Here is a 72,089-nt window from a genome sequence, read left to right as displayed (position 1 = left end):
CGAAACTCTTTCTTCTTTCTTTCTTTTTTTTAAAAAATCTGGCTGGTGTTGTGGGAAGTTAAACACAGGAATGCTTTCAAGCTGTCACATTGAGAAGCTCATGCTTCTGCTGCAACTCCGAGCGGTAAACAATTTTGTGTGTGTGTGTGTGTGTGTGTGTGTGTGCGTGCGTGCACGCATTGGGGGGGACGCTAAAAAATGCAAGACATTTGAAGAGATAATCTGATTACATTATAGTCCCTGCAATTCAAATAAATATAATTTGTGCATTGTTAGAGTGAGAGATGGAAATGTATTCAGGATTTAACTGCTGCGGCGATTGTAAAGTGTTGGGATGGTCAGAAGTGTGGCGTTTGAGCTCCGTTTTGATTTGAAATTGCAAGATTTTAGCGCAAATGATGGAGACATGGTGCCATGGTTTAAGAAACTAGCTTAATTTCACTCCAGATGCTAAATCATGAGGCCGAGAGATCAGGCCTCAAAACTTAAAAACTGGGGAGATAAAAGGTGTCAGACAATCGCTGTTATGTCAGAGTTTAGGAGTCAGTTTGCTTTCTTATCAGGGGTTTGACTGACAGCTGGTATCCGTTGGGTCTGTGTGTGGAGTTGTAGGGGAACTGGAGCCACGGGGACAATACATATCCTTCCCTGCAACTGAAGCTGATGTATTCACAGATTGTCTCCTCTGCTGGACTGCAATTTGCATTTTTGGATTCTTCCACCTTCTACTAAAGTCTGGTGATTTCATGCAACTGAGCCATCCTACAATACCCGTGTTGCTGGGAAGACTGTTTATTGGTGCATGACTGGTGCACGTCACTGAGGGCAAAGATCTGACATTGTCGAGACGTGAAAACTAATTGGTTGTTAGATTGCAGCTTTGGTGCAGCATTCGCAGCCATTTTGGATTGAAAAACTTACTTCTCTCAGGCTGAGGTAACCTGCCAAGGAACTTAATAACCATTTCTGACTCTGTACTTTCTCATTTGCTGTTGTTTTGTTATTCTGCACCAGTGCCACTGACGTTTTCGGACCAAAATGACTGCAGCACCAGAGTTTACTCTCTCAGGCTTCTACACACTTTGCTGGTTTCTTTCCAAACTCTGTAATTCAACCACTTCCAGCAACAAAACCTTGGAAAATGTCCTCAGTCTGTACCGGCGAAGACTGACCTGTGAGTCTGCTGGACTGCAAACCTTAGCCACAGCTCAGCCCGTATTAAGTATTCAGGTTAGTTCAGAGTGGGTGGATGTGTGAACCAACACTTGAAACTTTGGCCTGGACCTCTGCAGTCACCTGGGCTAAAGTTAATGTAAGAGTAACTGTTGGTGGTGAAACTATTCCTCCAAAAACATACCATGCCTAGTTTACTGTTGATAAAATCATAATGTCAGGGGCCGGTCACAGGAAATACCAGCATACAACAACTGCTAAGCATCGTTGTGTGGTGGTATGGCGTGTTTAAATCACACAACAACTGCACAGAACCGGTGTCAGTGGAAATCAATTCCTACACCACGGCTGACAGAGAAATTGTGCCTCCAAAATAACATTTTGATCGAAATGTGTCGGTGTAAGGTATATTTGTGTTCGCAAATTCCCACATTTAGACACAGTTTGTCTACAGCTGAATATTGAATGAGGGTAATAAAACTGAACCTCAAACTCTAAAACCCTCCGTTAGTGGAGCAGTGGACGGAATTTTAAGTGGCGTCGGATGTTTCTCACCATCAGTGCTGATTGGGATTTGTATTTAATTTGTTTACTGCACTCGTGGATTCTGAGTAACACTGCTAGATTTTTGCTTTAATCCCTCACTGGCCGATGTATTTCCTCCCATTTTGCTGGACGAAATGTTGTTATTTTATACAGTAACTTCCTCACAGGGTGATTTATCTGCATCTGAGGAGGATATGAATTGAATTTACCATTGCAACATTGGGAACACTGAGGAAAATAAACAAATCGATTTAGAAACGGTTCTAGAAAACTGTTTCAAAGTTTTATGAGGCAGGCATCGCCTCAGTAATTTAGGGGGAACAACACTGGACAGAGACTATATGTGTCACAGCTGGAATTGTAGAGTTTTATTCTTCATATGAGGTGCTATCAAGCTGTTTACAGGTGCCAGGAATTTGCAGCGTGGAACTGTTGCATCCTGAGATTCTTTCAGTTTTTGAAAAAGAGTAAAAAAATGCATGCATTCATTGGCTGCATGAAAGCCATTTTCTTATCTCTGAGTCCACCCACCTGCTTGAAAATGACAGCGTTTTATTTGCAACAACCTTGGGATTAGTCATTAGTCGACATGTTGATTAAAAATGGCTTTAGAGAGAGAGAGAGAGAGAGAGAGAGAGAGAGAGAGAGAGAAAGAGAGAGAGACAGACAGACAGACAGAAAACGAGATCCAGCAATTACCCAGCATATTAATCCCCTTCAACGACTTCATTAGAATGCTCCACACACACTGGCTTCAAGTTTTACATTTAAATTTGACTCTGAGATTTTTTAAACTGCAATTTGCACTTTTAATTTGCATCTCCCATAATTGGACCTCGCTGCTTTGTGGTTGAGTTGGTTTGTAAGTGGAACCGATGTTCTGCCCTCCCATCAGAGTGAGTGACGACGGACCACCGGAGCTTTGCAAAAGAGAGAGACAAACAACATCCCCGAGCTTGTTTCCATATGCTCAGCTCTTTCCCCACCATATCAACTGTACCACGTTAATAGTCACCCACCATGGAGGGAATAAAGAGGTGGAACACTGCAAATAAGTGTCGGGGGGGGGGGGGATCTGAGTGCTTTATTTAGGAGTGCACAAATGCAAAAGCTTATTTGTTCCAAACAGTGAAATTATTACTCTAACAATAAAAAGGCATTGTCGCAGTCACTGTACCAAGTTATCATCAAACAGATCAAATATTCAATTTATTCAAAGTGTGTGTAGTTTTTTCTATCTACGATAACCTTGTCGTCTTGAATGGAAGGCAGCTTCTGATTAAATTCTGAAAAAGTGTCAGATCAATTATTGTTTGATTGTTAATTTTCGCTGGCCTCATTAATTTACTGTTCTCTTAAAGGAATTCTCTCTTAAATTTAGTAAAACTGAAAGTGTACTAAAGTACAATGTAGTGCCCTTGACTGCCAAAATGTGCCTTTACACTTTTATTAGGATGGAAAAACTGTGAAATGATGAAAATGTTCAGTTTAGAGTTATTCTTGTCTTTTTCCATGGTTAATTGCGATCAATCACAAATTAATCACAAATTTGTGATTTGTTAAAAAAAAATATACTCAAAATGATATTTTCCCTTTTCTTCTGATGAAATCACAAAGGCGGTGCAATAATATTGCCATAATTACGAGGATTAAAAGCAGATAAAATGTGTATTCATGACAGAGCCACCACAAGCACACTCAAATCCATGTGCTTAGGAAAAACACCCAAATGCACAGCTTAAGTTGCTCCTCAACATTTCTAGTACACTGAAGTACTCTCGGCAGAAACAATACACTTTAACCATTAGATGAACAGGCTCTGTGCTAATGCCTTCTAATGCACAACATTCCTTATTTTATTTCATGCTTGGCTTTGCTAAATCAAAGTATTTCATCGTTAAATATTTCCTGTATTTGTTAGCTATGTTGCAAAGCACTACATTCTTCTTGAACGAAATTCCGACCCTTCTAAAGAGGTTGTCCTTTGAAGGGCTGAGCAGTTTAGCCCTCTGCTATTTACAAGATGTACCACTGCAAGTTTTGCTGGACAAAAGCTTTAACTAAATGATGTAAAGTAATGGAACCAAATGGAAAAGCATCTCAGTGCTTAGGTGCCTTTCTGATGTCGACTAGCTGTTTGTTCTCCTTGTTCCGCCCTGCGCATGAGCACACTAACTGCTGACTCTTCTGTCTTTGGCAACTGGGTGTCTGGCACCCTTTCCTCTCCACTTGGCCCTTTATCTCATGTCCTCCTGTGGCTGCGTTCTAGGTTTTAGCTCATATATCTTCCTATTAGATTCTGGAGCTGGGTTGTACCTGCACCTGCACCTCTTATGCTGCATGACAAAGTCTTTAGTCCACTTGCATTGGTCAAAATACCCATATAGTCCTCATGTTGTTCATTATATTACAGATTAAATTAATAATAAATCAATTCATACAGATTTGAAAAGGAACTACATTTGCAAATAAAATAAGAAAAAAATGATGGTATGGGGAAAAAAAGAAAACTGAGAACCTCGACTGGGATAAAGAGTTTGAGAAAATCGATCAATCGGTTATTAATTATTATTTTTACTGTTATTATTATTATTATTAGTAGTAGTAGTATTATCATTGATGCAAATATTTAGAAAATAAAGACTAAGCTGGGACACTTTTGACCAGTGTGGAACATGAAAGTGTTCAAGTTGAACTGGGAACGTCGTCACACCTCTTGTATTCAGCCTTCCTACCTGTCTGCCTGCACCTTTGGGATCACAGAGTGACCGATGGAAGAAAGGAAGGTGGTCGCGAATGATCTGGGAGGGAAGAGATGAAGAATGGAAGAGGGAATAGGATGAATTCTCAGAAACAAACAAAAAAATGAGCTTCAAACAAAAGCCACACAAGCGCACACACACAAGCGCACACACACACAAGCGCACACACACACAAGCGCACACACACACAAGCGCACACACACACGCGCACACACACACACACACACACACACACACACACACACACACAAAAACACCAGCACCAGGCCATTAATTTAATGGCTATTCCACCTGAGATGAATGAGAAAAGCGAGAGTGGGTGCGTTTGTTCTGTCCCTGCATATTTGACCTCAGTGCAACATAACTTAAGCTCACCCACACATATAGTTATCTACACGCACACACACACACACACACACAAACGCACACGGTTTCTGAGTGCACACATCAGCATGGAGGTAAGCACGCACACACACCAGGCTGAACCTTAAGGCTAACAATGTCTGCATAATGGAGTTAGTGATAAATTCATTGGGTGCTCTGCTCATTTAAAAGTCAGCGGAGGGAGGAAAGGAAGCAGGCTAGAGGCTAGAGAGAAAACTGCATCACAAGAGGACAGGACATATGGAAGGAGCAGGAAAGGCTGGGAGGATTGTGAACAATTGGTGCAAATGACAAGATGAATGCTAAGTCAGGTTTGCATTGGGGTGGGTGGGGGTAAACAGGGTGATGGAGATGCTCTGACCATTGTGTCATAAGGCATATATACAGTGTGGTAGATCTCAACAGGAAGTGAAAATCCCATTCATATATGTTGCACCCTCGAGATTTCAGATTATATCCAGTATTATTATCTTATTACTTCTTGTAACAAACTCATTAACTGCAACCCCCCCCCCCCCCCCGCCATTACTTTTGTTGCTGTTGATATTAATTAAACTGCCTTCCCTTTAAGGAACTGCAGGGCAATACCCATTTCTGCCAGTAGGTCGCAGTAAAGGCGTTGTAACGTGAGTAACGGACGCTGTAATCCTGGCGTACAAGGACGTAAACTCAGTCGTACAGCGTGAACAGTCAAGATAGAAGCACCGAGAGGGGACTTTCTTGCACCTCACACACACAATCCAAACCATTTCTGATCTGCGTAGTGGACAGCTGAGGCCCTGGGTGTTGTCATAGCCACCACACTAAAATAGGCTCTATATATACATATACACATATATTATATATATATAACATATATATATACACACACACATATTATATATATATATATATATATATATATACTGTGTATATATATATATATACTGTATATATACATATATATACATACATATATATGTATGTATATATATATACACACACACACACACACACACACATATACATATATATATATATATATATATATATATATATATATATATATATATATATGCAAATAAAGTCAATGGAACCCGAACATCTGCCGTCATCATTGTAAATGTGCAACAGTGCAACATATAGGCCGTAGAGCAGGAAAATCTCCTAACCATCTGAAGAGAGCAGGTTGCTGGCACCTGCTTCTGTAAAAGCCTTGAGGTCACAAGAAACAGACTTTGTTTAAAGAAAGCAGAAGAAAACGTTTAGGGTTTTTTTTCATAATCATAGCATAAAATATTCCTGGGGGTCTTGAAAATTAAATGAAAATGTTCAAAAAAGTGGGCGGTGTCTGACAACTTCAGAACAAAATAATTCAGTGGAGAAAATGAAAGGGGTGTTCACTTCTGGAACCATTCTTCAGTGTGTTGTGCATTTCAATTGGTTTCACTGTGACATAAGTCAGAGATTAATAGACACAGAGAGAAAAAGAGGCACCTAACAATGGCCAACCCTCCTGTTAGTGCCTGAGCTCCAAGTCTGGACGGTATAGAGGATTAAAACCTAGATGCATAAATTATAGTCTTGAAATGTCTCCTTTATGTGACCGGTGCAACAGTAAGAAGAGACCTCTCCAAAGCCTCTTTTAGTGTGCTGGCTATGACAACACCCAGGGCCTCAGCTGTCCACTCACCTATGCAGATCAGAAATGGTTCAGATGACTTTTTATGTCTGTTTGTTCATTCAGTTCAAACTTGTCTCAGGAACCACACGAGCCTCACAAATGCAGACCCTTCATCTGAGCCTCCTTCCCTTTCAATAGGCTGCATGGTAGTTACAGCAAGAGGGTCCCAGATAGACCGAAGTCATTCCAGGTCCTTTCTGTGTGCGCTTATTGTCCTGGTGATTTGTGTGGGTTGTCACTGTGTGCTCCGGTTTCCACCCAGTGCCAAAACTTTTACATAAAGGGCATAAATATTATCCCTCTCATCCAGAAACCATGGGTAATACTGAGGTAATGCCTACGAGTCCCCAGGTTCCTATAAACATCATTCAACCCTCCCTCTGTTTGGCACACTCACCCCACCCTCTTCAAAATGCTTGGTGATCTAATTTTAGGAATTAAAGGATGAGCCAACATAACCAAATTAAGATTTGATTACATCAAATTCAACTGTTTGTATTTTCTAACCTAATATTTATTGGAAATTTGTGCCTTCAATTTGTAAAATTAATGTCATGTTGTCAAATCACCTGTAGCTGCAACTTCGAAATTGTTTGATATTTACACTTTTTTTAAAAAAAATAGGAAATTAACCATAGAACTAAATTATTAAGCTTTATTTTGATGAGTGTTCTGCTCTCAGTCAGTCAATTGTTGATTCAAAATCAACTGACCATTTATCAATAACATGCTGCTAACTAAAAGATAACCGCAAACACAGGCTTGTCTGTACTCGTTTCACAGTTGTGGTGATGCTTGCGGGTGGGGGTGGACTCTGAGGGGTGGCTTGGTTAGTGCAGCCCATTGGTGTGCATAAAACTAATTTTCCACTAAAAGTATATATCTGTTTTGGGTTTGTTTTGTTTTTTCCATCTGCGTTTTTGCAACTCAAATTTCGAGGGGCTCATCCTTAGTGTGCATGTAGCAGATTGTGTTTTGGAAGCAAACTACACGGGTTTGTGAGACCTCCAAGGTCATAATGCCGGCAGATGTTCCTGCAGCTGATTTAATCGCGCTACGTGTCGACTCTGGAATCCTTTTGCAGAAGTGCTTGATGTGCAAATGTGTGTTTGTGATAACTAGCTCACTTTGCATTAAACTCAACCCAAATTACACTCCTTTTTTTTTTTTTTTTGCAGCCAGATCTTCCCGTGCAACTCTAAACATTAAATTGAATATTAAATAAATTGCAATGATATTCAACCTTTATATTCAGTCTTGATGAAAACAGCATGGTATTGTGTTACTCTAGCCACCATCTATATGTGAATTCATATAGAAACAAATACACATGTTGAGAACACAACTCTCCTTGGACAGGCTGTTATGTGACAGGCGAGATTAAAGGGCGTCCGTATTGATTTATGTAAAGAACCGCTCTACTGCATGTCTCTTTGGCTCCGCCTCAGGATCTAATGAATGTGACTATATGCTTTGGTTGGACATGTGGGCAGCGAGGAACAGCCCACCCCCCCGGAACCCTAATGCGTCCCTGTTACAATCAGTGACTCATCTCTTCACGGGAGATAAAGACTTGATGGCAAATGCATCGACGACCTAACCATCGACCGGTTATGCATTATCACACACACAAGCTTAATGTGCTCAGTGTTGCCATAAATAAATCCTGCACCAGTTGGTTTACTTGTTAACCCAGTTCAATATGAGGGGGATTATGGACCAAAGTTATAGACTACCACTTTCTGCCAACATCATCATACATATACCGGATGAGATTACCGGGAAGTTAAGCATTCACTTTGAGTGATAATCGTTTAATTTGTCACTAATCTTTATAATGCTGTATTATAGGGGCTCCATAGGCCCCTTCTAGTTTTACATGAAAATAAGGTCAGCCATTTTTTTTTTTTCCTTGAAAAGCTAACAAAACCTGAGGAAGCTAAAATCTTGAACAACTGACGTCGGGGCTTCACATGCACAAGTCACACCTTATAAAAAATAAAAGGGTCGCATTTGATTTGAGTTGTAAAATCAATCATTTTACTGACATTTCACCTGTTAAGCTCAAAACCCCGTTTGTCAATATTGTGTCGACTCATGTAGTCTGTGGGTGTGTGGGGTGTTTAAAGCTGTTGCAAACTTTGGATGAGTGTGTTGTATAAAAGGCATACTTGTGATGATACAAGCACTTCTGCAGTTTGAATCATTAGGGATGCTGCTGTGTACCGTATTAAAAAGTCATCCTGAACTCAACCGGAGAACAGTACATGCCTCAGCAAATATATCAGCGCGTACACTGCTAAAACTCTTAATCTTACCAAGTACATCAATCTAATTTCTAGCCAAAGTATCTCATTTCATTCATAATCACCTAATGGGTATCATTTCAGTGAGATATAGAGACTTTTTTTTGTAGAAGAATGGGTCATATTTCCAGAGATTTGACAAGCAAGCAAGCAACAATTTACTTGTGCCACAGGCAGATTTTTTAAATCTTATTAAAAGCTAAAGAAATACCACGCACAAGGTGTTTTTAATGATACTTGGACTAGAAAACAGACAAATACAAAAAAAACAAAAACCAGACAAGTACAAGTATATGTGGTAGGATGGGATATATGAGGTCTACAGTAACTCATTATGCCAGTCTTACTTCTTGAAGTCTCCCACTAACTAACCCAGTTGAATCCTCTCCCCTTCTCTCATTAACCTCCTATTTGAATTAGGTGAAACTAACAGGTAGCAACACCCTATTCTCCATTATGAATCATTCATAAAACTAAAGTAATGAACCTGTATCGCATGATTTGCAAGTCTAAGAGACATCATCACATGGAATTATCACTGAATGTGAATTAACCCCTTTAATTAACTGCTGTGTGTCGACACTGACAATAAAAAGGTTATTTTATGTTAAACTAATGTGCTGGAACTATGATGTGCCAGATCGTGTGTTATATTTGTCTCGGATTAATTTTTTTTTTTTTTAAGTTATACGACATTCATGCAGAGAAGTGGCAAGAGGCTAAAGACTTCGCAGTCTGTACGTAATCATTAATTGCTGTGAAGGCCAGAGTGAGCTCTTCAAACTACGTCAGTAATTACCAAGCTTGCACTACAATTATCAGTGGCTAAATTAAACTACAGGTGTTGTCACAAACATTGATCGTCATCATGGCAAAAAGAGAACTTCTGTTGTGCATCTGCAGTGCAGTCTGTTAGCTTTGTACTTTAGTTGACTGATTTTACACCATGACGTTGGCGAGTTCATTTGCAATACAACGTATAAGTTTCATAAACGTCTGTTAGCCACAAAGCTAATCCCTAGCAATACTCAAAATCAACATAAATATCCCATTAGCTTTTGGTTGAAGCAACCAGTGGCGATGCTAAGCTCTGGGTGGGCCTACAACAATACGTCAACCCTGTGGCACTCAATATCACCCCCATTACCATCCATTCATCCATTTTCTACTGCTTATCCTGTTAAGGGTCACAGGGGGGGCTGGAGCCTATCCCAGCAGCCTTCAGGCGAGAGGCAGGGTTCACCCTGGAAGGGTCACCAGTCCATCACAGGGCCAACACATATAGACAGACAACCATTCACACCTTCAGTCAGTCAATTTAGAGTCTGGATTAACCTCGTCCCCTCTTGATGTCTTTGGACTGTGGGAGGAAGCTGGAGTACCAGAGAGAACCCACGCAGGAACAGGGAGAACATGGAGACTCCACACAGAAAGACCCCGTGATGGAGCCGGGGCTGGAACCCGGAACCTTCCTGCTGTGAGGCAACAGTGCTGACCACTGCACCACCGTATTGCCCACCCCCATTTCCACTGGATACAAACGAGATTCATCCGTGTGACTGGCTCATGTGTGGCTGCATGATGATGTCAATGAGTGATCCTCGAGGCCCCACATGTCACAAGTGGTCACGTGTTCATCAGTCTTGTGTATCACCACACTGTGAAACATTGAGGGGGAGACTACAGAGGTAGGGTCAAGCGAAATTTTGTCAGTTTGCAAGAAAATTCAATCCATGAACTCAATTTGGGGTTAGGACTGTGCTCATATCTGGCAAAATGTTCGAAATAAGAAATTCAAGCAGGCATGGAGCTCATTCCTTTTCTGTGGCAAAGACTAAATGAATAACCAGATGAAAAATGAAAACTGACACCCACAAATTCTGCAAAAGTTGAGAAAATTGATGTGTAAATTGGTTGATATGATCCATGCACAGTAGACACTGTTGCCATCAGTCCAGCTCAGCCGACAGCTTGTTTTGACAGCAGCCATTTTGACATGAAGTAGTAAGCAGGTGCTACATTAACACAGTTGCTATGTGTGTGAATACAGAGCCTTCGTTAATGGAATTAATAAGGAATTACCTACCATATCATCTATAATCAGCTTCAATGAAAAGGCCTATTAGGGTGTATTTTGATGAATGCAGACAAATAAATCCAGTATAATTTTTGTAACACTCCTCATACAATGAAGCTCTACTATTTGAAACTCTCCATAAACAGAACAATCCAGCTTCCAACAGAAGTAAAGTTCCACTGCTCTCTTTACCGAATATGATGCATGATAGAGTTTAATCTCAGAACGGTAGGATGAACTTGACGTCAAGCATGACATCGGATACATTTTAGTCTCTCATTCTCTGTGTTTCGACCGTGTGGCTGTGCTGAATAAATCTCCTTTGCTCTCAAATGCTGATTCAACTTAGTACAAGTGCTTTTGTTCCACTGCCTCCTTCTGAGGGTGGTGCACCTGCTTGTCAGGCGACTCATCATATTGTAGCTAGAGTGAATGGTAGAACCATTATTTCAATATTTCAGTGCTGGGTGGCCTCACAGCGAGAGCTGGTCAGGAGCCAGTGCTGTTTGGTTTGTCTGTGTGTGTGTGTGTGCGTGTGTGTGTGTGTGTGTGTGCGTGCGTGCATGCGTCTGTGTGTGTGTGTGTGTTTGTGTGTATGTCACTTTTAGGAAACATTTCACCAGGGACAGTCTAGAGGTTTGTTTAGGTTTTCCGTCTGTCTCTTACTAAGGGAAAGCTTGAGGGAAACTCGTTTAAATTTCGCACAACTCTCCACTGGGACTCAAGGATGAACTGGAAGCATTTTCTGAGCAAAGATCACGGTCACCTCCATATTATCTCTGGAACGCCACGAGGGAATTTCTTCAAATATGGCAGAATTGTCCACTAGGACTCCGTGAAGACGTGACTTGATCTTGTGGGTCAAAGGTCAAGGTCACTGCAGCTACACAAGTAACATTTCTGGCCATAATACGCTCTTCTGGCTACTACATACTTGAGTTTACATGCCAATAATTATGACAGTACTTCACACAAATATCTGATAGCATGAAAAGATAATATTTTGCCAAAAAGTCAGAGGTCGACTTCAATGTGACATCATAATGTTAAGTATAAAACACTTTCCTGGCCGTATTCAGTGTCACCTCAGTAACAAACCCAGCTTTGTAAATTCTGCACCTGTTCTAGGTGGTGGCGGCGGCTTACATTCCAACTGCAAGGCAATAATTCTAAATTTGTGGAAAAAGTGAATTAGAATACTAAAATGTCCAACTGCTTTTTAAAAGTGAAACTGTCAGTTTAAGCTGTCCTATGTGAATTAGTCTTTCCCCTCATAATTTTTATTCGTTTTCTTAAAAGGATTCCTTGCAGCACACAGCTAAAAAAAAAACAAACAAAAAAAACGGTATATTTGCCTCAACGCATGAAAATGTGTCCACATGGTCTGCATTCCAATTGCAGGGCAGCTATTATATATTTAAATGCATGTTATGTGGAATTTAGTCTGCATTAACTGCTTTGGAATTCAGGTCACATTTATATTCGGACTGAGGGCTGTATATTAACGGCCCGTTGGGGATTTAAAATACATTCGGCATTGTTGACTAATCCAACTGTTGTAATGTTAAAGTGAGACAATTAACTGCCATATGTTCCTGGGAGATATATTGCAGGATAATGATAATAAATGCATTCCTCCCCCTTTTTCTCGTCCTGTATCTCCACCGAGTACAAGGGGGCAAAAGAGCAGGACATCACACTTACGCAGGATTAAGGAACCTCTGTATATCCTCATATTGCTCTCTTTCACACACTGAGGCTTTAAAACATATTTCCTCTCTAGCCCTGCTTTTCTTCAAGTGATTCAAATCCTATCATCCCCTCTTTCTCTCTCTCTGCCCCCCCCCCCCCCCCCCGCCCTTCCAACAAGTCTACTGGCCACATGTACAAGTGCTTGTCCATGCGGTTGCAGACGGCAGCAGTCTGGTGTTTGGTGCTATGTTGCAGTTTTGAATCTATTTTTTTCTTTCAGAACAGTGAAAATAGAAAGGGCCGTGTCTTTTTTTGCTGCTGCTGTGGGGTAATGTGATCATTAGTGTCTTCCATGTTGCTGGTTAGCAGGACATTGTTAAACTAATAGATTATTTCGATTTGGTAAAGAGGAAAAATAGTTAAATTTCCAATAACACTTGAACAATAACACTTGAACCTTGGATCAGGAAGATTGTTCCGGCCAATGGCAGGGTAGTTTGTTGTGTTTTGGCTTCCAGAAATCATCTTTATCATTTAAAATTTATGATCCAGATGATATTTCTGATATTGCTAGCTCTGAAAAGATCGGAGTAAATGTTGATGGAAAACGTTGAAGGCCAGGTATTTTCAAGAGGAAAAAAAAACATATTAAGCTTCTTGAAAGAAATTGTAAAAATCCTGTGAAAGAGGAAATGTGAATTAAAGCCATTTCTATCAAGCGGGCTGCATAGAATGAACCAGGCTACGAAGTTCATATTTCCATCAGTGAATGGCGATAGAGTCGACCGGGAAGAAGAAAATCCACAAAAACAACAGGTCAGCCCATTGTTCAGTTCCATGCCTGATGACTAGCAAAAAATAGAAAGAGGCCTTGAGGAATTGATATGTTGCATTTGTCTACTGGTGCCAGCTTGATTAGACATTTCCATGCTTCTCCAGAGACAACGGCAAAGTGGGGGTATATCCAGGAAGACTGCGGCGGCAGCAGCTGAATAGTCACATGATTAAAGAATTGTTTAGGTGGTTTATTCAAAGGCGATGTTTCCAACAACTGCTTTGTACATTTACTCTTTTTATGAAAAACCTAAACCACCGGAAAGGAATGCTTTTCATGTTTTTATTTCACATGAAGTGGTTTCAATATAACCAAAATGTGTATAAAAATCACTATACGGAAGCACTGCTGGTATGGATCATGCAGTTCTGTGACCTGGAATGCATTTTTTCAGTCTTTGAGAAGAAAATGTCTGAACAGATTTGAATGCTCAACAGAGAACCTCCTTTGCACTCTGTGGATGCTCTTGTTTTAAATGCGGGATCCTGTGGTCAGAGTGTTACCTGTGAGCTTGTTGGCTCAGCGTTCCTTTTCCTAAGACAAACTAAACCCTCAGACTCTAGTATTCAAGAGGCGCAAGAGTGAGCTGGACTTCAGTGTTCAGTCCCTTCCTAAGAAAACTGGCGAACTTCAGGAGTTTACAAGTGCCTAATTTGTCAAATATGCCACACATAAAGCCCCTATAGGTATGTGCCTGACAGGCTAGAAGCCCTGCCTTATAGCCATGGAATGAAATATTTATTAGACAGGAAGCTGTAGACAGGACGGAACATCCCCTGGACCACTACAGGTTGCTCACTGCAGCAGCAGGAGGGTGCAGCACACAACCCTCTACTCTACTGGACAGCAGCAGAAATCATGCCGGACAGTTTTCTATGTACTATTAATGCCAAACAGCCTTTACCTGATGGTGCAGACACCCACTGTTTCTCTCCTTCTTTCTTGTCTTTTTTATAGATCCAGGAAATCCTCATTAAGGGAACATACAGAGTGAAAACGAACGGACGCTGGAGCATCTATCTGCTGCCCTCAACATCAACTGGATCTCCCTGCGGCTGTTTACTCTCCTCTAATTTACTTCATGTACTGTTGCTTTTGCACATGAGCCCATTGTACAATAGAGGAGTCTTATCTTTCTTGTGAACAAACAGAGGAGCAGATGTGCAGAAAACAAAGTCAGTTCTGTTTAGAGCTTCCCTTTTCTTTCTATCTGTGCAAATGAACAATTTAAGTCTCTGTAGGAACTTTTGGTAGCGGATTGACGGAAGAACTTGAGCACGACTCATCACTCAGTTGAGTTTCCGTTTCCTGTGTAGAGCAGCAGGGTTGAGGTGTCTTTCCTTGACCAAAAACCAGTGCATGTTTTACATTTGGATTATTGCTGAAAATAATCTCTGTGGCTAACAAAAGCTTTTTTTGTTCAAGATAATGTAAACAAATGGACACTACTGTCGTGATATTTGAAAGGTTGAGGCAACTGCAAGAAGTAAAGGGTATTTACTGATGGATCTTGTGTTTTATGTTTTTACTGAACAAAAGCTTTAAATATCTTAAACTTAAGTAAACCGGTACAGTTTTTCCGGCACTTAGCCAGACCTGTGTTCTTTATTTCGCTCTTTTTATTGATAGGAGATATTTGTGTCTTTTTTGTTCTTTTATCGTGTGTTATGCCGCTGTACAATGATTTGCCCTTTGGGGACATCTAATAAAGTGCAGTAACAATCTTTTTTCCCGCTTTGGTGTTGAATTTCTCTGTCATCCTTGATGGTTTTGTCCTTTTTCTTTCCTTTTTTCCTCCCTTCCTCTTCAGTTCTCTCTTCTCATCCCCTGCTGAAGCCCCATACTGCGCCTCTGCTCTCAGGTAGGCAGATAAAGGTGACTATCCTTTAGAGCTCAGCTCTGCTTTTTTCCCATTACTATCGAGTCCTGACTATAGACTTTTCTGTTTGAGCTCTAGTGGTGGCATTTCTGACTAGGCAGGATGGGGGGGGGGATCTTTGCAGTGAATGACCTTTGTAGATTTCTAAAGCTCATTATTCCTCATTGGGCTCATTGTAACACTGTGGGGAGTGGCTCAAGTGACAGCTGCTGCTGGGCCATTGCGGGTCTGGTGAACCTTTTTATATCTGCTTTGTGTGGTTTTTCTCTCTCATTCATTTTTGTTTTCCCTCTGATCGTCCCTCTCCTGTCATGTCACGGACTCTCTCGCTATTTCCATCCCACTCAAGTCTTTGCTCTTTTCTCTCCTACCTCAAAGTTCAAAATGGGACAAATGTCAACAGTTATTCCACATTACACACCAATTGAAACGCAGAGAATTGTTATTCTCCTCATCCTCAATCATGATTCACGCTTTTACAGCCTAAACATGCTAAAAAAACTCATGAGATTTTGCGCACTTCAACAGCCCAGCCACACATTCAGAGCGTGGAACCGTTTCATCATAAAGAACATCCAACAGGAAGTCCCCTATATTGTTTTTCCTGCATCAATTTCAAAATTTTAAACGTGTTTGAGGTCCTAAGGACACTCAATAACTCTTGAAACACAACATGGAACTGGTATGTCTTGGATTGACTGCTGCAATGAGACTTGGATGTGGCACATTGCCTCCATAGCGCCCCGAATGCATTTTTGCAGTTTTGAGCGACTCAGTACCCTCAACAACTCATCACATCCTCCAGACACATCAGACCTAGTGAAACAATACATATTTAGTGCATCTCGTCTCATCATCCGCTATGTAAAGGCACAACAGTCGGTACACTTGCGTTACATCGCATGACCTACTCCCAATAGGACATTCAATATTTTATTTTGAGATATCTGGGTCCTTTCATCACAAACCCCTCTAAGGGGCTTTGTGTGATTGTCCTCAGTTTTGCTCAATGTATACAAAAGCCCTTGAAATGTGAAACTGTAAAGTTTTGGAGTTTTCACCACATGATGCGGTCATGGTGTGTCGACGGGTTTTGATGTCTCGCCGTGAAAAAAGAAGACCAAGATCAGGTCAGATCAAATGTCATAACATTTGATTAAAGTCCTGGCATGACATCATCTACAGGTCAATACTGACTCTGAGTTATAGCACCACCTAGTGGCAAAAGGAATAAAGCTTGATTTAACAAACACCATCTGATTACTATCAAAAATTACGTGATCTTGTAATAAACAGCATCAAAATGCAAATTTAATAACTGTTTTCTAGCACCACCCAGGAAAGGCTGGATAGTAGATGCATTAATCTGCTCTTTTATGCAAAATCCAAATATTATTAGGTTTCAGCTTCCTCTCGCTCTGTTTAACAGCCACACTCCCCCACGTAGGCGAGGGCCCATTTATTGCCTCTTGAAGCTTTCTAGTGTCTATTAAAATCCTTCATTTCTGCATCTTGACCGTGTTTACAAACGGTCATTATATAAGTTGCAAATAGAGACATGACAAAGTGTCATTTTATCATTTCCGAAGGAGGAAGCACTTAAGAGAACAATGGCATGCCCCGATTCCGAAATGTCCCATCAAAATTAATTCAAAGTTGCCTGAAATCAAAGGCAAAGTTTGGTTTGACAGCCCAACTCCAGTTCGAGTCTGATACAAACCCATGCAATAGTATGATTAATAAGATCAAAGCAGGTCCGAAAGCATCCGTCATACAAGCTTGATCATTTCAGCCCACTGTTAGATTGGTTAGATCCTTTTGTCTTTTCTCTCAAGGGCATTGAGGTACATGCAGTACGTGCATGGTTGTGGATTTTATGTTTGCTTTGTGATTCTGCTGCAAACCAATTTCCCCACAGGGACAAGTAAAGTATCCCTGTACATAGAGAGACACCAATTATGGGTATGACATGCAATAAAGGTGCACAGTCAAACTATAGATGTCTTTGTTATGTGCTGTACGCCCTCACCTGCAGGATTCCACAGCTTTCCCATTATTTTGATCCCAATTACCGGCCTGCATGGTGTTATGATAGATTTTAAAAGATATTTGAGAAAGTGTAGAAGGAAATTCCATTAAGGCAATGGAGCTTATTATGCGAGCTAATTTAGAACTATAAAAGCATGGTTTCCCCGAGTCCATGACGCATTCTTGTGTGGCCCCTCGCTGAAGCTTGCAAGTTAGTTTTATGGATGATATGTAGATTTAATGTAACTCCAGTCCAGTGTGGCAGCCACAGGAAATTAGTCAAGGTGACCAGAAACAAATAGAGGTTACATATTAAGAATGTGTCAAGTTCTTATAGGACTAAAGAAAACGATTCTATCAAAGGTGGTACGGTGGTGCGGCCTGTCCAGGTTGAATCCCGCCTCTCGCCCAAAAGCCGCTGGGATAGGCTCCAGCCCCCCTGCGACCCTGAATAGGATAAGCGGAAGAAAATGGATGGATGGACGGATTCTATCAAAGAAAAGAGAGTGACAGAAGATGCAGCAGTAGTTACAGAGGCAAAAATATACAATAAAAAGACAAGTTGCAGCGGGATTAATCCCAGCATCTCCACACAGCACAGCCCTCGGTGAAGCATCTCTCTGCTGTAACAACAGCTTGCCTCTTCTCCACATGCTCTGAAGATTCTAGTATGTAACTACCGCAGCTGTAATTGCAAGTCATTGAGATTCATTAGCCAGTTTCCTTCCATTGTGACACAAAATCCATACAGAATTGCCCTTTTGGTGATTGTGCCTTTTCTCTCTGAATGACTTTGATGAATGAATATGTTTCACACATGCTTCCCACTTTTTCCTCCAAAGCCAACTGGAATTTTGATCACATTGAACATTTGTTGGGATATAGAGAATTATGAGAGGTAAAATAAGAAAAAAAAACAAGTTAATTTCGTTATGAAACAGGTGATGATGTGCATGATTAGCCTTTAGCGTGTTAATTTGTCTGGACTACAAACGAGCAGCTTGGTGTGGTCACTTAATGTGAGCTAGTGCTTGGGAGATATGGAGTTTGAATCTGTTCAAAGCATCAAACATGCCCCTGATGAAAAAGTGCACGGCCATTTTGCATGTATATAAATCGAGGCTAAAGAGTGAAGCCTATCCTATGTTGCTACACACCCGAAAGCTAACAGCATTATTATTGATAGCATGTTGAAGGTGACGTGTTTGGAGTCACTAACTTGTTAGGCTATTTCCTCATACATGGTCATAAATACTAGACAAATTACCCTGTCCATGTGATACTGGGAAATCCAATTTGTCTTTTAATTTCGACCTTTAGGAGTGACAGTTCATACTGTAATACACAAGCAGCCATCCTGAATTATGTGTCAGAGCATTATCTACGTTGCTGAGATAACAAGAACACATGCATGTATGTATTTATTGAGTGTCTTGAAAACCGCAAGCTGCAGGCTACAAGAAGAATAAAGAACAGCCACTGAATTGAATTTGTAAAGCATTCATGGCATAGAAACATCAAATTATGCTGTGGAAATGTTCAATCGCACCAGACAACATTCAGACGCAACCACATTTCACAAGAACAACTTCACTCATGATTTTGACATCCTGGTTGAAAATTAAGCAATCAAAGACAAATCTTTTTTGATTATATTTTTTGCTACCTTCTAATTCCAGTCAAGATGGAACAAAGTTCATATTACTTTGGCTGCCTCGGAGGGTAATCTGCAACTTGAAGAAATTGATTTCTTTGTCAGTTCAAGGCCACTGCACTCAAGTATCCATGTTTTAAATGCCACCTAAGGGAAAGAGATTGTGCATCTTGCATGAATGAACTGTATCTACAGTGAACTGAGCAGCAGGTGTATGAACCTGCTGGTGTGTCTGCTGGACACCGAGGTTCTAACCGTGAGTTTCCAGTAAACACTGGGATGAAAAACAGGTCCTGGTTGAAGACATACAGTGTGATGTCCACGGGCGAGGAAGCTGCCAAACACAGGGTTCAAAGCGTGGCCGCCAGGAGATACACAAGAAAGAGGTCAAAGCAGTAAATAGATTATTTCTCAAAGAATTCATCCAGAGTCAAAAGTCAGAATCCCGAGACCAAAACTAAACTGGGGACTGTGGTGAACATAGGGGAGCGTGTCATTGAATAGCAAAGCACGACCAGACCTCACTAAGCTGCTAGCATGGCAATGGTTCTGCACATCATTGTGGCACTTTAGCACCAATCCAAAGAGTATTCTTGACATATATTACATAATCGTACTTGTAAAACAAGTAACAGAGGGATTTTTTGGGAGCTGAAACAGAGCAAACCACTCACTTTGCTCTTACTGTCAAACTTGCTAGGTGCTTTTGTAGTTGTGGGGGACGTGGACACATTGTACATACAAACAGCAAAGCACAGAGGAACTTCAGTAGGTCCTCGGGCTTGCTGTGTTTTGTTTAGGCAGACGGGTGTTTTCTGTTCTCTGGACTGGCAGCACACACAGCGGCTGCAAGGGAAATAAAGATTACAGGAACAGAGAGTCTCATAAGGGAAAACAGAGAAGGGTCCTGGTGTTTAGACACGGGGAGGCAAAGCAAAGCAAACATAAACACATCCATGTAGAAGGGAAGAGTGAAAGATGAGAAAAAGCCAGGCAGAATGGTAAATACGTGAGATAAAGGCAGAGCTTGGATTTATGTACACGTGTCAGTTTGCACTTTTTTTTTCTAATGGAAGACTTGTTTTGAGATGTGCTATAATAAACAGAAATGATACGGCACTTCCGCTGATTAGTGGGAGCAACACTGATCAATTAGCAGGAGCTCCGCCACTTATCAGTGGCTCAGTGGCCTGTTCAGGCTCCTCTCTCTGCTCTTTATTCCTGAATGTCTTTAACTCTGATAAATTGCGCTGTTGGGCCTTTCTCCACATCATATTTCATTCTCAGGGTGGTGGCAGGGTTTGAAGGGGGGTTGGAAGGTAAGGACTAGGTCAGAAATAATTATAAGAAGGAAAAAGAGTAGAGGAAAGGTGAGGAATGAAGTTCATGTGTGCTACGTTGAACAGATGTAAGCTTTGAATAACAATTTCAGGGCTAAAGCGGGTGACATGGAAGTCCTACCTTTTGCTGTGTGCTGCTTCATTTTATAGCCCTGCCACTTTTCATATTGAGCCCCCCCCCCCAAAAAAAATGTAGGTGTGAAAGCTCAGCTCAAGCATGAACAAGATTTGTGGGATTCGCACTTCTAAATGGACCGTGGTGTGGTTCACTTCAGGTGGGAAAGGAAGCACACCAAATATAGGTAGTGAACCAAAAATGGTTAATTGAATATGTATTCACATGGGTGATGATACTTCCAGATGGCGAGGAGATGAAGGAGAAGGTGAGGGGCTTTTTTTTTTTGAGTTCTTCAAACATGCATATAAATATATAATTTGTAAAAAGGTTACTGATGCCATGTCGTAGTTTGATAGTTTTGAGTAAAACTGCAGGTCCCTTTTTACAGGACATAAAAGCGTGTGGAGTAGAGGGTGACCAGGTGAAACCATAACTGACATTTAAATGCTGCAAAAAAGCCCCCTGTGATTAGAAGCTGGAACAAAAGAAGCAGACGTGTTTGTGGATGTTTATCACTTTGTCAAGTGAACTACACATTGTATACAGTGTTCAAGCAAATCAGGCAAAATAAAAAAAAAAAAGAAAAAAAAGCTGTCGTGTTGCGACTTCTCTTAACCGTCCAGCAAACTAGAAATGGGAGCACAACCTGAGGATAAATATAATCACTAATGTACATATTTCACGTAAATATTTGCTTCTCGTGGAATTGATGAATATCCACGGTTGCGTGAGTCGATGTAAACAGACTTAACTGTTTGCCGTGGAGCTCACTGGCTCTCGGTTGCGAGACGGCTTCATCTGGTGTGGCTTGATAGAGGCATGTCTGCTATCAACTTCTATTTATGATCAGCAATATAACCATGTAATTCATATTCCTCTGACTCGAGCTACCAATTTGTATTTTCATTAGCAAACAAAATGAGATGGTCACCTCATACAGACTGGTGAAAACTATCATGTCGTGTGGATGATAAAATCTAAAAAAATTAATTCATATGTGTAGCCTCTTCACTCATGTCCTAGTCTTTAACACAACCCTTGTGAGTACACACACTATGTTTTAAACACCTTTTAGCATGGGAGAGGAGTAGCTGATGGCTACAAATAAAAAACTGGGAATTGTATCCAAAAATATGATTCAAACCAAGGTGCAAAGAGGCCCAGTTAGCTTATCATTTAGCGATACTGTATGTGTGAGCTTTAACTCCCATGCTTCGTCCTCACTCACTATGGACCTTCGGTGTTCCACATAAATCAGATCTTGCAATGAAATGGCTTACATCTCTATTTAACATGAATCACTCACATAAACACACATAGATTGCAAAAATATCACAGTATGTATTTAAAAAAAAACAAAAGAAATACAATTTTTAAAAAAAAATAACAATAATAATATTTTACTTTAATAAAAATACACAATTTCCTCTTTTAATGCATAAAATAAATCACATAAGTAATAAATGAAGTGAAAAATACAAAAAGGATGAATTCAAATTAGTTGGGTGCTGCATATGATTTCCTTATTGCTTCCACCTCTATCACGGTGGTTTGATAGTTGCACATCAGTGTTCTTAACTTTAAAGGGGCGGGATGGCCGCAGGCTAAACTATTTAAGACTTGTGTCTTTTGAATGCTTGAATGTATAAAAGATAAAATTGACTGTACTGGCAGCAAATAAAGAGAACATTCGTTCCTATCTTAAGCCCCTAATGCTTGATAAAAGTTAAATTTGACAGGGCATTTGTTGGAGATAGCTGTATGAGAGCAGAGTGAGACGCAGTCGGAGAGGAAGACAAAAATAATTACGTAATTCTGATGGTTCTGTGAGGAACCAAGAGATAAGGTGAGATTGAGGGACGGAGCAAAGAGATAGAAAGAAATTGTGGGAAAGTTGCAAATGTTCTGTGTCGATAAGCAGGGAAGCAATCTCAGCGACATATGGAGCGGCGTGGAGAAGGAGCTCCTTCAGCGCAGGCCTTATCTGTGCGACGACTCCTCTTCAGCCTGAGTGAATGACTAATCTCTAATGTGACAGTGTAACAAGGGTGAGAGGACAGAAAGACACGGAGCCCGAGGAGATGGAAGGAGCCGGCTAACCTGGGGAACACTGTGGGGTATTTCTCCTCAGTATTCAGGGAAGGAAAGCTAGAATGACGTAGAATACGATGATTGACAGTATGTGGAGGGAGCAAACATTAGGATGCCGGAAATTCAAACCATGAGCGGCACGGTGGTGCAGTGGTCAGCACTGTCGCCTGTCAGCAAGAAAGTTCAGAGCAGGGTTCAGGTCAAGCCCCAGCTCCATCATAGGATCTTTCTGTGTGGAGTCTGCATGTTCTCCCTGTTCCTGTGTGGGTTCTCTCTGGTACTCCAGCTTCCTCCCACAGTCCAAAGACATCAAGAGGGGACCAGGTTAATCCAGACTCTAAATTGACCGTAGGCTTGGCTGTGAGTGTGAATGGTTGTCTGTCTCTATGTGTTGGCCCTGCGATGGACTGGTGACCCGTCCAGGATGAACCCCGCCTCTCGCCTGAAGGCTGCCTGGGATAGGCTCCAGCCCCCCAGGACCCTGAAAGGATAAGCGGTGGAAAATGGATGGATGGATGGATTTCAAACCACCTAAACACAGTCGTAGAAACTGCAGACAGTAGGAACATCAAGAGTAGACCAGTGCTGCATGGCTCCAGACAGTGGTGAGATGGACCTTCCCGTGTTGGAGTATGGATAAGTGAACATGAACATCAAGTTGTTTGTCACACACATTTCCCAAAGGAGAGTCACCTGCAGCATGCCTGAACTCTCCCTTACTGCCTGCCACTGATTTTCTCATTTAGACCTCCACAAGTAATTAAAGTTCATTATTAGCATTCCTGATGCAATTACTTTGCTAATGGATTCTAATTAAGAGCCCCGAGTCAACTGCGCCCATTGCTTTTGCTTCCTACAATGGCACTCATACGTGTCATTATCAAGACCTTTTACATCAGAGGTGGATGAGCAACAAAGAAGCTGCGCAGAGGCAGGAGGGAACAGTTCCTCGCAGCTCTGGTTTGCATGTTATACAGCCATTCCACTGACTCTGTGTCTTTGCAGTCCCCAGGGTATAACATGCACCAATATGCATGAAAAGAATCTGTATCATACATTACAATATCAAGCTAAGTGTCTTGTGCTTTGTCCTAATTAAAAATTCAGGATACATAATGAAAAATATCAGGGAATAAAAATTGTATTTTAGTCCTGGCCCACTGTGTGACTCTTCTTTCTGGTGTTGTGATAACAATGATGGTTTTTTTTGTTTTTTTTCAGGGTACATTCATACGTTAGTTGTTTCGCCACGTTTTCGCTCCCTCCTGTCAACATGTCCTTCCTCCATTTGTGATCAACAACAAGGCACATTAATTAGCAGGTCTTGGTTTGAGTTCCTGTGCGCCACAGGAAGACAAATTTCCATCACTCTACATACTTAATCATTGAAAATATGACCATTTATAAGAATTAATTTCATCAACCAATTGGAATCATGTTATTAACGTTGGTGCCATGCGGCTAAAACATGTCATGCAACTATGAGAAACCTTTTTTCTGTGAATAAGCACAGAGGCTTTCTGAACACTTGACCAGGCTTAAAAATAAAGCTACAAAACAGCTTTGATACTCGTTTCAGCTGAGTATTTGGCTCATGAACACGCGTGTCGCTCTGAGGAATGACTAATGGTCGAGTCTAGACGTCTAATCCCATAAATTCATGTGATAGAGGGACCTGAGTTTCAGGTGTTCAGGAAGAAAGAATGGGCTCAAATCCCACGTGGACAAGTACAGGGACGATTCACCAGACCCAGAAACGTTTCGGCACCATATTTTCCTTTGTGAATAAAAAAGCAAGTTTGATGAGTTTTTGCTTTTGTTGTTGTGTGTTTAACGTAGATTCGGTTCATCTCATACGATGACTTACATGAAAATACGATCATATTTCAGGACATTTATGCAGAAACGGACGTTTCTTACAAGTTCACCAACTTCAAGCGCCACTTTAATTATTTATATACTTTGTAGCTGATGCGTATCTCCATCACACGCTGATGTATTAGCAATGATCCACGTCATAAAAAATACATGTGAAGCAATTACCAATGTGATACACGCCCCCCCCCCCCACTACCATTGCTGCAGGAAAATACAATGTTGTGAAATGTAATTTTATATTTTATTCTATCTCTTTAATTCATTAATAAAATACTGCCAGATGCCATTTTGAATTCTCATATTTGTTTCTCTATTGGAGCAACTTTTTTTTTTTTTTTTCATACAGAGTTCCTGCTCTCCATGCTCCATGAGAATCTGATTCTGACATGGTTGTGTAACAACCTGAAGCTTTGTTCACTCTAATGAGTCTTCGTCGAGACACCTGACGAGGATTAGCCAATGACAGCAGAGGAGACGACCAATCAACACCAAATTTCCAAACCTTTAAATCCCTGAATCCCACCTTCCCTTTCATGTACCGTGGACAAGTTCTATCATCTGTGGAGACCCTGACTCAGAAACATGGGTGAGAAAATATAACAAAAGGTCGATGCTGTGCAGGAGCTCGCGTTGGAAAGGGCAAAAAACAAAACCCTGCAACATTTCCTCTTGAGTGCCAATTAAGGGCTTTTGCATAGAGTTTGTACTCAAACAGAGATGGTGCATGTTCTTTCAAAAATCATTCCTCTTCTGCAGTGTTTTAACCCTTTCACTGTTTTAGCCCACAGTTCTGGCTAATAGAACGATCCACTTGTTGTCAGTGACTGATATATGTATTGATCACCGATGAAACACACTGATTTATGTTCCAAATATGCAAATATATGAAACTAAGTGACTGGGCGGTGTCTTAGATAGCAGTGCTCTCATCCAGCGCGGCGGATGTGAAGTCAGCTGCCCAGCAGACGGATGGAGCATCTTTTCACATTTCTGATGTTAACAGTGGAATGTTCACCTTTTACTTAGATGTTCATTTCAGGTCTACAGTATCAACAGTAGTACACTAGTCAGCTGTGGTGGTTCAGCTAAAGTTGTTGAGGTGCTGGGAGATAACTTTTGAAAGAGTCACATCTCATTGCCAGTGACGTCCAACCGGCAAAGACTGACAAATACGAAACAAACAACGTTCTAAAAAAAAAACAAAACTAGAAAAACCATACAAGTGACATACAAGCCGAACAGCCTGACTGTGGATTTGCATCATGCTGCTCCCAGATCCCGATGCATAAAGCAATGTTTCATCTGAGGCTTAAGCTATTCCCTGTTGAGAGATAAGGAGCCGTGTGGTGATGCATGTTTATAACCTTTCATTTAAACTATATTCACATTCAGGAGCATCACCACAGTCAGCCAAGCAAGACACATTGACTTTCTGTGCAGACCGAACAACTCATTGATATGACCTGATGTGAATTGTAAAAGGATTATTGATTTCCAGAAAAGAGCAACATTAAAACATCATAAAAAGAGGCTTAATGCCATTCTTACTAATAATGAATACGGTTTATATATTTTTAGACATTTGTAAGCACCGCAGTGTTAGACAACGCTCATACCAATGCCTGATGAATCCGCTTGATGGTGGGTTTTCCTGACTTATTGTGTTATACAGTTAACAACACAGGGGCATCCTACGTAACCTGACAGTGTGGCGAATCAGGTTTCAGTCATGACTTGTAGCAAACACATAATGCAGAATGAGAAACGGGGAAGCACACCTGCCTCATCTTACTGTGCTCTGGAATGCAGACAAAGGATCATGGAAAAGTATTATGTTGGATAATGGTATGGAACCAGGAATGATGTAGATCAAGTGTAAATTTAATAATAAAACTGAAAACTTCTAAAACTGGAAAAAGAAAAAAAAAATCGCCAAAAAAAACCCCACCAGGAAGTACCGGTAACAGGTAGGTGAATGATAAAAAAGAAACTGAGGGAGTTTAAACAGGAGGATGAAACACGGAAGATCCAACTAAGAGCAACCAAATTAAGATACAAAAATCACACGGAAACAGATGTGAGAGGAGGAGGAGGGCAGCGGAGGGGCCGATCGAATGAGCAACAGTGGCAACAAAGCTGTAGCTGACGAAGAGTGATCAACAGGTCGAGCTCAAAAAACAAGACTGGAAGAAAAAAAAAAAAAACACACGCGAGGGATGCGCATTTCAAAATAAAACAGGAACCAGAAAAAGGAAAGTGTTTGAAAACGACACCAAAATCCGAACCGAAGAAGCTGTAAGGGGAAAAAAAAAAAAACTAAATCTGAAAATCTAAAACCAAAAACACACAGGCCAAAACATACACAACAGATAGATGGAGGAGATGACTTGTTTCAGACTGCCATGTTGCTGTGATAAAATACAGACAGTTAATAAAATAAAATGGAATCTAATAGACGGATCTGTTCATTTTGATACATTTCTATTCAAGAAAATGTGGCACCATCTGGACATTTTGAGCCTCAGGTGCAGCACTGCTGTTTTGTCCCATAAAAACAGGAAGCTTCACTTTACCGCAGACATACGACGACTGGTAGTAATGAGGCCGCTGGCGCTTTTGATCATTTCAACAATTTTACAAATAACAGAAATAAAATGGAGAAAAAAATTAACAAATGAACACGGGAGTAATGAATATTTCTCTTCAGAAGTCATGCTGGCCGGGTGTTACCTAGCAACAACATCAGCATATCAGTGATGTGAGGATGATGAAGAGAGTGTGATGTTTGATGACTAAGGCCTAATTGATGATGATGATGATGATGATGATGATGATGATGATGATGATATGCACTGGTAGTTTACCCCATATGAGGCGTTCTGGTGAACCAGGCATTCAGTAACATTATTTAATGAAAGAAAACATGTCCATTTGTGACAGAACAAAGAAGTATCCATTAAGGATGTGACTGAAAAAAGAACAGGAATGATAAATGTGGTTTTCCTTCATTTATTTTATTGATTTAAAAAAAAAAATGTGAGTTTTACCTCGTTTTTACTGACTGACATGGAAAAATATTTAGGATGACAACAAGAGACACAAAAGGCCAAACTGACTAATCACCTTTTGTATTGTAAAATAATTTACTTTTGGTGTATGAAAGCAAATAATGAATTAGTCAGCTTTACGGGTATATATAAATACCCATATCTGACTGCTTATTTAATTTAAGGCAATTCAATATATGTTCCCAAATCACGGTTTTAGTTATTATCCTGCAGCTACAGATTACACCCCCACTAATGAACTGACTCACTCGCTCACTGAGTCAACAGCCCACCGTTCCCAAGTTGAAAGAAAGAGTGTGGTTGCTTCTGCTTCTTGCCTTGGCCCTGGTTAAATATTCACAAACAAACAAATCCAGACAGCAAGAACATATGCCGACTTGCTATCTGGGAACGTCTTTGTCACAGTTCTGCCTCAGAGTTTGAGCTGAAAAGGTTTGAGTCCATACGCCCGTGTAGCTGCAGGAAGGCTCTGTTAATGTTATTCAATAAGCTTGTATCTGCTAAAGCTTGAAAAAAAACACCACCACCACCACCACCCCCCCCCCCAACTCAACCTCTGTAGCTCTACTGTCAAATAACACCGATTAGATAACGCCATTTGTGATGCTACACACTTTTTAGGAGTTCTATAAGTGCTTAATTTTTAAGTCAGAATGTGCAGAATTTTTATGAGAGCGGAGGGTTGATGAGGTGGGAACAGGCGGGGGGGAGTGCACAATGCCGTGTATGCTAATCCACATACGTACTACGCTGCTGGTCTTCCACAGGTCTCAATTTCAAATAATTTACATGATAAAAGTGTTAAGGCAATGATTTAGGGATTATTTTAGACTACTCTACACAAATGCCCACATCAAATTCAGCTTAACCGCGGAGTTCACAGCACTTGAGGTCAGTGATTAATTTCTCAACACGTTGTTCCATCCGGTCCCTGACTCCTCTTGGCTCAAAACTCTTTCTCCTCTCACACCAGATCTGACTGTACCTCATGGCCTGCTGCTCCCGATGTCCTCACTTTCTGTTCCGGCTGGTGGTGAACCTTGCTCGGTGAGCTCCCCCGGCCACCGCCGTAGCCTCTGCTGCTCGACGCCATCAGCACCGTCCTGACACGTGAGGCATCATCTGTGCTGAAAGGACAGAAATTCAGCTTTTATCATCAGTTTTCTGTTGGTTTTTTTTTTTGGGGGGGGGGGTGGTAATGTTTTACGCTGCTGCTGGTTTTGCAGTAGTGACAGTGTTTCTCTTTAGTTCTCGTATTATTTTACAAATCTCTTCCCTCCTGTATCTTTTCTGCCTTTGTCCATTTTCATTACTTTGCCTGTGATCACTTGAGTCCCATCAGTCTTCATCAGTCCCCTTCTTGCTCCCAGTGCTTCTTCAATCAGCTCCTTTCCTGCCCTTGTCTTCTCACACCTTCTTGTTGTGTCGTTTACTGGAGTTTGTCAGACGATCTTCCCCTGTCTGCTTTTTTTTAATTTAACATAACTTTTAACTGCGTTTTTAGTTTCTTTGCCTTGGTATTTACATTGCAAATGTGTTTTTTCTGTTTATTTATGGATGAATAAATCACCTTTACACCAACCGAAGGAGATGAAGTATCTCTGAATACTGATTATCTTCTGCTTCTTCATAAGTCTTACTGGAACCAAAGTGACATTTGCAAGTACATGGTGTTTAATGTGCTGAAGCTTATTAACTGTTGCGAGCAGTGCACTTTCCCCCCTGCGCGTCTGGTTCAACAAGCCAACCTGCAGGACAAGTCATATTGATTTTTTTTTTTTTTTTAATAAATCCTGGATAAGAATAAGACTAAAGCAGGAAAAAAGGAAATTGTTGTTGATAGTTGTAGCCTCTTTGATGTGTACCAGGCTGCTGTCTGGTTCAGTGTGAACGCCTCTTCTTCCTATGATAAAACGCCGTATTTCTGCTTTGTGCAAAATATGATTCGCAGTATTGAAATAAGGTCTCCAGTTTCTCAGTGGGATAACAGACTTTTTTTTGTTGTATTTCTTCAGAGAGGCTTCACCAAAGAACTCAAAATATGAATTCATCCCTTTTGTCTGTGACAAGAACAAGTGATTTATAAAGAAGATATTTCTGCTTTTTTCAAAAAAAAAACAAAAACAGCAATTTGATTTCTTTCGGACTTCTAAAAACAACCAGAAACAATTCATCCTTTGATTTTCCATCATGTTAAAATATTATTCCTTCATTCTATAGTTTAGAATCTACATGCACTTATGTATGATGCTGGGGGGGGGGGGGGGTTGGGGGGCTGGAGCCTATCCCAGCTGACATTTGGCGAGAGGCGGAGTCCACCCTGGATGGGTCGCCAGTCCTTTGCAGGGCCATCAGGGGCAGTTGGGGTTCAGTATCTTGCTCAAGGATACTTTGCCATGGTCACTGGGGAAGTGAGGATCGAACCAGCGACCCTTAAGTTGCTAGACAGCCACTCTACCTTTGACCATGCTGCCCCTGGTTTCATCCATCCATCGTCTTCTTCCGCTTATTCCTACACATTAAGGGTCGCGGGGGGGCTGGAGCCTATCCCAGCGTCAACAGGCGAGAGGCGGGGTTCACCCTGGACAGGTCGCCAGTCCATCGCAGGGCCAACATAGAGACGAACAACCATTCACACTCACATTCATACATACGGTCAATTTTAGAGTATTCAATCAGCCTCGTCCCCAAGTGCATGTTTTTGGACTGTGGGAGGAAGCCGGAGTACCAGAGAGAACCCACGCAGACACGGGGAGAACATGCAAACTCCACACAGAAAGATCCCGTGGCCGAGCCGGGACTCGAACCCGGAACCTTCTTGCTGTGAGGCCACAGTGCTGACCACTGCACCACCGTGCAGCCCCCCTGGTTTCATTTTGTCTTTAAATCTAATTGGAATCTTTTGTATTGCACTTGATGGTATTTGCTACTATGGAGAGAATGTTCAATGCCACAACTACTTTGGTTAGTTGCACAAATGAAAAAAAAGCCTTGATGAATATTGGCGACTAAGAACTGAACATGCAGCAAGGCAGGAACCTGCACAAGAGGGATCGCGTTACTGACTCATGCAATGTTTCAAATACTCCTACATGGTATCTGAAATGAAATTTAGTGAATGTGGATTTTTACAGTATAACTGATGTTATTCTCCTTTTCATTTATAACTTCCATACGTGGACTTGTCAACCGTCAAGGTGATTGTGTTGTTCAAACGCTCGCAAGGCCATTTGAGAGGAAAACACAGGTTGAGCTGTATTTCTCCCAGTGTTAACAGGGGACGGGGCCTGCCGAGTGATGAAAACACCGTCAGTGACAATAGAGATCGGAGTGCCCTTGATAATGAGGCATTGCATTAGACAGCTACAGGCATGGTGCACTTTACAACAAGAGGAGGGTCGGGGAGGGGTATGAAATAGAACATGACAAGACTGTTGGATCTACACTTATTCTCTCTAGCTGAGCTCTAGTTTGATCGGAGCATAGGGACTAATTTCTTGGCAGTTTTCAGGCAGTCTGCCTTTTTAGTCGGGCAAAGGTTTAGATGGAATAACTTGAACATATTTCCCAGCAGTCCCCAAGCTTGAGAATTGAGGATTGCTAATTGAGTCAATTATAAGGGTATATTTGAAGGACAGCTGGATGCTCATGTTTTACTCATACATCCACAACACATCAGAGTCACTGCTTGTGTGCTTGTATTTCAAATCCGGTCTCGGGTCTCTTTGTCTTTCAGGCATCTTCACAGAGTTAACCGAGTGCTCTTCTAGCCCAGCTATTTAAAAGATAATGCTTTGTGCAGTCTAGTGACACTTCTCCCCTAGCCTCACTAGCAGTTACAGAGAATTTTAGGCTTTGTGATATTTCTGAAGGCCACCACTGAGGTTTGAGATAAGAGATGCTTCCCCTGAGCCTATAGGGAACCCTAAGACATTCACTAATGGTTCATAATGAGCTTAATTTGCTCCAGGATGAGTGATAATGCTGTGAGAGCACTGACGCATATCTTAAGCTTCCATTTTACCCATATTTAATGCTGGAGAAGTAAATGAGCATAAATAAAGGAGAGAAAATTCGCCAGAACAAAACAGACAATGAACAGATGACAGACATGAGCAAGTCATGAAAATCCACTTGCACTTCCCTCTGTTGAATCCGCTTGTGTTTTCTGATGTTCAAAACCTTGAGGTGGATTACAGGCTACGGTGCCAGAACATCAATTCCTGGTGTTCCATACCCTCTTTAAAAAAAAGAGGGGGGGGGGATTTCTCTTGCACCATATTTGGATGTACCATCCATCCTGGATACAAGCCACCCACAAAATACAGATCTGGTGTAGAATTCAAGCTGTGCATCACAATTAGGGCCTGAGCCTGAAGGTACTTCAGGCGAAGACCCTATTATGTTTGCTCGTTTCATATACGTTCATACATACTCCTGTGATGGAAACTTTAAAGGCTCTTCACCTCATTCACTCATTCATATCTTGATGGTGGAGCTGTCATGCAAGGGGCTTCAATGCAGGTTTTCTAAGTGGCTAAAATAAAGCCTGTAGTCTTACCAAATTACCACATGATGGTGGAGTGAAATTCTAGTCTGGAGCAACAGGAGAGAGTCCAGTTTGATTGAAAACTCTGATCAGTCAGTACCACCCAGGCATTGTAAGCTTCCTTGGCCCTATATAGAATAGTTATGGATTGCGACTGCTCGTATTCTGGCTGTACAGATAGTGAGTGAACGCAAATAGAGCATGAAAAAATGGTCCAGATATACAAACTGATTTTGCAGCTTGGTAAGCGTAATTTTGATGTGCCGCATATGTTTTGCATGTAGTTTGCTGAATGTATGTTAAACCAAGTGGCAAACTCACAGATTAGGGGGCAAACCTGACCCCATCTACAGTACAGAGGATTCTCACTATTCCTGCAAGATTATTCCCACCTTGTCCCAAATAAATCCTGACCAGAGTCCAGACTATAGGTGTACAGGTCAGTGATGACGTGAGTGTGCTCAGGCCCGGAGCACCGTAGGGTGGGGAGGAGGGACAATCATGCTTCTGCACAGAGCCTGAAATAAATAACAGAATAAATAACAAATTTACAGAGGCTTATTTTATCATCTTACATATGAAAAATGTAAAGATATTCTTGTGTGGGTGCATATTTCTCTCATTGGGAGGGGAGATTTTGGTTTAAAGGTTGCAGGTTGGGTTAAGCATTTACTTAAAAGGCAAAGGAATGCATTACATGAGGGTCCTCATATTTCTAGAAAGACAAAATGTGTGTATATGTGTGTGTGTGTGTGCGCACGTGCGTCTGAGATGTTGTGCCAGCTGGATTTCACCTGGCAATTTTGTGGGCTTTTATCATCTGTATGTAATGGGCCTGCAAAGTGTGAGCTATTATCTCTGTGGGCTCACAGAGTGTAATCCCTTTTTCAATATTCTGTTTGGGGTTTAGAGCACGAGTAGGTATGGTGAAAAATGGAGATCTGCAAATACTTAACTAGAAGGGAACCGAACATACAGATGGTTTACCTTTTGCGATAGTGTGGTGAGGTACAGAGTAGATACGAGGAAATGGTCACGAGAGGACACAAACGGTAATTTATTCGTTTCACTTGTTGCTTTTCAAGAACTTGTGGATTAGAACTTCACCCTCTTACATCACACTTGAAGGTAAAATTATTTTCTTCATGTCCCTTACTTTACATGCAGAGACACACGTGTATTAATAAGATGCTTCAACAGTGTCAAGCTTTCAAGTGGGCAAACACAATGTGCTTTTCTGATCTAATTAATGCACCAATTAAGAAAAGGGAAAACTGGCTTCCCAAGGGCAGCTTTGCCTGCGCTCTGCTAATTAAATCTAGGAAACATGAGTGATATGCTTCCTGATCAGATGTGACAGCTAGTTACTTGTGCAGACAGCTACAATAGGTAGGGCCACACACTCACACAAACACACACCGTCGGTTCTATAAAACTAACAATTCTTATGCCCTGGAAATGCAGGCAAGTACAGGAAATATTTTGCACCATTTACAAGAAATTAAATATTCCAAGATTGGCACGAAAACAATAGACAGCCTTGTCATCTTATTAATTTTGGTTAAAACCGAGGACTTGCAACAAGACTGCAACTTGAAACATTTCACTTTGTCTTGATTGTACACATTCTAAAACAGGTCTAGTCACATTAAAGCAACATAGGTGAGTGATTGTTTCCATAGCAACAACATCCTAGGACAACTCTACTTCTGTCCATATTCTCTGTAATTACCTTAACACAGATTGATAAATTGCAAAGACTGTGAGCAAAAAACAAAACAAGGATCTGGTGTCCTTGACAGGGTGCATAAGACAAGTCATGAAAAGAGGTGCAAATTGTTCATATACTGCGTTTACCATTTCCTAAGAAAGTTCTTTGCCGGGAAAAGTTGGTGAAGCTGCTTGCAATCAAGCAAACTGTATCGTTCCATTTTTCAAAGTAAGTCTTTGATCTACATTCATCAAGTGAAGGCTATTCTTCAATGAATGAGCAGATTCTTCCTCATCTATCTCCAAAAATCTTCCTTTTCCTACAAGCGTACTGGTTCCTGATGGAGTGATAATTTGCCTGAAGAGAAACACCGACATCGTTAGCTCGTCTCACACGAGCCGCTGCGACAAGTAATGAAGCTTAACACAGGTGGAACTGTTCTATTCAGTGTCAAAGCTGTTGTACTTGGCCAGCATGTACAGTATTTGGCCCACCAAAATGGAACAGGCCCATAATTAATGTTATTAATTACACCTGTGCTTACCCTGCCATGACCTGTCAAAACGACTGCTGTGAAAAAGGGCCCCTTGCATTCAGAAACTGCACTTGCCAGTTTGTCAAACAGTAGGGTCTTTACAAATAATCAGCTCACACTGCTGCAACATTCTAAAGCAATTTAGTTGTTTTGAATCACTGATCTGAGCTGGCTTTCTGAAAGAAGAAGTGTAACTGCATGGATTCTATTTGATGGCACATCTGCAGAGGGAACAATGTTTTCATTCAATAGAAAATATGGGAAATTTCATTATTATCATCATCACTCATATTGCCAGGTCATTTTGCTCATTTTCCACTATTTGTGGCAAATATCTCAAGTAATTTGGCTGTAGTCACCCCTTAAGACTCTTGTATTCTACTTATCATGTAACCTTAAAAAGGTGTAAACCAGCACAGTACCCAACCAAATTGGTACTCGCAGCCTCAGGTATGGGGGGCATGCAATAGTAAGACTGTCATAACCCGCAGGTGCTAGCACAGCTCAGGAGGGTGGTTTACCCCCTGCGTGGCACCAGAGTACCCGCAACTTACTGCAGTGAGAACTTAAGAAAAACACATTTTTACAAGTGCACGACATATCTTGCAATACAGTGAAGTTCTCATGCCATGTTTAACCCTCCCCATCAATTTTAAATGTTAGGTCACCCATATCAGTATCTGCAGTGTGAATCCACTTATCATACTGAGAAGTTACTGATAAAGTCTTTCCATTCCCACACAGGTTCTAACAAATGCCACACATGAAACCAAAAAGGGCAATTAATTACTTATCATTGCTGTGGCGCAGCAAAAAAGAGCAAGTATTATAATGCAAAGACAAGCTAATTAAAATTCTATACGTACCATCCTGCACATTACCATTTCAAAAGGAGCCTTGTTCTATAAATTTCTCCATCTTATGTTGTCTTGAATGTGACTGAGGAAGTTTGTGCAAGTTTGGCCTGCTTTGTCATATAACTGAGGGAGGGAGTACAGACTCATCCTGTCATCCATCAAGCTGTTTACTAGGATTCAGTGTCAAGTAGGAAGTTTTAAAAGCTGTGAATGTGATGTTTTATTTTGTGACTTCTAACTGTAACAATGCAGCTCATACATTTGGTAGCACGGCACGGTGGTGCAGTGGTCAGCACTGTCACCTCACAGCAAGAAGGTTCCGGGTTTGAGTCCCGGCTTGAGCACAGGGTCTCTCTTTGTAGAGTCTCCATGTTCTCCCCGTGCCTGCGTGGGTTCTCTCCAGTACTCTGACTTCCTCCCACAGTCCAAGGAGATCAAGAGGGGACGAGGCTGATTGATACTCTAAATTGACCGTAGGCGTGGCTGTGAAAACAAATGGGTGTCTGTCTATACGTGTTGGCTGTGTGATGGACTGGCCACCCATCCAGGGTGAACTCCGCCTCTCGCGTGTAGGCTGCTGGGATAGGCTCCAGCCCCACTTCAGTCCTGGCTGATCCTGGCCACCCACTGCCCAGACACTTCATGTTGCTTCTGTCTGGCACCAAATATATTCTACTGAGATGCAGTGCCAGTGCAGCGGACCTTTTTCAGAGAACTCAGTGAGTTTTAACAAAATATTTATTGTTCCCAATTTGTCTGATGTTTTTGCATGATTTTACCAATTCGGTGTTTTTTTATTGTAGTTTTTACTGCTGGCTGTGAAACAAATTGCCCTTGGGGATAATAAAGATATATTTGAGGGGCAAACTAAAACATGAAACGTGGTGGTTTGTCTGTTGTGGGCTTCTGTTGATCCTGGGTGGCTCCATGGAAGACCGCCTACTCCTGAGGGAAAAGGAATGCGCACCAATTCTTATTTTCAGGTGATTATACATGACTGAAAACACATTCATGAATATTATTCAATTTCTGTCCAAATGATCCCCCTAAATCCTACACAGTGCTCATTTAAAATCTGTGGGGGGTTTCACAATGGGCAATTCCCATGAAAAATAAGATAAAATATTAATAGAATGCTGATGAGGTGGCTATGACAGAGCCCTGCAGTTACTTGAATAAGATAGACCCACTCTGGCCATTTAGAATTACATTTTCTCTATAGCTATGGCATACATAAAGGATACGCACTGTGTTGACGTTAGCATGACAATACATTCATTTATAAATGTAATGGAATTGGTCTACAGGTCTGTAAACAATTTTTTTTTCAAATACGTTTTTATAGATCGGCTACATTTTTGCTTATTACATCTCCCCTCATTCAAAGCTATTTATTAGAATTGTGTTTTTGCAAATTAGTTTTAGCCTTATAATATTTCATTTTATCTTCTACCAGAAGATGTTATTGCAGATGTATCTCACCCGCTCTTCTGCTGATAATGCATCACAAATGAATTTACGCACATTCAAATTCTAATAAGCAATTAGAATTAATTGCTTATTGAAAACTTTGTCCTTCCTTTCATTTTTTTCCTTCGCCCCTATCTATCTCCATTGCTACTCCTTTTTCCTCTTCATTATTTTTCTTTGTTGGCACTCTAAAAAAAAATACCAAGTCAATTTAGAAGCACTCAATAGCAACCTCATGTACTTTAACACAAACATGAACTAATGCCGGGGGAAGAAACAGCACCTAATGCTCTTGTCGTTGCCCTTTACTCTAAGTGCAGTAGATGCCTTGACCCCAAGCTTCAAGTGTGCATACAAAACCAAGGCCAAGAGTAGCAGGTTGTGATTTTCCTTCAGCCTTGAGCTGCTGATCCCAATAAATGCCAGATAAGTTCGATTAACTGTGACCCAAGGACCTCTTTTACTGATACATTTAAACATTTGCTTTGTAGTAATGACTGCTTTCCTTTGACAGTGGATTTTCCTTATGACCTCTTTATAGACTAAGGTCAAGTTACAACATCCGAGGGATCAGTGTTGCAAGCATGTATTTGCATTAAATAGAAGCATTCATTGCAGTTGACACATGCTATTGAAATGTCACGTTTCATTTTATTGGACTCGTATCAGGTGTGTGCTGGTGAGAAGAAGATAACCCAAAATGATGTGGTTTTAGTTTGCTAACCAGCTCGGCAAAGATATTTGAAAGACAGGAAACGTGACTGGCAGTGTTAATATGTTTATATGGAGTGGCCAACACAACTTTCTGGTAGTACGCTGCCTTGCCCTTTGAGACAAACTGTTTGTGAAAACGGGCTCTACAAATAAAATTGCCTTGCCTTGCCATTGCCTTGCATATGTGGGAAGGGGAATATGAGGCCCCAGCTACTTGTTCATGTGCACAGTTACATGGGGTGATATTCCAATGAAATCATAGTATGCTCCATCAAACTTGGCCAAACAGAGACAGAATAAGGTCATGCACACCCTGATGGCCTGTGCCCCTTCTCCTCGTGGTTGGGAGATGTATACAAAGCCCATTAGCATGCAATACATTGTTGTCTAACTTGCTAATGTGGATAAATGGTCGAAACAACTTTTCCTCACCCCCATGGGAGCAGCAGAGCCTGTCAGTAAACATAGTAGACCAGCTGAAAACAGAGTCCCTCTGTCAAAACCATCTGCTCCAGGGCTTCCAGTCATGTCAGGCAGAGATGTCATTAATGTTAGCCGGGCTCGCTCCATCTGTAGAGGCAGCAGGTGGTTGAATGTTTCTGGATGTATAGGACTTGGCAGGAAGTTTAAGAACCACTGCTCCTTTCTGAAGTCCCCTTCTTCTTATTACTGAATATCTTTGCTAACATTCTGAGGATAGCCAAATTATGAAACAACAGACAAATTACTTGTGCAGGAGAAAGCGTTTCAATGCCAATGAGGAAAAAAATACAGATAGAGAATAGCTCATTGAATTCAATCAAATCATTTTAGCTGATTTAAATATTCTTTATAAATCAATGATTTAAATAACTTGTGCTGTCTTATTGTCCATGAGAAAGGTAACCCAGAGGCCTCAGTAGCTCTCTGTCCACAATACCCTCATATTATCAAATGCCTGTGCAATATGTGATGGAATATAATAAATGCCAAAATCAAGACCCAGTAATTTATTTAAATAAGTATTTTAAGTGGCAGCACGGTGGTGCAGTGGTCAGCACTGTCGCTTCACTGCAAGAAGGTTTCGGGTTCAATTCCTGACTCGGGCACGGGATCATTCTGTGTGGAGTCTGCATGTTCTCCCTGTGCCTGCATCGGGGTTCTTTGGGTACTCTGGATTTCTCCCACAGTCCAAAGACATGCAAATGGGGACGAGGTTGATTGATACTCTAAATTGACTGTAGGTGTGACTGTGAGTGTGAATGGTTGTCTGTCTCTATGTGTTGGCCCTGTGATGGACTGGCGACCCGTCCAGTGTGAACCCTGCCTCTCGCCCGAAAGCTGCTAGGATAGGCTTCAGCCACCCCCCGCAACCCTTGACAAGATATACAGAAGAAAATGGATGGATGGATGGAAGTATTTTAAGCACATACCTCATTTTAGTCCACTCTTCCACTGTAGATTCATTCAAGTGTCTGGCCGCAATGGTATTATTTATGCCCTACTATAATATTTGATGTGCATAGTAAAATTCCCTATTAATTTAAATAGATAACAATTGACAGAGATGTTAATACAGCACCGATAGTAAACGCTTAGTGGGAGAGTTTCACTGCCATAAAAAAGTTTATTGCCTTCTCATTTAGATGAAAACACACATTTTGGTGTAACCCAGCAAGTTGTAGGAAAGTACGGACATTTGTATTCATCCAGTGGCGAGGGCAGGTACAGACAGAGGCAGAGGGCACAGATGTCCCCATTGCAAAACAATGTATTTTTTTCCCATTGTCTGCTTTCTCTACTTTTCAGTATACTTAATGTTTGACTTTTCTTGAAAAATAATTTCTTCAAAATTGAAGGCAACAGGCCTGAAAAGATGAAATCCAACCCCCACCCCCCTCCCCCCAAAACAACAACAACAACAACAACAACAACAAAACAGTGGGCCCTCCATTACTTAAACCCTTTTTTCCCCCTGATCTGCAACTGTTGTGATTTGAATAGTATATTAGTATATCTATTTTGTGCTCCTAAAAACTCACTGGTTTGGTGTACTGGTTTCCACACACTTCATAATTGGAGCATGGAAACTTACAGTATATTATATATATATATATATATATATATATATATATATATATATATATATATATATATATATATATATATATATATATATATATATATATATATATATATATATATATTTACACACATACACACACATATATGCAGGTTACAGGTCAGTGACGACTCGGAGGTTCAGCACTGTTAACTGTACTCTTTTCCCTCTCCAGAAACAAGTGGAGTGTGTCAGGAATAATATTTTCCTGCCAGTAATATTGTTTTCCCCTAAAGGATGATAGAGCAAGAGGGGGATCTGTTTCTGCCAGCAATGGGCGAAAAGATGCAAGCACAACTGCTCCCATCTGTCACGCTCACATGGCTCCGTTTACCCTCGGTGAGGTTACCACATGTGTGATTTTGAAAGAGAGCTGAACCTATAATATGTTTATAGTTATTAAATTCAGGAGGATGTATTTCCAGCAAGGTCACCTTGGTCCAATAACTATGGAGGAAAAGTACATTTATGTTCACAGCCCTGGTGAATTGGAGAGCAAACATTCAAACACATTAATTGAAAGATTTCCTCAATTTTAGAAAATGCTTTTCACTTCAGATGATATAATATTCAGAACTGGAGCACTGTCACAATGGTTGGAATTTAACAGCAACCACAACCCACCTCAGCCACATTACAATTATAGGCCAGATTTGTGTTAAAAATATTGGTGTTTATGGTCTTGGCAGCTCATAATCACCAACCCAGTATCATAGAACGACGTGGTGGTGGCAGGAAATTGTTAAAAATGACACGTCAGCATCCCAGAGAAAAATAGAAATCAAATCTTTTTTGAGCATTGTCACTTCGGATCTGTGAATAGAAGGCTACATTCATACAACAGCCAAAAGGTCCCCCGCCAAGCTACGCTGTGACCTCCTCATAATTACATTAGCAGTAGCAGCTGGAAGGAAACAGAGTATATGTTTCTTCCTATGTCAATTAAAATGAGTTAAGTATTGCCCCCTGATGGTAAGATGTCACTGTTCCAACACTGTGAACTTAAACTACATAATCGTCTCCTTTGATCAATGAAATTTCAAGTGATAGATTAAATTCTTCATCAATTATCGATCATTGTACAATTGTGCTCATCTCTATTAGCCACAGTGGCAACACGTCTCAGAGGTCTACAGTGCGGATTCTGCAATACTCACAAGACATATATGATGGCCAATTCCCACAACTTCACATTGATTTCAATAATAATGTGTGTGGAAGTGGAGAAGAAAAGAGAGAACTAGCAATTTAAGATGATCTTCCTGTATAATCTGATCCATTATCACGTCCTGAGGTCATGCAGGCGTCACACACGCGACGGCTAAAATGAAGAAAAAAAAAAAACTCCCATCAGCCATTTCAACAACCGCGTAGGCACTAGGTCAACCACCTGATTGTGCTATATTTGCTTTGACGTGGTGTTGGAACCATCTCATCCATTTTCTCTGCAATCATCAACAAAAGATAACGCATGGCTGCCGGCCTGGAGCCGGGCCCGTCTAATAATAAGTATGTAAAGAAGAGAGATGTAAGGAAGAAATAGTTTTTCAGAGGCCAGCGGTGGCACATGGTTGAGAGGCTGACAGTGTCCTCATATGGGATGCTAATGTATTCTGGGTGAAAGTTTGAAGCTCTCCTCATTAGTAGCCCCCTAGTTTGACAGAGGTGTTGGGGTGAATGGCATACACCCCAGTTAATTATCCAAAAAGCCACCCAAGAAACCTATTTTCTCTTGAGCCACATACACTGGAAAAAATAAAACTGAAGCGAAGCATTTCTGTGAATTAGTTGTTTGACAAATGGGCAGTTATACAGCTCCAATAAGGAGGTAGCAACAATTCGGATGTTTAGAGATTTTTAATTTGGATCAGAAAATTGGTGTGATATCACATTTGATGAAGTTGCTGGTTTGTACCTGATACGCAGATGAAGGTGGATATTTTTGATCAACCACAAGACAGACAGCCCCTTTAGCTGCTCTCTGAGGTTACAGCTGCCCCTCGCCACACCGTCTACCTGAACGGGGAGGCATGGGCAGTTACCATGGTTACCTGAAATGCAGACTAACAAGTAGGAGGCAAGTTAAAATCTTTAATTATTTGCAATTGGAACACTGCATTTTTATGCCGTTCTACAAAACACCAGCAGTGTTGGAAGGGCTTGAGCGTCTATTGCGTACTGAGTGTTTTGCAACTGGTACGTTTGACACATTTGCAGCTGAGGAAGGGCAGGACAAATACTGCAAAGATCTAGTGTCAAGCTAAAAAGAGGCAGTTTGTGTTTTCTGCAGTCTGAAGTCAAAAATCCCTTGTGAGCTCAAGATGACGACTGGAATCGTGAGTACTCGAAAGACAATCCTTTAGCTGAGGTATTGTTGTAGTAAAACTCTGAGTGATAGAAAAATTATTGTATAAGGAATATGTTTGTATAACACTGGTTTTGTGTTACCGTTGGACAAATGTGTGTCTGTTTATAAAATGGATAGACTGTCATTAACACTTTGTGCAAGAGAGAAAAGAAATATTGAGAAATGAATTCTGATCATGAACTTCATTTCATTCAAATTCATTTTATTCATTCAGGCATTTTATAATTTTATGGTACATAACAAGTGGGAACTTTAGTTACATGTATCACTAAATTCAACTTATAGTGTATTTCACAGATGGTTTGTCCTTCATGGTTTTGAGGTGATTATGATTTTATTTGTGAGAGCCACTGCATGTTCTTTGTCACAGAAAATACTAGACGATACATTCATTGCTAACCTGTTTATCAGATAAAAAAAATTACATTACAAAAGAGCCACAATAAACTACAATGTGAGGGAGAAAAGCACATTTGATTTCCTTTTGACAGCGTTCTAACTCATTATCGACCGCTGATTGCAGCGTACTTTCCTGCAGAGTGTACAGTAAGTGACCGTAAACACATATTGAGTAACTGAGGAGTGTTTCCACAATACCACTGCAGCAAAGAGAGACGGACAGCTAGCTGAGAAGAATGTTACCTCCGTGTGCAGACTAGAGGTCAAGTGGCATTACAGCCAGTTCAGGAATGAAGAGTGTTTTGAATGGGTCTAAAAGTCTCGATTCAAACCTCATCAGGCTGCTGGATGGACATTCACTTGCACTGGGCAGCGACAGCTCGTATTTTTTTGCTTACATTCTTCCACGAAACATGTCAACTCTAGTTTTCATTCTCGTCTTTTCCAACTAATGCGAGACATTCCATTTTTTGCGACTGTTTAAATAGTTTGAAGTGGAGTTGAGTGAGCTTGTCATCCACAGTATGTTTCTTCACCTTCCTGCAGAGCTGACATCAGCAGCGGTTCGGTGGCTCAGCATTGCTGTGACGATGTTTTCATGGATGGAAATAATTCCACGTGACGTGCGAAATAAGACAACACTTTTGATGAGAGTGTCTGCAAGATTTGCTTTAATTGCTTTCATACTCATATGTACATGCTACAGAGCAAAGTTGGACTAATGGCTAAAGATGCACGAACACATTGTAAATCCTATGTTGTCAGTTCACTGCAGAATTTGACCTGAAACGTTTTCATTTCAATTGTGTCATTTTTGTACCGCTTCATGTTGAGGTTTTTTTTTCTCTAATAATGCAGAAAACTGTCAAGAGCCAATATGGAACTCTCTCGGAAGCTGGATCATGCATTGTACAGCAGTGTTGCAAAAAAAAAAAACCTCAAAAACAACAACCCAGTCATGCAACTAATTGAGTTTATGTCAGAATATTGAGAATGTAAATGTATCCACTGATGAGCATGAGGTAGCAATTCAAAAATATATACACCAAAAAAAGAATATACAAAAATTATATATCTGTATACATGTATGTGAACTATATTTAAAACTTTTCAGTCCTTTTTAACTCCCCATTTTTCTACATGTATATTATTTTTGGTTGGTGTTTATTCTGCGATAAAATACATTTTCCTGCAGCTCCTCGTCGTCAGCGGTGCAGTGCTGAGCATCTGAGCTGCTGCTGCTTTCTGCACAGCTGACGCACTGACCCACAACTACCTGGTGTCTGTTTCAAACCTCACTTCAATAAATAAAATGTATGTAAGACCGTGTAATGCAAGTAAAAAAATAAAGGAGAAAAAAATAACTATTAACTTAAAATGGATACTCAAAAGCACTTAGTGACACCTGGTTGGAAAAAAAAAACTGCACATCCCAGGTAACATCACACCTGGGGAGAGTGGACTTAGACGTCTAATCAAGCCAGTGCAGTATAGTGGGTGCAGAACATCACACCTCTGTCTTATACCCGACTGAGCAGAGCGAGGGAAATGAAATCAGCAAGCTGGGATGTGGGCTGTCTGTAATCAGGTTTCACCGCCCCTTTCCTATCGACTGCTGGGTCAAGATCATATAAGCATGCTGCTATGTCTGCTCACTAGTCCTGCCTGCCTCTCACTTGCTCAATTTCTTTTTTTCTCTCTCTCTCCCTCACTGAGTGTTCTGCTCTGCTGTTTTTGTTTCAAATGTGCCATTTATATGTTTTAGCTTCAATCAGAGGCTGAATAGGATACAATTAATGGACAACTATTAACATTTGATTATGGATAATGACACTTCACAGCTTCATGCTGCTTTCTGATTATTGAGTTTTGTCATGAACGCTCTACTGTATTTTTTTGTTGAAATTTAGGAATGTTGTACTTAATACTCCTTTGATATCAAGAATAGCATTTATTGCACACCTTCAATGAAGGGGTAATTTGTTCGGACATACATTTATATGCTGAAGCCTAAAAAGCATCAATTTCTATTGTAAAATGCATTCACAAGCAACAGTTAGAAATATGTGTGATAATATACCTATTGTGGGACTGTGTGATTGCAGGGAGGGATTTCATCATGTACAGGAGATGACACAGAGTCAGCATGTAATGAGCCTTGATGAAACTTAATAGCAGCATGGTGAGATGGGGAGCGCTCCATTTCACGATGATGGAAGAGCCTGTCTCTTAAAGATCCATTTGTGTCTTACCAAGGTCAGCATTTTGTCTTTAATGAGAGTCTTCTCATGGAGGTGCAGTAAATACTGGCACTGCCGTCTATGCTTTAATACACACAGACATTAATATACACAGTGTGGCATCGGTATATATTACCATCGCTACACCAAAAAAAAGACACTTACAAATCGTGGCACATCTTTGCTGTGACATCACATGCACAATTTATTAAAGACTGCTCAAAATTTGGAGGGTTCGGTGTGGCTAATGCTCTCTTTTGCAGGAATACACACCTGATAGCTGCTTAGTGCATCCACAGGCTCGTCTGCTGACGCAGCTGAGGGTTAAGGTCCGGGGATTGAACCAGAAACCCTCTGGTCATGAGCCTCTTTTCTTCAACTACCTTCACAATCATTTTAGAGATAAGTCTTTGCATTTTTACAAAAAGGAGATCTGGAAGGGCTGCACGGTCGCCTCACAGCAAGAAGGTTCCGGGTTCGAGTCCCGGCTCGGGCACGGGATCTTTCTGTGTGGAGTCTGCATGTTCTCCCTGTGCCTGCGTGGGTTCTCTCCGGGTACTCCGGCTTCTGACATATAACTGGGGACGAGGCTAATTGAATACTCTAAATTGGCCGTAGGTATGAATGTGAGCACGAATGACTGTTTGTCTCTCTATGTCGGCCCTGCAATGGACTGGCGACCTGTCCAGGGTGTACCCCGCCTCTCGCCCGTGACCAGTGCTTAATTTGTAAATCATAAGGTACCGGAACGCAAAAGTACATATGACACCCCAGCGGTGACGAAACAGAACGCACAGAAGAACAACATGTAAAACCATTGCTTAATTTGTAAATCATAAGGTGCCAGAACGCCAAGTACATATGACGGCTCAGGGGTGAGAGAGGGGCACAGGTCCCGGAACGTACACAGCAAACAACATACAAATGCCCACTTGCCATGATGTGGGACTTACAAGCCTCCATTTCAAATAATATCCATACTATCAATGTTATGACGATAATTCACAGTTATTTAACCTCCTCTGCGCAGCACAGGTGAATGCCCACATCACCACAGGTGGGACTTGGAGTCTACAGTCAGCAATTCGTTTCTCAACAGGTCCAACTTGTAAAACAAACAAAAAAGAGCTCACAATAAATCACACAAATCTTCCATTATTATGATTACGGTATTTAAAGATTGGCACGGCGGCCTATTATTAGACGGTATGCTCACCATTTAGTTGTCCAAGACACCCCCACATCACTTAGACCCGGCTTGGCTAGCTGGAGGTGAACCTGGCTAGCTGCGGCGGCGCTAGCCTCCTGCTGCAGCCGATTTTGATCGTCAACATGACCGCTGCAGCTGCCCTCGTCGCCGCTTGTGGGGGCTTTTCTGACTCGTTTTAAGCGTCATGCGACTCTTCCTTCTTTTTTGAAAAAAAACAGCAAATTTAACTGTCTTTTTGACATGTGGGCGTTGAAATAGTAACTGTTTATTTCCTCTCTGCTTGCTCCTCAGAGGCGGCCAATTTCGAAACGTTATTTGTTTGTGTCAGGGGGCGTGGTTTGTTGGCGTCAGTGCATCAACAGATCTCCGACACTTTCAAATGACGTTGAATCTTAATAAACAACATGAAATTCTAAGAATTTGGTTTGTAAATTTACCTATGCACATTATTGTTGTATTTTAATTTTTTTTTAAAACGTTTTCATATTTTCTTTTAATACAAGAGGTACCGGATCTGCCCAAATACGTACTGGAACACAGGGAGGCCAAAATTCGGAGGTGCCGGATCTTGTTCCGGCAGGATCCGGCTCAAATTAACACCTGCTCATAGACATAATAAAGAGTAGACCCCGCATCGGCCGCTACCGCGAATGGGCGCTGTCGAGAAATGCGGTCGCCATGTTGGTCCGGTCTTCCAACATGGCGACAGCACTCTGCACCGCTGTTTAACCGGCGCAATGAAGTTTCAGCTCATTAAATGAATCATAGTTCGCTCATTACTACGCAAATTTTTTCCTCTACAAAAGTCATTCAAAGAGGCATGATAGAGGCCAAAATTTTTTGGCGTTTTCAATTACTCATAATGAATAAAATAATATTTTAGAAGATGCCGGCAGTGGCTGTAGATGCCATAGTATCATAATTAATCAAGGATGACTAGGTTTAGAGCTGGTTCCTGCTATGTCTCAATGTTTAACTGGGTAATTTAATATATATTTATTTGATTAAATTTTTATTTTGTTTAATTTTTTGTATCTATTTGTAGACACACACAAATAATGTCATATAGAAGCAGACTGTCTATTTTGATAATTGGAAAAATGAAGAAATACACACAAATATATAGCCTACATATCAAAAAATTGCACAATTTCAAGTGAAAGACAAGAACATATGAGATGGTATTCAATTTGTTGTCATAGTACTATAAACTGTGAACAAACAAGTACTGTAATGCCAAAAGTATTATTTTTGTGGCCGCCGGGTCATCCTGAGGAGTCTCGGACAGGCTCTCCTCAGATCTTCTGGAGGCAGATGTGTTCCTGCTTTTTTCTGGCTAAAATGAAGACAAGACAGAAAGACATAGATGGATGGATGGATGGATGGATGGATGGATGGATAGATAGATAGATAGATAGATAGATAGATAGATAGATAGATAGATAGATAGATAGATAGATAGATAGATAGATAGATAGATAGATAGATAGATAGATAGATAGATACCGGTAGATAGATGGAGAGAGAGGGAGAGAGAATCACAATGATAAGTAATTGATGCCCTGTAGTCAATAGAATATTTCCCTTCAACAATGCTAACAGCCTTATTGTGATGCACCTGCTCTTTGGAGGTGATCTGGAAACTTGAAGATAGATGGAATAACGCCATCTCCAAGGACAACCTGTCCTGTCCTGTCCTGTCCAAATCTTGCTCTTTGAAGTGTTCACTACACAGCATAGATGAGTCACTTGCTGTGAATTTCTCCCTCCTTAAAGCGATCTTCCACTTCTTCCTCACATTTCTGTCTTTAGGAAATCTTCAAAATGAAACAGGAGATCACCACAAAAAAAAATCTTTAACAAGAGCTCACCTTCCTCCTTCTTCTATTTTATATCTTAAAGTTTCTTTGAACCTCTCCAAAACACAAGTTTTTCAATCTAATGCAAATCTGTTGATAATACACCAAAGTTGCTTTAACTGTGAATAAGCCAGCTGTTTGCAAATGACTCTACAGTCTGATGTAATGTTTAATCCTACTTGTGAAAAGTTAACCCTTGAGCCCTGCTCGCTACCGTGCCGCACAGTGCTCCGGCATCACTTCATCACCTTACGGATGACTGGAGCGTATGGGAGCTTGACCGGACCAAGATGGCAGCCGTATTTCTCGCTGCGCAGCACTCCGAGCGGTGTCTACTCTTTATAATGTCTATGACCCCTGCCCGCGACCCTTAATAGGAATAAGCGGAAGACGATGGATGGATGGATGGATGGATGGATGAATGGATGGAGATCTGGAAATGACATCATCAAAACCAAAAGCTTACAAGTCCGTCATGATGTCCATCGTTTACGGGTTTTGTGCAAACTACCTCAGAACCCCTTAGCTCTAAACGGTCTCTGAGGACAAGGGGTAAATTTGAGATTTCTGTGGAAGAGGTTTTCTTTCATTTACTATTTTTAGTTTAGGAAACAAACAGCAGCTTCAGATTCGAAGCTCAAGATGAGAGACAACATCTATGGCTGTTTAGCTTATGAAAGCAGATACAATTCAAAAGGCTAAATACTCATCAAATGACGCAAATGAGTTGCAAGGTTATGTGTCAGCCATTGCGCTCAACCTTTTTGTCTCCCCACACCAAAAGTTTACCTGCACGGAGTCACTGTCTGCTCAGATGTGATTGGTGGATGCTTCTCTGACTACAAACAGAAGCAGAAGGCTTCCGGTCAAAAAATATGGTCCCTTGCCTGCAAATTGTGCATCTTTATCTGTAGGATCTGTTTTTAGTCATACACAGAATTGATCTCTGGAGAATAATGGTCAAGCAGCCTCATAAAATCTTCAGATTATATTGACAAATTACAAAAACCTTGGAGAGTGGCGATATGGTTGTATAAATCTTTGGATGCACTTCTTCTTTTTAAAATGAAGGCATTTTTTTCTGCAAGTTCATCGGACAGCTACCCGGAGGGTACACCGCACACCGTGAAAACACTGCATCCGGTGGAATCCTGGCCAGTGAAGAAGTTGGGGGGGGGGGGATTTCAACTGACTGAGCTGATTTCAAACACACCCATAGTCATGTTTGCACTGTAGACAGTAGAACAGCAACTGCTTTAATTAGTTGTCAGCTCAAGCGTTTTTGAAGTATGAAGCACACGACCTGCTAAAGAAGGTTTTAGTTGATGATGTGTTTAAGAGTTTGTAGACAAAAATTTGGGATGAAAATCTTTTGTCTCCATCAGCTTCCAGTAAAACATATGTAGCTATTTTTTAAAAAATTTTTCATTCACATGGAAGACATGCAGTGTGTGTGTGTGTGTGTGTGTGTGTGTGTGTGTTTTCAAGGACATCAGTGTTGGGTGATTGATAAACAGATGATACTTGTGGTTGAAGTTTTTCTTTAATGAACTAAATCCAGGTATATTTAGCCATTATTTTGTGAATTCTGTTTTTTGGGTGAATGAGAACCTTACAGGCTCAAATTGTTGTGTGTGGATCTTTGTAAGCCAGCTTTAGTGAATAAACAGCTCTCTCCAGGGTTCTGTTTTTCAGACAGAATAATCAATCTAGGCAAACAAGGCTTCAATTCTTGGAATAAACTTTTAAGGATCCCTGACATCAGAAAACCGTTCCCCTGTCAGTCACCAAATATGCTTGTTTTTAACTAGAACTCTTACCTGACAGATGGTCTCCCTGTGCCATGCATGCTATATGATCTTCTCCACTATAACAGCTTCTAAAATATATCCATAATTTCACAAAAAACAAAGTTTTTTATCTGGTGTGTTGTTCCTGAAAGAAATATATTTATGCTCATCTTGCAAGATGGAATCTGACATTAAATACAGCCCATTAATAACGCAATTTGAATTTACGATAATTGAAAAGATAATCTAAATGTAATTGTTCCTCGTATGTAATTGTTGCTCGTACGGAAGTCCTAGTATGATCTGAAGGTGAAAAGACCAAGAAGTGTCAAAATATGAAGCTAGCAAGATCATCTCAAAGTGTCACGATGGTTGCAAAGCCACTTTAAAACAGACACTGCTGTCTCCTTCCAGACTGCCTACGTGTCACCTGAAGCGCCATCAAAACCTCTGTGACAAACTGACATGAGAGGCGTCTGAAAGCTGTCTTCCAGCCAGACAGCCATGTCATCTTATCCTGCTCTGGCATGGCATTCAGGGAACCAGGGGATTAAACTCAATGTTAACTTCACACGCAGACTGTTCCAAAGACGACTTTGCATGATGAGACAATCGTGTGACAACTGGTGTTTGTATATGCAGTAGCGTTGCATGCAGTATCAGTGACATTGTTGGATCTGAAGCATTACGCGTGTAAAGTCTCACCCCCTGTAACCTATGAGCCTTGCAATTACCAAGATGAAGAGAACTAAAAACAGCCTGAAGGACGGATGTCAAAACATCAATACATGTTCATATAATTATGTCTCATTGATCTTTTAATAATCCAATGATCTCAGTGAGAGACATTATCATTATTGTGTAATCCATCTTGTAGTTATTAACATTAATTGTTTTTTTGTCTTACAGAATGTGCTGCGTGTCAGGGGTTATCTATGTATAAAATAGCGGGTTTACAAAATTGAATAGAAACTGCATACATGTGAGCGTATGTGCTGTTGTATGAGTGTATGTGCTGCTGCTGTTCACGTGGGTTTCATGTTTCTCCACAAACTAAAAGCTTCTCTTAACATGAACATTCCCATCGACTATCCCAGTGAAACCCAACCAGTGTGCCCTACGCTTTAACGACACCCTCTATGCCATGTATCATTAAAGCTAATGACTGCTTCTAGACCCATCTTCAATATGAAAATTTTATAACATGCTGTCTTTATATAGCTACATTCCATATTACATTTTGTCATTACTGTATATGATATCCGTTAGACTCTGCTCTCTTGGTTTCTCCAAGACAACTGGTATTCTCAGTGACACCTCCACTATGATTCACACCCAGACATTCAAGACTAATTAATTCTAAACAACGCAACCGCGGATTGGGCCAGTATTGCAGGACATTCCCTGAGGGGAGAGGGACTCCCTCTGGAACATTTTCTAACAACTTGTTAACTTCCATCTTCACTTCCCTCCACTTACACTTAAACAAATTATCAATTCTTTGTTCATTTCCTTTGCTGGTTGCCTGGAGCTGGTTAAAACCAATTCAAAAAAACCTGGCATTTGCATGCAACACTCCTACTAATAACCAGTTCTGCTTATTTGCTACTTCATGAGACATTATATGTGGTTTTTTTTTTTTTTAGTGGAACATCTCGACCTCTCCAGTGCAGATAGTCAATATTGGATCGGAAAATCTTTGAATTCCTTGAAGGCCTTTGGAACCTGCAAATTTACATTTCTGGTAGAATCATGAAGCTAGGGAGGAACTTGCCATGAATATTGATTGGCATATGCCTGAGCCTGTAGAGTTGAATGTGCTTTCGGATCCCACTGATAGGGCATGTAGCAGAGACTGACAGTGGTCCAGCTGGCTAATTCTGATTAGCTTTCTGCTAATAAATGTGGATAAATAATGTCTTGTTGCGCTTGCTCACAATGTCAGACTGTGAGAGTTTTGTGAAAAAAGACTAAAGAGAATTTCATCCACAAGTACAAGACTTATTTCAAAATATAAGCTCTTGGACAGTACATCACATCACCCCCATAGGTGAGTGGAGGGGCTTAGAAACCACTTTCATTGGATGCAAGAGTAGCACATGCACCTGTATGCTGGATGTCTCATCAAACATTTGAATTCTTTAGAGAATAAAACTGTTTTTCACAGCAGTTGCATGTATAAACAGATAAATGAACCATTAACACTTGTGTGTCAGATTCAAACTGATCTAGAAAATTATAGATTAGAGTGAAGTCAGGCATGTGAGTGATACCTGCAAAACACAAGACTTTCCTGCTTTACTTTTAGGAGTTCAGATTTTGTTTTGATGCTAACTGGCATTATTACTGGGTTAAAATAAATAAGTCAGGTGGTTAACATGGTTAATGTTCTCCCTCTTAAATATCACAATGATCAATTGTGGTTTGAAGCATCAACTGAAAGCACTGCTGCAGCCTCATAGAGCTGGTAGCTGAAGATTATTAGCCTCGTTAATTCTGTCACTTCATTAATTACTGTCTAACTGTGCTTTCTCGATCATGTAATCCTTGTAGTCTTTGTCTATAAATACAGCCCAAAGCTTTGTCAGCTTTACAATGCATCTGTCTGATTTAGCCCTATCTCTTTCTTTCATTGTAGTCCTCCGTCATATTTAGTGCTCAGGATTGTTTGTTACAGCAGATTGCTCTCTATTGGCTGCTTGTTAATGTTGGATTAAGCACTTGAAGCTCTCTCAAGACAGAGAGACATAATGGATTGGGAGACGGTACTTCAACTTGAGGTCTGGTTTGGGGTTTTTGTTTGTAAGAAATAAGAGTACTGCAATACACCAGCAGATATAGCAAGAGGTATGTTTTATATATATAACATACCTCTTACCTCTCATATGTTTTATATATATAACATACCTCTTACTATATCTGCTGGTGTATTGCAGTACTCTTATTTCTTACAAACAAAACCCCCATATATATAAATATACAGTATATATGTGTGTGTGTGTGTGTGTGTAAAAAAAGTAGCTTTGGCGGGATGTTCACGTGACTTAAATGTCACACCAATTTCCACTATATTATAGTGACAAAAAATAGCAGCACATTTAAAAACATGATCTGTGGGGACAGATGTAATGCATAACCACAACACACACACACACACACACACACACACACATATATATATATATATAGATATAGATATATAGATATAGATATACATGGGCGGTGGTGCAGTGGCTAGCACTGTTGCCTCACAGCAAGAATGTTCCGGGTTCGAGTCTTGGCTCGGGCACGGGATCTTTCTGTGTCTGCATGGGTTTTCTCCTGGTACTCCGGCTTCCTCCCACAGTCCAAAGACATGCAATTGGGGACCAGACTGAGTGATACTCTAAATTGACCGTAGGTGTGACTGTGAGTGTGAATGGTTGTTTGTCTCTATGTGTTGGCCCTGCGATGGACTGGTGATCTGTCCAGGGTGAACCCCGCCTCTCGCCCATAGCAGCTGGGATAGGCTCCAGCCCCCCCAGCGACCCTTAACAGGAATATGCAGAAGACAATGGATGGATGGATACACACACACACACATATATATATTAAAATGTATTACATGTTTTTCACATGATTGGATATTTGACTGGCACTCATTCAGTCACACTGTGTCATTTCACCCTCTTTCTCTGCAAATGCTTAATGGGACCAGATGGGAGAATTAGTGTCACCAAGCACTGCCATCTTAATGAGCTCCACTAATTTTCACCATCTCAGCGGATGGAAACACACATTTTAAATTCTATTTTAACCAGTTTTGGGGGAATTGAGTTGAAATTTGTGCTGTATTAGGATGGAAAAGAGCACATGTTCCCCTCTCTATGTTGACCACATCATTATGTCATGTTTTTAAATGGGATTTTCAAAGTCATGATGCTGGTAGAAAAGTCTGTATTGTGGCTCCCATCGTGTAGATAGAAATAATATTGCAGGTGAAAGGATAATCTGAATTCTTGGAGAGGATATTTGTGTGAATATCTATTTTAAAAACATTGATTAATGATATTGTTTCAACTGTATGATATCCTGCTTACTACATCTGTGGTGTTCCTAACACTGTCAGCACCATCCATTTTCTTCCTCTTATCCTGTTAAAGGTCACGGGGGAGGGGGTGGAGCCTATCCTAGAGGCGGAGTTCACCTTGGACGGGTTGCCAGTCGATCGCAGGGCCAACACATACAGACAGACAAACATTCACACTCACAGCCATGCCTATGGTCAATTTAGAGTGTTTAATTCACCTAGTCCACATTTGCATGTCTTTGGACTGTGGGAGGAAGCTGGAGTACCGGAGAGAACCCACACAGGCACAGGGAGAACATGGAGACTCCACACAGAAAGATCCTTTGCCTTGCTGAAAGGCAACAGTGCTGACCACTGTACCATCCTGCTGCTGCTGTGTCAGCCCATTTTTGTTAATTTAATGAGGTGACATCTCTGATTCCAAGGGTCTGGAATTATTCCTGGAGATAAAGTAGGTAGCAATTTTTTTTTATTTTTTATGAAAGGACAAAAGTAAGCAGCACGCTGGTGGAACTTTGGAGGTCTTGTCTCAGGGGAAAGGTGCTCCTACTCTTTGAAAACAATCTGGATGACACATTGATGTCTCCATTGGTGCTGAACTCTTATCTGCATTTCACAGGATTTCTCTCCTGTTTCTGTGCTATTAACTCTGGGAACCCTAACATACCTTCAAACATGTCAGTAACTAAATGCGAGGCATGTATCAATGTGAGGTTAAGCACAGATACGGCGGTGAACTAAATTCCATCTTTTCACAGCACTGAAGTGCTTCTTTTCCTTTCAAATGGAGCCAGAAATGTCATCAAGTGTTTGTTTGTCTGGTTCATGATACTGTTGGAACGTGTCATAGTCAGTTTGCCAGCGGCTCAAATGTCATCCCCACTTTGACTGCAGCTCTGAATAGAGGTTTGGAGGAGAGGCCTCTGACTGTCCTCTCAGGGCCTGAAATTTTAGGACTGAACTATTGCTTCACCTGGGTCTCGTTGGTTCATTAGCCCTCATCAATCACAGCCCTGTTCCTGTTTGACTTCTACCACCTGTTTCATGTCTTGTGATTAAGTTTGTACCTATAAATGTTTCCTACTTGGACATGCGTGGATGTCAACCCCCCAAAAATTATATTTACCACTTAAATCCTTTCAAAAAAATAAAGAAAAGAAAAGCTATGCTACCTTTAAGCATTAGTGATGTTCGGTAACCCACTGTCTCACTCTTGGTTTGTTCGGATCTGGTCACCCTGGTCACAAATTGATTCGTCCGGCCTATCGGTGCCCTAGGCGAAGACAGGGTGAGACATTTTGCCATCTAGAATGTTCATGTTCACTGTCATTGGGTCAAAGGGACATTAAAAAGGTATATAAAACCTTCTCATTGATTGTTCAACTTGCTTGTTTGACTCCTGGAGATGGTGAATGTTTGTGTTGCTGAATTCAAAGGGGTCACACTGAATCACACTGCCACTTTTTTATACTTTCTTTTATGTACCTGGTTTTTACGTGTTTTGCTGATAAGCTCAGTGAGAAGAAAGACTGAGACATTTTGATCACTTTGAAAGACGCAGGCAAAAGGAGCTTTCGATCTCTTGCTACAGAGGGATGTTGGATTTTTTTGAAAACACGTCTTTGAGGAAAACCAATAAACCCCCCCTGAGCAGCCAGATTTTGCAGGTTTAAATTCTTTTGTGTTAGCGAGGTTAAATAAAGGTGTGGAATAAGCATCTCCCTGGGTTTGTATTAACAAAAACACCTTAAGCTCAGAACTTTAAAAGTGATCTCTGTGCATGAGCTCATTAGAAGTTTGAGCTCTTTGTCTTTGACTTGTGGCTGTATTTCATATCTTATTAGAGTGAAACGCCCTGGTTTTGTTGTTTCTCAGGCTCAGATGAAGAGGATGTGCTGATGTGATTGTCGTTCGTCAGCGCAGAGTAGATTTGCTCTTCAACATTGGGGTCAGTCATTTCTCATCACTTGGAGCAGTCGCTTCCCATCCAGGACAGATAAAAGGGACAAAATGCAGGTAAACACACAAAGACTGAATTTATTGCAGCGATTTAAAATGTTGTTAATTCTTTTCTTTTTTTTGGGTGGGGGCGCAGCTTGGCGCTTAGACACAAACATTCCAGTCTGAAAATTACTTAATTTTTCTTTGTTGTTGTTTCTGATTATAGGATCCGAAAGTGCTTTGTCATACTGTCAAACACAAACTGCTCTTTGCCTTTTGTTTGAACAATAAAAGTAAAGAAATTAGGAGCAGGAAATGAGACTTAATTTAACAGAGAGTTTATCCATCAGAGCTGTTAAAATAAACCGGGCACAGTGACAGTTGAGACTTGTTTTTTTGTCGATGTCGAAACCACTCTTGTTTCCAGTATGTGGATATGAAATGTTATATTTCTTAACAAAGGCTGTATACAACAAATAAATCAGACTGAATAATGAGCTTCAGGGATCTTCACGAATCTTGGAAACACTTTGCTCATGAAATTGTGGGCCACATCATCCGTCTATCACAACGCCAAACCAAAACCAGTGACAGCATCAAGTGTTGCTGACACTGAGTCTCCAAAGATGAAAGAGGCCATTCACATTCAACGCCAAAGACCATCCTTTCATTAAAGAGCTCCCTCCATATATGACATCATCTCCCATCTCCATGACAACTGAGCTAACTTCATTCGTTGATGAGGACCAGGGTTATGCGGCTGGGAATTTTATGGGGCTTCAAGACACCATGAGGTGCAAATCGGTTTATCGGGGAGTCGCGCCACTATCTCCTCAACACAGTTGAGTCCACATAGTTTTGTTTGCTGTCAGTCTGCATGATAAATAGAAGACGCCCCCTGCTGTTTCATGTAGAAACGGATGCATCACCCAGTAGCTAACAGGCTAATATGTAGCATGTTTGCTGTGAGTGACTGGCTAATTTTGAATGTATTTCACTATCAAATACAGAGAGAGGAACTGGACCCATAACACACGCTAGCCTGTTAGCTTCTACGAGCACAATGGTATTTTTGCTGGCAAACTGGAGCTAGAATTTTTTTTTTTCCAGTGCATACGGAGCAGATTAAGAAGGAGGAAAGAGTACAAGGAGTTTCTTATAGTTTCAAAGTTTAGGATAAGAATGAACAGACCTCCAGTTGACTCGTGTACATACACAGAGCTCCAGTATGTGGAAATGAGCATCCAACGCTAATCTGTTCAACTCCAGAGTGGAAGCATGGAGGGTGCAGGTTAGTTGCATTTATATATGAAACAGCAACATTTATATTGAGTCTGCCACTTCTATAGCTTTTTCTATAGCCATTACCAATTGCTTGTGGATGTGGACATATGAGTGGGCATTTTTTTTTTTTTTTGGATAAGAAGGCTCAAAATAAAATGCTTTCATGGAATTTGCTCATGATATTTCCCCCCACCCAGCCCCAGAAACAATCAGTTCTAGACCAGCAACCTATTTTAGTGCTGAAGCACCCGAGACCTGTTCTTTGGCTGTCAAAAAATGAATATCTGGTTTAAGATTGGGCTCCGGCTCTGACTGACCACTGTTGACTTTTTCCATTCTGGATGTCACCAGGGAATGATCTGTCTGAACCTTCAACAAAAGTACCTTTAGCATCTAAACATTTTATTACATGCAAGATTGGTAAGGACAAAGAAGTGAAATATGTTGTCTGTCAACACTTTGAAAATAAATTGAATGTGACCTTGTTGTGACTTGGCAGATGCATTTGAGTAGAGCAGTTCCGCAGGACTTTGGTCAAAAGAAATTCAATTGATGTAGTCTTGCAAATTGATCCCATAAGCCTGTAAAAGCAATACTTTCTGCTGAGTGTATCTTCTTATGTAGCGCAAGGAAATCAGCTCACATCAAGAGCGACAAGCTTTACTGTATGTTCTTGGTTAAATTTGAGAAGAAAATGAGCTTGGATCAGAGACCAAAAGATTACATTATGTGATATGCCTCTTTTTCAGCATGTTTTTTTGTTTAATTTTTGTTTCATTCAGTCATTTTTTCTTTTATAAAATGGAGCACCAGACTCACAAGGATAAAAACACAAGTGACAAGACAGTCGAACCATAAACCACGGTGCTGTTGTTATTCAAAAATAACTGACATCATTCACAACACGGTCATGGTAACCACTTTAATGACTGCTTTGATATTTTGTCTATTGTTTTTTGTTTTTGTTTTTTTAAATACAACCACCACCGCCTTCTGTGTGTCTTGTGGTTATTGCCATGGATGCATGGGATGCAACAGTTGCCACGGCAGTTGGTATGGATTTATTTGTGATGTGAAAGTAGCAGAAAAGAGAAAGGCCTATAGCATACTGCCTGATCCTCCACAGGACATCTTTAAAGATGTAGAACATGCGTAATTATAGAAATAAATCACACGTGAAGCTCCTTCTCAACTTTTTATTTCAAACCTCTCTTGTGTGCTTGTGGCTTTTTAGACCCTGTATTCCATAAAACACAATCCGATGAGTTTGGGGTCTGGGATACAAAAATAGGTTTTGCGTTTATTGAAATTTCTACATTATACACTTACTCTAAACATCTGTTCATGGTGAGGAGGTGAGGCCGAGACCCAAACCTCATATTTAATGTACTAGGCTGTTCTCCGTCAGTGCTTGTTGTTATAATTTCAGTAACGAATGCTCCATCATTTGCATATGAGCCAAGACATTTGGACGTTTTCAACCATTGTTCTTCCGACCAAACTGGGTTGTTTTAGTGAGAAGTTGAGACATTTTCAGCTCTTATTCTTTTTTTTAAAGAAAAGGGGAAAAAAAAACTGAAAATAACTGTGGGTTTTTAGCCAGTAATGCAGACATTTTCAGCAGTTGTATATCAACAAATCTGGGTGTTTTTATCGAGAAGTCTGGATGTTTTCAGCTGTTGTCCTGGTGTTGTTCTGCAAGAAACTCAGGTGGTTTTCACATTAAAAAAAACCATCTTCATCTTTCCATAAACAATTTGTTCCTGCACCTAAACCTTAAGCACAAAACCATCCCAATGCTACATTCTCAACTGAGAAAAAGTAAAGTCTTGTTGTTGGACATTCACTTTACACCATGTATACCAATAATAGACAACAGGACACTAACACAGCTGTTTCTGGCCCTGCATTCTCATGACTGAGGGCCGTTTGTTTGAAACTCAATTCCTGTTTTTGTAGCTTATTGTCCATACTATCCAAGTACTCATCCATTCATCTCTAAAATGTACTTAAACATATTGTTGTTGTCCAAAGCCTGTGTAAACAGTTGTTCTGGGATAATTCATATAACAACTGGGATGCATTTGGGTGAAATGTTTCCTCAGGCTGTGCACCATACACCGTCCTACCTTTATATTCTCAAGAGTTTCCTGAGCATGCAGCTGGGGAGGGAGATACCCTGCCGGCTCACTGCCGCTTTCTCCTGTCCCTTTCTTGTGCCTTTATTCTCTCTGTGTGCAGTGCTGCAATTTTTACACAAATCACGTTGTTCCTCTCCAAATCCACTGTTTTTCTTTCTCATTATTTCTTTTCTTTTCTTTCTTTCTTTTTTTTTTCTTTTGCATGATGCATCTTCTGTACCTTCAGGTTCTTTGCATATTTCCTTTCATTTTAAAATTCAAAACATGCTTTTCCTCAACCATTCCTGGAGGCATAACAAGAGGCCGTAAATCATTCTTATCTATCAGCTAATAGTCTAACTTTGGTCTGGCTGTTCTCTGTACAAGTCAGGAGGAACAAAACATGTTACTGGTGTTCTGCGTTTTTGTCATCATGACAGAGTGTGTTCATGCTTTATTTGATGCAGTGTACTTCCATTGTAACCAATCCAATCATCTGCACGCGATAGATCAAACGAGCCAATATGAATAGAGGTCCCTTTTTATTGAGTCATAAATTAAAGACGCATTTGCTCAGCTTTCATTGATGCACTGAACAGGACCTTGTGTACTATGCATCATGGATGACAAAACAAGTAAATCGATTTATTGCAGTCTTTCCAAACATGGATGGAGGGAACTAATTTATTCTTGAGCATGCTTGGCTACCTTAGCAACATTTAAGTTAGACACGAGAGCTCCTGCTGAGGAATTGTCGTGCTTCTGAATAATCAAACATTTGGTGTATTTTTTTGGATACTCATCCTCTAGAAATCTAACCAATCAGCAGTGAAATGATGTGGGCAGGAAATCATTTTCTTTTAATATTTGTATACAGTCAAATAGTTTGATGGGTAGTCGCTGGCTTCTCCTTATATTTTCATGCTTCACTCTCCTGGAGCAAATCATTTCAGCAGTGTGCTGTGCAGGTAGCTGCTGCATATGAAACAACTGTCAGATGATGACATACAATTAAAACTGAGACTGACATCTACTCCCGATCATTGATTTGCCTCATACCTACAGCTTTGCCGTATCCTCTGTTATAGGTCACTAGAGGATTCACGGATGAAGGCAATCTCATGGAAAATATCTTGTATGTACAATGTTGCGGCGTGGTTTGAATTGCCGTGACAAAGCTCCTCCCACACAGGTCACACTCTTCTAAGTGGATGACAGCTGTCTGCTCTCATGTTCCCTTGTCCAGGATAGCTGCTCGAACGCTTATCAAGTTGTTGTTTAGGTTTCAAACCTGACGTGCTGCACAGCCATATTGCTTTCAAGTGATGTGCTTGCATGCGTGGATCGTCAGTTCTCAAAGGTTACATCCGTACCAATACATTTTATTTCACTGTTGCCACTTATGGCATCCAGACTTCTCTTGGCTTCATGTAAATTCATCATTAACATTAATAAATCTACAGCTATCACCATTCAGTTTTAAAGTTCTCAAAATTTAAACCTGGGGTGGCGTGGCTCAGCGGTAGAATGGCACTGGTTTGAGCAAGATGCTGAACTCCTGATGGCCCTGCGACAGACTGGCAACCTGTCCAGGGTGAACCCCGCCTCTCACTCAATGTCAGCTGGGATATGCTCCAGGCTCTCACCCCCTTCGACCCTTAACGGATAAGCGGTATAGAAAATGGATGGATGAAAAATTTAAACTCAAGAATTAACTTAATGTTACATCACGATCAGTTTTTAAGCAGCATTGATGTTGGCCACAGTCATTTCTCACAATTTAACTCATGCACAGCAGGCTATTAAAAAAAAAAAGAAGAGATGCAAGAGACTGACATATAAAGGTATCACAAGCTTCCATGAAAATTGCCTCATCAAAAGTCAAGTTGCCAGGTAAGAAAAAATGTGTTGAATACAAATGAAAAAGAAACCCCCCTTCTAAGGCAGTGTCGTACGCGGTGAACTGTTTCAACCCAGGCAACGCTGAAACAGAAAAGATCGTGCTATTTCTGTGTCATTTATCGAAAATATCAGCGCCTGAGAATAAAAAATCAGAGTCAAATCCAACTCTACTCTTAGTTACCAGAATGTGTAAAACCACCATATGTGTAATTTGAATTTCTTAATGGAAGTCCAGACTTTGGGTTGGGTTTTTTGTTTTTTGTTTTTTTTGCATTTTTATAGAAAAATGGAAATCTAGTTGTTGTTGACTTTCACCATTGGTTTAAGTAAAGATTCAAGGGTGGTCATGCTTAATTTACTCCTCCCCTGAAACTGCAGCATAAAAGCCTATACTTTCTATCATTACTACAAAACTTTACAACAAAACATCCATCCCATAGCACCAAGCCATTCATTCAAGTGTATAATTGAATGAAAGAAAACAGCTGAATGTGTTTCGAGTTTGTCGTAGCAGTCATGCTTCAGCCCCTCTTTGAGCCAGGTTCATTGTGGGGGAGGCTGGGTAATTATTGTCTGCTCCAGATCAAGGGATTGGCTTTTGCCCCCCCCCCCTTCCCTTTCCCTCCCTCCTTCCCTGCAGTTACCCTGGCAATGCTGCACTTATATTGATAAAGTTGATAAAGAAATGCTTGGGCATGCACCTGACAGATTAGACCTGAAATCCTCTAGGTGGGGAACAGCAGCAGCAGCAGCAGCCAGACAGCATACACACTCAGTCTCCTGACAATCAGCAGGGAAAAGTTTGGCTCAAGCACAGGGACTGTGAAGAATATCATTCTCTGTAGATTTGTTTACTTTGGTCTGTCCTGTGTGTAAAGCTGCTTTTAGTGCTTTTAGATGAGTGTTTTACAGCAGATCTGGACGCTGTGAGCCGAAAATGAGAGATTTGTTAACTGAGTCCGTATTGATTGGCTATAAACAAGCGCTGGTTGAGGAACAGACTAAAGTTCTCATCAGTCTTAAGACTAAACAGACTCGTCTGTCAAGTCAAGAAAATCAAGTTCATATCATGTCCCTCCGGCCTATCACACAGACTTTTACATGCAAATAGTTTGTAACTGAATGATTAATCTCATTAAGCAGTTGTTAAATAATTTTGCTGCAGTCTCAGCTGCTCGGCTCATAATTTCTGCAGGGATGATAGCTGTTGTGGTTGCCAGCAGTTCACTTCAGTGCAATCAGTCAGCTACTTATCAAAGGCATTAAGCAACAGAATGAAGCTGATTAAAAAAATAAACACTGCAGTGTATAAACACAGTTTCATGACCAGATGCAAAACCACCACCAGCATGGTCCCAGGTATTTGCTAATCAGGGTGCTACTGACCTCACCTGCACGGTTCCCCTCAACTACTGACAATCAGCCCTCAGCTGGGGGCAACTGCCTGGCTGAGGCTCTGAAGGGAAGTTGGTTTTCCCTGCTCAAATGTGCGTGTGATACCAGAGGATCAACACCTTCAGCTGGCCTGCTGTGTTGCGTGTGCGCGCGCGCGTGAAATCGTTTTGAAAGCTTGGTGTGTGTGTATGTGTGTGTTTTGAGTGGAAACTTGTTTTTTGGGGTATTCATTGTTGTTATCCACCAATTCCAGTAGCTTCTGCTTTGGTTTTATTTAGGGTCCAGTTTTTTGTCTTTCTCATTTTGATGATGCATTGGGTGCTGTTGGAAGTTTTTTTTCTGCAATGTTGGCAGTCTTTAGCTTCTACAAGGGAGAATTCGGACTCAATTGGATGAAACTCTTCAATGTATAACATAAGATTGTAGTAGAGTTACATTCCTGAAAAAATGAGAGCCTAGTTTGCTGTGCTAGCTTCTCACTGAGGTGTCTACTTCTCGCAACATCATTCTTGACTGTTGTGTCAGAAGATAAACGATATCTGTAGTTCCACATGATGGTGGAAAGTTTAACTGATGGTGAAATAGTTTTGAAAGCTTGGTGTGTGTGTGTGTGTGTGTGTGTGTGTGTGTGTGTGTGTGTGTGTGTGTGTGTGTGTGCTGATCCCAGCACAAGTCTGATTCAGCATTTTGTGTGTAAGATCTATTTAACTCCAGAGTCTCCTGTGGTGATGAATCCATTACTCTTGCTACTGAGAATCCAATTAATGTCCACCAATGTGTCAGTCAAGCTGTCAGTTTGATGACATGGTTAGAGTTGTGGAGCTCAGGCATTAACAGTCTTCTGGAGTGGCACTGGTCAAATTTCCTTCTGTTGGAAACACTTTAAAAAAAAGATCCAGAACAAACTGCCTAATATTTGAGGAAACAAATGAAATCACTGTCGAAGAAATGTTGCATTCATGGTAAAGAAAAATGAAATGACAGCTGAACCGCACATAGGAAGAAGTTCAACCATGTTCTGCAATTTAACACGGTGTTAGGAAGTGGCAACAAAAAAGGTTGTCAATATATTCTGAAACATGAAATGGGTTCATAGACAAAACATCTGGGCTCTCAAACAACGTATGACCAGTACTACACTCAATGATTTCCTCATATATTCAGCCACTAGATCTAGAAGTCATTTCCGGTCTTGTTCTTTCCACTTTCTTTTTTGTTTGGGTATGAAAAATGCAGGGTGAATTACACAGCAGCGGCAGACCAATCCATCATACTTGTTCTGGTCAGTTTCCTGCAGGATACCAACATGGCACGAAATAAAAAAAAGCCTTCTGTGTCCATATGGTGTGTTTACAGGCCATGGTTGACTTATAACTGAGCGGTGATATGCTCCGCAAAACCAATCCAGCCAACCATGCAATCGCACAAGTTTGATACAAGATGCTTCACTTTCACTGCAAGAGTCCCGAGGGTTGTGGGGAATGAAGGCTGACCGTTTGTGGCAAGTAGTGAGGTGACAGGTGGTGTGTGTGGTCTGGTGGGAAGAGCCCAGGCTGTCTGCCTGTGTGTGTGCTGATTGACAAATGGGTAAAACGGTGATCTCTATCAGGAGAATCGCCTGTTGCGTGATGGATGCCTTTGTGACCGGTTCTACCAGAGTTTTAATCACGGGTATGTTTCTCCTGTCATGTGTATGCGTTTAACCACCTATAAAATATAGGCTTTCCTCTCTGTTCGGGAGTCATTGACAACAGACTGGGGATGGTAATGACAAAGGTTTGTTAGCAGACATGTCAGAGGCATAGTCTGACAAGTTGGGCTGTGTTATATGTAACTAATATAAATATTAGTGCCAAATGAATGTAAGAATCAATCCTATTGCAGTTACTGTGATGTCAGAGTTGGTGTGGAGGAGGATCCAAACGCAAAGAGGGGAAAAGTCCAGACTTGATGAGGTGTCGGTTCAATGACCACAAAAACTAGAACCCACAGACCGCTGGAAACACATAAAGGATAACACTAAAAAAAAAAAACTAGGATGACCAACAAAAACAAACTCAGAAGAAAATGGCAAGGAAAGGTGGAAATGGATGATATGACAATGGCAGAAACAGGAGGCAAACCTAAAATACACACAACTTATCACACAACAAGAAACAGGTGGGAGAACGCCAGGGCAGGAAAGGAGCAGATTGTGAAAGAAATACCAGGAGCAGGGCTGTGGCCGATGAGGACCGATTAACTGACAAGACCAAGGTGATCACTTAAAAAAATGGTGGGAAACTGACACAGGAAACTCGGAGCACTCAGAGACACAGGAGGGAAGAGCTATCGAGATAAAACTGTAACTGAACTGAGTGAACTTAAACATGAACAGACAAACACACTTAGAGTCCAAGATGTCCAACAAAGTCTACACAGTCCTGACTGGACTGTAACATACTGTATAATGCAACAATGTACATGGAGAGAAGATGAATAATAAAAGTAGGGAGACCAGATTATTCCCTGTGATATAGGTGGGGGTAATACCAGTAAAAACGGAGGGTGTTCATGTTGGTGGTAGCTAAGCCACAATTTAGCCGAAGTAACAGAATTGCTTAGCGTGTGGACAAATTTTCAGGATAAGGCTCTCACAGCTGGTCCCAATAAAACAACTGATTTTGCGGCTCCATTTTGAAGGAAAAAACACTGCTCGCTGCTACTTTTATTGTCAAATGAGAATCTGTGACAAGTCAGTAGTTCAGTTGAAAATTTGTCACATTTCTACAACACACTGTGTTGCAATGATTGAGAGGTGTACAGTGCTTTACTGAAATATTGCAGCTGTGACGTCCCCCTTGCTGCCCCTGTGTAACTTATTCTGGTGCCGCAGTTTTGAGTCTAAATCTGACTCAAAACTTGCTGGCAATGGCAAGATTCCCTATAGCAAAGGAATAATCTCCTGTAGTTCTCTTATTACCTGATCTCCTCATGCCATTGAGTGAGTATTGAATTCCTGGGTAATAGTTTACCTACAAAAAGGCTTCAAGGTGGATGTGACTTGTACATCAAATAGCACATCTGTGTGCTTCAGTCTTTGAACAAAATCATCTTAATGGAGTAAAACATCAAAATGGCTGAAGATTTTAGCATAGAACCTGCAGGTACCAGCATTAATAAGGTCAAGAGTGTCACTGTTGAATTGGATGGCTCTTATGCTTTGATGTGCACTTTGATCTAGTATTTTTGCTGGGACACCAGCCTCTTGTTGTTCTACGAGCAGTTACCAAATTCAGTGAAACAGAGCAGAGGGCTTATTTCTCAACTAAAGTACTTTAGTTTTACTGAAATTCCATGTCGGTTTCCTGTGAGATATTTGCAAGCCACAACAAATTAGTGTTGTTTTTTTTTTTTAATAAATGCAGAATGCCTAATGTTGGAATTTGTTGAAAACATAATTTGGGGAAAAAAATAGAACTGAATCTGCATTTTTTTGGGCCCGATTTTGAGTGCATGACATACTGTGAACTGGATTGTCAGGGCCATTACTTTTGGCATGCCTCAAGTTTCAATCTAGGGCTCCATCCTTTTTCATTATACATATCCACCTGAGGTCCATTTGAAAGAAAGAAATAGCCTTTCCGTGTAATAACTGCTCCGATCCTTCATACTGTATGTGGTTTAGCATGTTCAGGCATTGTGGCTGTGTTATTCAAAAATTTTAACTAGACCACACATCAAAGCACAACCTCAATCCTGCGCTAAAATTGGACTCAATTCACCATTAGGGTTTAACTGTGCAGCTTACACTACACATGTGGCCAGAGCTTAAGAGTAAGATGTAAAGATATAACCTGAGTACTTCACCTGAGACCTCCACACACGCAAGGAAACCCAATTTCACAACATTGTGCTAACACAAATGGTACACGGCTTCATTTATTAATGAAAGTCGTGTGTTGCATCAAATATCAAATCAAGAATTTGACTGAATATTCAGAGGTCAAAGGGGCAATAATGAGAACCAGAAAAACAAAAGGAAACGAGCCTTTCAGAGTCTCGACACCTCTTTAATACTTGAATGCACTTGATACTGAATCCTACAAAGACACTCACAGGGTTTTATTGTGTAGTTTTCAGCACGTCCTTATTAGTTTAATTGAGAAGATGCAGTTATAAGTTGAACACCTCAATATCGACAATCATTCATAACAATATAGAAGATGTTACGTGTGGGGTTATAAAGAGAACTTAAGAACTTGTCATTCAAAGGAATCTCTTGTCTAAATCAATGTGGCTCGAATGTAACAACATTTTTCTACACGCGGCTTTATTGTGGCTAACCCTAACATATGAATGAAGGCTTTATTGTCCAGCTAACCTACCTCAAGTGTTTCAGTCTTGTGCTTTGTAAGCATGCCACGAACATCTAAGAAAGTTCCCAAATATTGTATTGGATTAATTGGATAACCTGCATGTGCCATCATCGTAGTGAACAGTTCCATTAGTCAAAGTGTCATTTAACGCTCTTGATTTGAATTTGACTTGCTCTCGACTCACATACTGCATTTTTAATGGGGTTTTCCACATTTGCTCTAGATCACCTCAAATCAATATTTGTTAGATTAGCCCCTTAAGCTCTGCTCGCCTTTCCGTTAAATATTCATGGCTTCAAAGATGGAATGCTTCAATCACACATTTGTTTATCCTCCAATATTGATATCAGTTATTTTTGATAAAAAAATATTCAATGGGATTTAATGAAAAGGTCACACTTTTAATATATTTACTGTCATCAGTATTGCTGTTAACCATGGTGCCACTGATGCCTCCCTGTATATACTTGTGGGCTGGTGTTTACTGATGTGCCTTAGTGTCACAGTGGGTGTTGAAAGTATCAGCTTCCGGATGGAGTGAGGATGAAAACACTCACCACTGCGCACATCCACAGCCACACCAAAAAAAAAAAAAATCACAATTTTACAATTTTACAATTACAATTCAACAATTTACAATTTTCTTCTATTGAACCTTCATAAACATTTTTGCTTGTCAAGCAAATACAAGATGTGTTTGCATCGACATTTCAATGTATCATATGAGAGGTTGTTGAGGGAAACTGAAAATAACTCTCCTGATTTCACGAAGGTTTTCACACTTGCTCGAGTTCTCTTTCCTGCCTTGTACAGGAAAAAAATGTTTAAAACTACACCAATTTTTTTTTCCAGACAGCTCCGACAAGCCAATATTTAACTCCTGTGACAGACAAGCTGTTGCTGCAGCTAATTATCAAACTGTCTTCATCTCCAGGCAGCATGCAACCAGTCCAGTGTTTGCAGGTATAAAAGAATGATTAAGTCTGAGATTTCTCCCCATTTTGTTGCTGGCACTGTAGATGGATTTGCAGGATGGCTCAGATGACCCCTAGTGCTTTTTTAGCTAATGCCAGGTGCAAAGTTGTCTTCATCGACCCGTTGACAGCACTGCATAGCCCAGTTTATTCTCTCCAAACCAGTTGATTTGAAATAAACCCATTTCCTTTCTGTGTCAGTTCCACAGTTTGCGTTACCTTAGATTCATAATCAGTGCAGTATCCATGTGAACCAGTGGGTCTATTATATGCGTTTCTTTTTTTTTTAAGGTTAGGAAACAAATGTTTTTGTGACATTTTTAACAAGATTAGTTATTCTAAAAAAACAAATTCCATCCATCTTTGCAGTCCATGTGTGGCATGATCATGTCATGCAAAATCTGGTTGCATGACTGTCCACTTTCAGCCTCCTAACTCCTGTCTGTGTTGATCCCAGCAGAGTTTAGTGTCAAGCAGGAGTGAACTTTACTCTTTTGCAAGTTACAGCTGCTTCCAGGCTGTCCTTTGACATCAGACTGGGAGCCATCTGTGTCTTGTGGTCGGTGTCAGCAGTCTGGGTACCCGATGGGCCGTGTCAGGACTACTGAACAGGATTAAGGTTTTTTTCTTCAATCTGGAATAAGTTGCATTAGTGGTAAAGTAGACAATTATTACTATTGAAGTTAGTGAACCCTTACAATGCAAATATTGCTCGACTGAATTAATTTTGGCAGCACTCATATTCCTACATAGGCCATTCGTCTTCTCCTTGAAGGCCCTTCTTTGCAAATTAATAATTATATTTTGGCAAAAGAAATTTATATTAAACACTCCCACAGATGCATTGAGTGACAGCCACATCTGCAATAAATGACCCTTGTATCAAAATTTACATGGGAAAATTTGACAATTTTGCTGCTATGCACGCAACGAAATAGAAGTTCTGATGTAAAAAAAAAAAAAACCAAACGTAACTTAATTCATCTGCTGCTCAAAGAATCGGCTGTTTTACAGTTGATTTCTTCTTTGACCTTCCCATATTTAAAGGTTTTAAAGATGGGTGTTTTAGGCCCAGGGTTTGTCAGTCAAAGCTAAAGGCAACCTTGCTGCGGCAGCGCTAGAACAGAGCAGGACTGTGTAAGTTCGTGCTGTTGGACATCCAATTTGCCTGTCTAGGTCAGTGGGATTCATGACCGACTTTAAGGTAAAAGATTGAACTATAATCAGCAGTCACAGGCTTTAAAATATGAGTTTTGTTTTCCATAGCATAATGGACATTGTACCACCCTTGTCCATTTCAAAGCATTAGCAACCGTTGCTAAGTGGCTGAAAGCCTACAGAGGATGTCGCTGACAGTAAATATCATCACAGTGAAAGCAGCAGCTGTGGTGACTTGAGTTTGTACAGCAGCAGCCAAAAAGTGCCCTGTATCTTTCTGTTGGTTTTTTTGATGGCTTTTTGTCTGGTATTTTGCAGGGCCAAACCGTGGTGAGATGGTCTCAGATTATATCCAATTGTCTTAAACAAAACACAAAATAAAGATTCCAAATACTTTGAACAGCAAAAAGGAAAAGATGGCATAGAAGTGACTGGGCCGGAGAGCTGCCTGCATTTACAAAATCCTTCCTGAATGAAAGTCTAGTTTCCATATCAGATTTCCCACTAAACCACATGCTGTCTGAGGATTGAGTTCTACCTGCTGCCAAAGTCATTATTTAGGGAATGCAGTGTGATGAGGCAGCGAGGGAAGTTGATATAGCACTGTTCTCCTACTAAACAGTTGCTGTGGACATAAATGAGATGGCCCAGAATGTTCTGTGTCAATGTTTGGAGGAGGTAAGAGCCAGCTGATATTTCATATTGTTTTGGAATGAAAACACAGATGTAAGTGATGCCGTACAGCTGTTAGTTTATTTTCTGTCTCACTTTGAGGATTTTTATTTTTAATTTTTGGTCTTTGACGTATACCAGGCTGTCCGTCACGCTTCCTATTTGTACCTACTAAAAGTAATGCGTTATAACTGATATGTCTCACGTTGTGATCCAGGATGGAGGTGTCAGGACATGAGCAGCCATTTTTATTTGCATTTTAATCTCAATCTTAACCACAGCGTTGTAACAACTGTCCTTCAATATTGCATTTTCTCGCAAGAGGAAAAGGAATTAGGCCCATTTAGCTCGAGGACTAGACTTGTTGACTTGAGGACGCTGAGCAGATCGTTTTCAATCCTACATCACAGTTAAATTGTTTGGTCCTCCAAAAATGGACAGATGCAGTTTGATGCATGCATTGAGTTTTTCTTTTTGTGACAGAAATGTGCCGCATTTCTCGCATGCACTTGTTCATTCACGTTCAATCACGGGTTTTAATCAGTGCAAACCTAGACCAACTGCTGTATTTGACTCATTTTACTGAATATCGTGGATGGCGGAGAGCAGGTTATACACTTTAGGCATCCCTGAGGCTTTAATTTATCCAAGAAAGCTATGACGGTAACATTCACAAACTTTTTTTTTTTTTTTTTTGGTCAAAAGCTTTTTTGCAATGTAAGAGTTGCCTCATTTCCCCTTTGCTCTCTTATTGTTCTGAGTCATGCCAAGTTTCTCTAAGTGTCTGAGCACTTTTAGGAAAAAAAAAAAGAAATGTTTTCTGTCCTGAATGAGAGTTTGCTGGCTAACAATTTAATGTTGAAGTTGGAGAATTTAGACAATTATTAGAAGATCATACACTATTTGACATGCAGGCCATGTTTGGGAAGGAAAGATGAAGGTGAAAAGGTTACAATCTGCAACTTCACTGCTGGCAGCGCTAAATCCTCCACTGTGGTTCTTTGGCGCTCACTGATAAGGTAAGGGAGTGCAGTGAGTGTACTAAAGGATTTCTGAAAGCAGAAGTCTCATTTCATCTGACTGTGTGACGTGTGAAATTATCCAAGAACATATTGCTCATTGAATTATATCCGCTTTAACATTTTCAGTAATTTCCTGTGATGACTTTTGCTGCGTGATTTGATGGCTGTCTGGATTAGTTGCGCTATCTCTGATTCTAGTTGTCCCTTCATCATCGTCATCATCTGTTTCCTCGAACAGATCAGGGCAGATTGGAGCCGGCCTTAATCTGAGAGATGCACATTGCTAAGGCAGCTGCTGGCTGAAGAAGAGGTTGGCACTGCCGTCGCCTTGTAATGACCATGACAGCTGGTACGGCAAAGAAACGCATCAGAGAGAGATGGTAGCATGTGTACTGGATCACTAAACTATCTTTGCTTTCTTACTCTGATGAGCATTGCTCTGGAAGCACGGAGTATTCATGTTTTGTATAATTTAATCCCACATGTGGAACAGTGAGTTTTATGACAGCCAATCACTGCTGGACCAAGCTTTGCTGCTTTTTGCTTTCCAAACATTCAAATCAATCATTTTCTTTCTTCCTTGTGCTCTGTGATATTCTACCCATCCTCCCCTCCTCTTCTTCCTCCTTTTCCGCCCATACAGATCCTCTGCTGGAGTGTGAGGCAGCAGATGCTCACATGGCCAAAATCTGGATGGATTACAGGATCTAACAGATGATGCTACTGTTTCCACCGGCTCGGGTGACTATCCTAAATCAAACAGAACGAAGAGATGCCCGTATGCATGTTCAGTCCTGAGATGAGTCAGTCAATGGGTGCACACAGTGGAGACTGCAGCTAGTGTTCAAGAACAAATAAGACATTATAATGCAGTTTGATTCCTAGCAATACGGTGTCTTCCACATTCTTTTCAGATAAATGTTCTCTTCCTTTTTTTAGCACCACTTTATGCGTCCTTCATTGGTAGCGGCTGGAAAATAAAATTACAAACCTCTATTCTGATTACAGTACCTTCATCCGACGCCCCTTCACCCAGCTCTGACAACCCTGTCCGACTTCACAATTTGTGACAATCCTCTTTAATTTTCTGCCTTTTTTCACTCTCTGCCTTCTTTTCTTTTGTATTCTCTGGAAAACGAATTAGCCTTTAAACTGGTTTGTGAACACCAAAAACCTCTTGTCAGGCTGTTTTTGTTTTTTGTTTTTTTTGAGATTGTTAAACTCCTCATAGTATGAAAACTCCATTTAGAGTACAAACTAGATGCGTATTTCTTGTCTATATTATTCAATGGAACTTCTCCTTCTCTGGCAGCAATTGCTTGGAAACAACAAACATCCTACTATGTTGTGTTCTATACATTCTATTCAGCAAATGGAGAAAAAAATATCATTCCACGATGCAAAATAATGAAGTGGCGACCTCCTCCTCCCACTCTCTCAAACAATTAACCAGGGTACGACAGTACACACCCGTAGCCACGGCCTCAAAATATGTCGCAATCTGGTTTGTGGACAAATAAAATATTGTGTTTTGGAAAGCAATTTGCAACAGAAGGCTGGATGTAATTTTATACACAGGTAATGAGTGGCAAAATATAATTGAGGAAACAGATGCAAAAATAAATCAAATATTGCTTCATGCTGAGATGCAGCAGATATTATTGGCTGCACATATTCATGCCATTTTAATGAACGCTGCAAATATCGGACTCGTGAGTTGTTCAAGGAAGGAGCGAAGCTCAGTTTACTTATCAATTCAGTTTTTGCATACAAATTCTAACATCCTTGCAAACCCTTAACCTTAAAGCCCAGTCTTAACCAAATTGTTTGGCTAATCCTGCCTTACATGTCCAAAGTCCAACTCTAATTTCTTCTTGACCTAATTTCTTTCCTGAGT

The 72,089-nt window shown here is 40.7% G+C and overlaps 2 long non-coding RNA genes across 2 annotated transcripts; one reads left to right on the top strand and one right to left on the bottom strand.

The window, feature by feature from the left end:
• Positions 1-22,794: 22,794 nt before the first annotated feature.
• LOC147243743 (uncharacterized) lies at positions 22,795-45,809 on the bottom strand. Its single transcript, XR_015110438.1, has 3 exons — positions 45,655-45,809; positions 28,480-28,621; positions 22,795-23,029 (listed from the first exon to the last, which is right to left on the bottom strand). It is a non-coding gene; the product is annotated as an uncharacterized LOC147243743 (long non-coding RNA).
• Positions 45,810-54,480: 8,671 nt separating this feature from the next.
• On the top strand, positions 54,481-71,586 carry LOC147243742 (uncharacterized). Its single transcript, XR_015110442.1, has 4 exons — positions 54,481-54,654; positions 55,242-55,382; positions 70,431-70,541; positions 70,836-71,586. It is a non-coding gene; the product is annotated as an uncharacterized LOC147243742 (long non-coding RNA).
• Positions 71,587-72,089: the final 503 nt, after the last annotated feature.

This window comes from Aulostomus chinensis, chromosome 19 (assembly GCF_037954235.1).
Source record: "Aulostomus chinensis isolate RoL2024-O1b breed Wild chromosome 19, RoL_Achi_v1.0, whole genome shotgun sequence".
In the NCBI taxonomy this organism is placed as follows: domain Eukaryota; kingdom Metazoa; phylum Chordata; class Actinopteri; order Syngnathiformes; family Aulostomidae; genus Aulostomus; species Aulostomus chinensis.
Note: the sequence above shows the minus strand (reverse complement) of the source record. Positions and strands in the feature narration are given on the sequence as shown.